This window comes from Tetrao urogallus, assembly GCF_951394365.1.
Source record: "Tetrao urogallus genome assembly, chromosome: 6".
NCBI lineage: Eukaryota > Metazoa > Chordata > Aves > Galliformes > Phasianidae > Tetrao > Tetrao urogallus.
In genome coordinates, this window is record NC_136819.1 from 12852060 (window position 1) to 12924148 (window position 72089).

General features: G+C 39.0%; 1 protein-coding gene across 1 annotated transcript; it reads right to left on the reverse strand.

The window, feature by feature from the left end:
* Positions 1–11362: 11362 nt before the first annotated feature.
* On the reverse strand, positions 11363–41827 carry PTPN5 (protein tyrosine phosphatase non-receptor type 5; the record flags this gene model as incomplete). The annotated part of the gene is made up of 12 exons (XM_079537918.1): positions 11363–11456; positions 15574–15687; positions 19188–19348; positions 22207–22317; positions 25273–25410; positions 25884–25963; positions 29199–29283; positions 32083–32272; positions 35234–35472; positions 38789–38872; positions 40662–40781; positions 41627–41827. The coding sequence occupies 12 exons, from the start codon at positions 41825–41827 to the stop codon at positions 11363–11365; spliced, it is 1617 nt and encodes a 538-aa protein (XP_079394044.1).
* Between the last annotated feature and the right edge of the window lie 30262 nt (positions 41828–72089).

Consider the following 72089-nt stretch of genomic DNA (forward strand, 5'->3'; position numbering starts at 1 on the left):
AAGGCAGTTTTGCTTTTTCAGGGTACAACACGGGCTCAAGGCTTAGAGGATTTGCACTTTAGCTCTATGAATTTCGTAGCTCAAATACTGCTGTAACACATTTGATTTACTTACCACCTGAAGAAGCTTACATTGATTTACCTGTGATCAATGAAGAATGGAGCTTTCCGCTCTGTATCTCCAGTTTCAGCATTGAGTTCTGAAGTTCACAGGACAGGATATCCTAAGTGTGGGCCAGTACAATCATCAGATGCAATGACCTCATACTTACTGTCCTGCTTCCACACTTGCCCATTGAATTTCCACATGAAGTCTGGCATTTTCCTTAGCAGGCCCATTTCAAACATCGCAGCTAGCAATGTTTTTTGGTCATTTTCAGTGGTTTTGTTTCTATCAGGAATGTTACAGGTTAACCTGTTAAAATACCGAAAAGACAATTTTTTGTTTCGCTTAGTTTCCAATCTCTGATTTCCTACACTACATAACGAGACTACAGTGAAGTCATTTTGATTTGTTTCTTGAATGATAGCAGCAAGATCAGTTAATTCCTTCAACTTCAGCAGAAATTAAGTTAACTAGTTTGAAATAATCAGTAGAAGTTGCATGCAATCTTACAATACCAACCACCTAACGACATGCTGCTTTCTGTTCAGTTCTTCTGCCTTAGTTTTGTTTTTTCCCCTCTCCTGACTCTATGTCATTGTAAAGGACAATGATATCAGGCAGCTGCTGATGAGATACCTGGAACTATTTGGCATATTCTGGAACTGATTGGGAAGCAGAAAGAAGACTGATATCTTTCTGTGTTATCTGTTAAGAGTGCTGCTGTGCCTGGCAAGGATTGCTATTTGGCTTAAGTAATGCTATTCTACCAAATAATATATTTTTTTAGTAGTTCTAGCACATATAAGTAGTGCACTTAAAGAATGGTACTTCTGGCAAAGCTTATTTTTAAGGGATGGCCTTATTGCAGTAGAAGGTAAGGCAGGTGGGCAGCATCATTTTTATCAAGTGCTGAGGTACAGTTTATCATTCCCATTTTTCCTCTAAAACTGGTCCAAGTTCAGTAGTGACTCACATTCCTGCCACACTGACGTCAGCCTAGCTTATTATGTGTAATAAGCAGGCTTCAAGCTGAGATGTGCTATCTCATAAAAGGTGTTTTCACACGAGTGCTCTGGTAATTGTGGGTTGGTCTATGACTTGAATGTTAGATTTCTGTTTGAGCCTAAAACATCAGTAACATGAATGTTACAAAGACATTTAGAAAAATAAGAAAGCAGATCATAGTTTGGCCTACTTTTTGACACAAAAATCTACAAAACTACAAAACCATAGTTTTGACCCTCTTTTATTTTCTCTCCAGATATTGTTTTCATACACAGAACCTCCGTAATTCTGTAACCAACATCACCAGCATCATGACTCTCACAAAAATTCTGTAGGCACCCAGCTCTTTTTCTTTTTCTTTTTTTTTTAATGTTGGTGATGCACAGTGTATATTTCTTAACCATCTGCTTCAAGGACAGATTGGATGGGGCCCTGGGCAGCCTCTTTTAGAGGGTAGCAACCCTGCCTACAGCATTGGGGTTGGAACTAGAAGATGTCTAAGGTCCCTTCCAACCCAAACGATTCTATGATTACAATTTATTTATTTATTTATTTATTTATTACATTTCCTATATTCAGCTTCCTTGCCATCTTTGGTATTCAAAAGCAAACATTTTACCTGCTTTCCAGATATTTCAGAAATCCTGCTGTTAAGTAACTGAAGAATTACATTAGGGACTTCAGAGATTTGGTTCACTATCTGGCACAGCCATGGAATCTGGGATAATTTTCTGGATTTTTCTACCAACTGTTCCTTGGCAGAATAGAAACATTACTATGTCCTTTATACACCTCATTTGGACTGCAGAATTCCTGGGCAGGGACTAGTCCAACACTGTTTGTCCAAGGCATCCAGCATGCCTTATCCTAAGGAATACTGGATTGCAGACCTCAGGTAGTCTATTAGGGTGCTACATTAACACCATAAATCTGATCTGATATGGATTTAATCTCCACTGAGAGATCTTCCTAGAGACATTAACTGAAGAGAGGTTCTGAAAACATTTTTTACCTTGTCAGGATGTGACACAATTTCTTCACATTTCTTTGAATATCCAGTTTTGTCCAGCTGCAAAAAAATGTAGATACTTATTCCATCTGGGATGTGTAACTGTCTTCCATCACAGTTGTCTTTTTGGATGCATGCACTTTTTTTTTTTTTTTTGGACTCTGTCAAGGGTCTTGAGGTACTATGACACTAACTTCAACCTCCACTTCTTCCTTCACCTCTTTCAATTTCCTGAGAAATGACAGAAGTTCACACAGGCCTTCTCTAAATTCTCCAGATTCTTAGGGATGATCTCCAATGTTTCTTTCTCCTCAACCACCAACTTCTTTATGTTCTTCCTCAGAGCTGGAGGTCCCCTGCACATAGCACTTCAAAAGAAATTCATGCTTCTTTTCCAAGTAAATAAGCAACTGTCATGTTATAACATTCGAGATATCTAGACCTCTCTTGGAAGAGGGATTCATGCAGTTCCAAACAAGTTTTCATAGCATCAGAGAACATAGATAGAGATCTCAATGCTCCCCCATCAGATGGTCATTGCTGGGAAAACAGATTACAGAAATCCTTCCCACCAGCCTTGTCTGCCAGCCCATCTGCTGGGAGTTTGCCAAAGTGCTAACAATACATAAAAGGAGATCAGGCGGGTCAAGCAGGTTCTTCCTTTCATGAACCCATGCTAGCTGGGCCTGATTCCCCATCGTCCAGCAAATACCAGTGATCTCACTCAAGATGATCTGTTCCATAGCCTTTCCTGGCATTGATGTCAGGCTGATGGGTCTGTAGTTTCCCAGATCTTCCTTAGACTCTTCTTGTAGATGGGAATCACACTGGCAAGCCTCCAGAGTCACATTAGAAAGTCCTGAATAATATTACAAATTATTGAGGTTTAGCACTGTTTATTTTTTTATTTTTGCCTGAAAGGCACACAAGGGGCATTAGTGCCCCACTACAATAAATGCATAACCAAGTAACAAAAATAGCAGTTCTTGCTCCAGTGTTGTTTGCTGCTGATTGGAAACAATGCCCTACAAACATTCAACAGTATTGGCAAGTAGCAGTGCTGCAGTAGGACTACTGCAACCCGGGACATTTTCTTAGCTACTGATAAATATTATAGTGATTAACTTTTTCTTATTTAAAGTTTTATTGTGGAAATAAATAAATAAAGCAAAAAGTGTTTCCAATATTCCTTAGTGATATTGTGAACAACACTCTGGGTCCCTCTACTGGTACTTTCCATGTTCCTTAGGAAAGTTTCCCTCTCCTTTCCATGTTACCTTAGGATTTGGTTTACTAATCATTTCAGCTCTGAATGCCCCTGAAAATTCAGGAAGAAATATTGGAACTGATTAATGAATAAGTGAAGTGGAAAAAGGACCTGTTACTCTGGGCTTATTTTTAATGTTTGTTTCATGGAGATTAGGTTAACCTTGCTTTACTTTACTTACTGTACCTAATACAGCTTCACATACATCACAAACATTACTCTGGGAATTAAATTTGTTCTTTAGAAGTACTCTGCAGACTGACAGGAATTATTTGTAATTTTTTTTTGTGATTCATAATCAAGGCTAATATAATCTTTCTGTTACATTATATAGTTATGGATCCGTCATATGTGAACATAATGGGAGCTTATTTACTTAGTCTTTTCAGGTCACATTCTTTCAGCCCCACACTATCTGTTCACGACTTTTGCTTAAACAGGATCTCCTGACTTTGAATCAGTAAAAACTGCTTTCCAGCTGATAAAATAAACTGTACCTTTCCCACTGGTCCAGCCCAAATCTCTAGAAACTGTAATGATGAGTAATAGGGTTTGCTCTTTTTTTTTTTTTTTTTTTTTTTTTTTTCCAAACCACTTCCTCCATGTGTAAAACATGATGAACCATGTTTACTTGCACATAGTGGGTGAATGTATCTAGGAGCACCTGAAAATGCAGTCAGCTATTGTCATATACTAGGTAGAGAACTGGCTTTCACCAGAAATAATTGTTACTCACCCTTGAGTGTTGTCAGTGGACAAGGCTTTTCCACAAATTTAAAAATATTTTCTCCAGCAAGCAAGCATCACAAAGGAGCATGTCACCATGCTAAAATCCTCCTATATGGCACAGACCTCCTAAAAACAACCTCTTTGGTTGGGATCAAACGTGTTAATCAAGTTGAACAGAGAGATGTTGTTTGAAAAATTTATTTACCAGAAACAGGAAAGTAAGGATACAACAAGAAGCCCTGGAATACAACAGATAAATAAGCAATTGCCTGGTCAGTTAAAACCCCTACACATAAAGGATTTTGCAGCAAGTACTGTGCTGACTTTCCACAGGGAGTGCTGATCAATTCCTTATTTTTTTCCAGTCTTTCTGTGAGGCTTTGGACCAGTAATTTGCTCTCCCTGTGTCCCAGCTGTGTCATCTGCATAATGGAAAAACTGGGCTACCTTGCTTGCATAGTGGTGCTACAAGATGCTTTGATGCTCTGATGTTAAACGTTCAAGAAAGGTGTCAAAACTAGACGCATCAAAAGACATATTAGGACATACTAGTCTATCCTTCTAAATTTTACTAAGCCCTCCTTTGCCCTTCATTTAGACAAATTCTCAACTCCCAAACCATTCAGTACACATTTTACACCTAAAGACAACAACTAGCTTGGTATGCATCACTTGAAAAGATTATGCATCTATGCTAACTGGAGAAATTTCTGGAAGCATATGACCCGTTTCCAGGAGGGCGTCTGCTACCTACTGCTGTGCCAAGACTAGTAGACAGTTGGAGTAGAAAGTTGGAGTAGAGAGTTGGAGTAGAGAAACTACTCAATTCTAGTCTTTGAGTTGTAGGTGCTAGTCAACTAGAAATAGAGTATCCCTAGTTTTAGAAAGTGTTCCTTGACAAGGCAGATAAAATGAAACTTTGACACAGTTGTGTTCTCATTGAAGGCTCTTGAGGCAGAAGGAAGGCAACCCAAAACGCAACCTTCCCCAAAGTTAGGGGCACAGGCTTCAACTCTGATAAAGTTTGTAGTTACAAGCTGCAATCTAGAAGACACAATGAACAAAGAGGACAATGTTAAGACCGTGTGACCTCCAGACTTTGCTTTGTTGCCAGGAGAAATTACAGCTTTAGCAAGAGCGCTCTCTTTTGGCATTTACCCAAGGAGATCCTATTCCTTGTCATAATACATACACTATGGTATTCTTGTGGAGCTGGCCTTTGTCTCTTGGCCTGTGTAAGAGATGAATGTTCTCTGATTCCTTATTTGCAGAAAACAATTAAAGAGTCTCTGTCATAGCCTACATATCTCATTGTATCTTCTAAAAAAATACAAAGGGATATCACGCATCTCTAGACACTGCTGTCATGCATCTTCTGCTCAAGAATTTTTCTCATAGCAATATGATTTTTGAATCCAGGAGAAAGATCACTCTTACTTTTGCCTGGTCCTGCCCCAGAGGGGTTTTATCCTCTTCTGCTTACTGCCCTCACTTTCGCTGTTCTGTTCTCACTCTTTCTTCTCTTGCATCCAAACGGTCAGTAATGAGGATGACAGGAATGAATGGGGCTGGTTAGGAAAAGATGAGAGATGTTATTCTGTAATCCCAAACATTCCTGTAAGAAGTATATTTTGCCCTCAGCCACTAGGAGGCAACTTCTTATCAGCAGCATCAAATGATAAAGTGAGAAGGCACACAGCACATTCCATTACTCACCTGATCTACTGCCCAGTCCTTTGCCTATTTTTGAATGCATTTGGATTTTCAAATCCTTTAAAACTCATAGTGACATTGTTTAAAAACCACTCATCAAACCACCATTCAAATGGCTCCACCTTTCACCTTCAAATAGAATTCCCTTTACTTGTTTCTTTTACTTGATGAAAGCTTTCATCTTTGACCTTAGACTTTCTGAACGTGAAAACTGTACAGTTTAAGATCTAGCAGCTTGCGCCAGCTATATACTAGAAATGACTGATCAGAATTCTTTTTTTTTCTGAAATGCTAGGCTACTACTTTTATTATCCTTCCATCTGACTACTTTATGGCCAGTAAGTGCTCTGTTAGAAAAATAAGCCAGTTTGCATCAGTACAGACCTATCCATTCTGAAGGACAAAAATTACATATCTTTCTTGTGACAGATGGCAAACTAGTGGCAATAAATTGCTTCTCTTCACTGACTGCATTTGATCTCTGTTTAGAACAGACTAGTGCTATGTATTCTGTATTTAGGCTAAATTCAAACAAGTAGGGAGTCTACTACAGAATGCACTAGAGTAATAATCCACTTACACTTAACAAAACACAGGAACTTAGAAAATCAAAGAATGTGAAAATTTAGCCAATTTCCAGAGGCTGACAGAAATAATTCTAAGGGTAAACTCCACACAAAACAATGGCATAATCCCCAGGAATATATCACTTTTACTGATGATATTAGATTACTGGTCAAGAAAAGAAAGAAAAATTTAAAACAAACAAAAATCAAGAAAAAAATGTGCAAAGGCTGAAACATTGTCATCTTTTTCAATGAGCTGAAAACACTGCATACAAAAATAATCACATGCTGTGGTTCACAGACTAAAGAGGGATTCCATCGTGATAGAGGCTCTGTGATCCCTTCTCTAGAAATCTGAGTTGTTGCTAACACAAACGCACTTATCAAATCAGAAGACTGTGGAAATGAGATGCAAGGTGAATAAGATATCACGAATGGTGAGTCTAATAAATGTATCAAGGAACCAACTTTCACTTACCCCTTCAATAACATAATTCAGAAACAAGAGCCCAATAAGAGCCCAGCTTAGACACAGAGAAATATGGGCTGAGAGTTCAACTTTCCACAACAAAAACAAAACAACAGACAACCCAAACCAATTCCACCCACCATTCCAAATAGATTCTAAAGCCAGGCAGTCCCTTTCCATGTTCATTTCACAGTGTTGATGAGTCCTCCCTCACACGTCTGTTCTTAGATCAGCTACTCTGGCACAGAGTGGGCATGTGAATACACATACGTGCATATTGCTGTAGGAGGAAAAACAATGCATATGAATGAGATCTTGCAGTTTGGATTGATAAATCTGGCTACGCTGCCAGACACGGAGCTTAAAAAGAGAAGGAGTGACCGCATCTCTTCATAACCCTGACCTTTGTGATGGCTGACTGTCTGCTCTCTATGTTTCTCCCAAAAGCCTGAAGACCAAGATAGTGGGCGTAGTAAAACCAATCCCACTTGGTTTTCCTTCTTTTGACCCAAAAGCAGAGAGACGTTTCTCTTGTTCTGCGATGCCTTATTAATTTTGACTTCAATTCTGACAGCTTTCCTTCCATTCTCTTCAGACACAAATAAGCTAAGCATACAAAGGAGAAAGATCAAAGCAAAAGGATCTATGCAGGAACGTTTCTCTCTGAACCCTGGAGAAAAGTGTTGCCTTAGTCTTTATAGAGGAAAGCAGATACTGACATAATGACAGATACTGAGTACAAATATCCAACTCAAGCAAAAACTACCATTTCCCAAAGCAGAAATGTCTTTTGCCTAATCCACTGGAGATGTTTTCATCCTCAAAATTCTGAGATGTATTGAGATCAAAAGGTGGCCAGAAGATGCTAAGCCTTTGGAAGGGTCCCTGGCAACATAGACTATCTCAAGGGAGTTGAGGGATGCTCCCTTGAAAACACTTATCAACATTTTGGATTAAAAAATATGTACAATGCAGTGAATTATTTACTGTATTCTAAGCCTAAGAAGCAACAGGCAGAGAGAAAGAAGAAATATGAAACAGAAATTGATTAGCATGGTCCACTGTAGAGAAAGGAGGGGTAAGAATTACAGTACCTGAATACTTCACCAACTTTATCTTTTAGATAAAACCTTTAGATTTAGATATCCTTTAGATGCTCTGAGACATATTACCAGCTATGGTGCCAATATGACTTATAATTCTGAGTAAATCGTTTAGCCTCTCTGTTCAGCTTCATTATGAATGGAATAAATCTTACCAGCTGAGCTACTGGGAATTACATGGAGGACAAACTTGAGAAGCTCTTCTGTATTAAACTTAACTGCACTCTCTTCAGTGATTTTACTCTTTAATTCTATGTAAAGCTGTATATCTGCCTATCTCAGAGTACTAACAAAAGGACAAAGCATCACTGATCTGTTAGCATGAGAGGAAGAGGATGACTGTACAAACGTCATGGCCAATGACTGACAAACAAGAAATTGGGCTACGTTCTGCCATGTTCAGTAAGTGTGAAAAGCCATATGAAAGAGACAGGGGAGTTGGTTCTAAATAAAATCATCTCAGGTTATTATAAGCTAACACACCTGGAGAGAGGAATTCAGTCCTCTGGGAAACAACTGTGTTGCAGGTATTAGTACTGCTATTTCAGGTATAAATAGACCAGGGTAGAAAGATGGAGAGGGCAGGTAGAATATTTTAGAAATTATTTATTTTCTTAGAGAGTGTCCAGTAAAAAGGGAAGCCTGATAAGATGCACAGTTTAGCATAGTCTCTATTGTCAACTCAGTTTCAAACCTCCTGAGTAGCAGAAGAGGCAGTTTCACTCATCTCAAGTGCTACTGTAAGGCCAGAGTTCCTTTCTGCTAGTTCTAAACGCTTCTTAAGTCTACCTCTGCCATCAGAAGAGATCAGAAGCTGATATAAGGTCCTTCAGACCTCTAATTCTATTAAAAAAAGAGAATTATGTTAATTATATTAATTACAATAAGGCTGTAGTAGAAATAGGAGAATTAACTCCAACTGCTAGACAGAATAACACTTTAAGAGGCATTTGAATATTTTGATCTTGAGTGAGTAGAGCGCACTTGCCTAGTGCAAGATGGCAAACGTGCAGTCTTTATATCCAGATAAGGTAGGATGCTACTTGCTTTGAACTGATGCAAAGCAGCCTGACTTTACCAGTGACCACACTGTCAAAACATTCCATGTATGCAGAACGGAAGCGGACAGCAGGTTAGATTTCTCTCAGCAGTATAAATTGTTTACTTCTACTGAAGTCAATGAACCACCACTGACTAATACATGCTGAAGAACTCTGCATGCACCTCGAAGTCAGTATGTGAGAGACTGTCATACCTTGTTTGCCATAAAACAATTATCTTTTAGAAAGCCTCTTTGTACGCAACGCAACTTATGGAGCCAAATTCTCTCTTATTTGCACAATCCTATCCTACCATCAACATATTCTTTACTAGATGAACAGCAATTTGATGATAGAACAAGTTACTTTATTAACTGAGTTAATTTTGACACTGTAGGGCACTGAACAGCTGAAAACATTATCAAGAGTTCTGCTTATAACACTATTCAAAACATTTCTGGTACTTCTGTTATTTCTAAGGAGTACTTAGATGGAATAGTGTTGCCCCGTCAAAGGAATCAGTAGCAATAGGGAGAATATAGCTAGCAAGGTTTACATAAAACTAACAGTCATGTTATGCTCAAAAGCTTAAGTTTATTGCTCTATTTAATGACTACTGCCAGTATTTTTAAAAAGATTGCCAGTTCTTCTTGCTAGCTTCTCACTGAAGGAAATATTTTAAATACAGCAATAAAATCAAGTAGTTCAAGATAACACATTTTGCCACATAGTCATGCAAACCCTGCTGATAGGATTTTTACAGGTTCATGGATACAGAATAAACACAAAGGATGTGTACTAAAATACGGGGAAACTTTCCCCACAGCGATGAAGTTGTTCATGTTATTATGACATTTTAGGCCCTACCCTGCATCTGTTGATGTCAATGACAAAACCTCAATAGGAGCAGGATCAGCCCTTATTGTTCTGAGAGCTGCTTTACCTTCTCCTGATGAAGAGGCGAAGTAAATCCACAGAATCTTCTGCCCTAACAAAAGCAGTGAGTTTTGGTTATTGTTACAAAAAGAGAAGCAAAAATACTTCCAGTAAATGATTACAGCTTCCATTCACAAATCACTCTGATGTAAAGGGTCCTGTGTATCTCCATTTATCACTGCTCAAAGAACTTCAACACGTGCTTACTTCTAAGCATTGAACACACCAACTGAAGCCTTCACTGCCAGACTAAGGTCTAAAAACAAAAGCATGGGAAGTAGTCTCCATTATTTAAAAGGAAATACTATGGCTCGGGCTAGAGATTACAAAGGGATAACATTATCAAAACTTAGTTTGAGGGGAAATGTATCAAGAAGCAGCCACACATTGCGTGATCATTTTTTCTTAAGCTGCTTATGGGATTTGCGTTTCTAGTCATATTAATTTTAATGGACACTGGCCATTTGGTCTCCTTTAAAGCTTTGGAACAGGTTTAAATTCAAAATATGGGTGATCTTATTATTACATTTCAAATAAAGATGGATTCAAGTAAAAAGAAATTCCTCACCTCCGATTTCTGGCAAAACTACTGGGATTGTTGTTTTTATGACCACATAAAAAGACAAAACACTTTCAAAGATCAAATCTGATTACAGAGTCAGATGCCAACATATTGAGAAAAGAAAGCTGAAGAATTCATATTATTTCAACTTCTCCCCTATCCACCACAAATTCATCCAAGTTGTCATGATAGCAGGGTAACATTGCTGGTAAGAACTAGAGGCAAGAATTTGTCTCACATCAGTGAAATACTTTTTTCCCTATAGTTCTGATAACACCAGTGATGGACTGCTTTAAAAAAATAAAACCAAGCAAACGTGATGTGTGAATCCTTATTCCAACATGAATCTACTTGAGTCTTTCAATGCAGAGGCTCAGAAGGTTTATGATATACACAGTATTCGGTAGTTTTATATGTAAAAACAATCAGAAAGAGGCAAAAAGTTACTTTCAAGCTTAGTCAACATACGGCACATATTTCAGCATGACAATTCAAAAAGTTTCACACTGTATTTTGATATAATAGCAATTATGTTTTAAAAACAGCAAACTGAAGACAGTGCTCTTTTTTCTTTTTCTTTTTTTGATTTTGTAACAAATGAAGCTACTGTTCTTATTTACAAAATAAATAAACCTTTTTTGGTGAAGATTATGTCCTGTCACATATGTTTAAGACCAGGTGTACTTCAGCTCTTAAGTGTCAATGCAAACAAGAGCATAAAAGCAATATCAAAGTAAAATATATCTTTCTGTCCAGCTAAGACAGCCAGGTTACCACGTGTCTCTTATTAGATCTGAAATATATCTGAATGCAGTCAAAAGTTCTCTTGGTTTTAGCCTTTAGGAATATCATGAACATTTATTCTTCTGCTGCTCTAGAAAGCTGTTTTCCGTACAAGCTCATGACATGATGGACAAATTGATACTGTTCACAAGTCTGGATCATTCCTCCCCTGAAAAGGAAAGAAAAAAAAAGGGGAGGGAAACAGCAACCGTTTTACACATAAATAACATCCTAGGAAATGGCACAGCTAGTATGAAGCTGGTGTTAAATACAACAGTTCTATTCCAAAGCCTACTGAAACAAATGAGAAAGTGCCAATGAACTGCAACTAGCTTGCAGTCTGACCTTGAGCGCTGGTTCTGAACGTCTCTGCTAACAAGTAACAGAAGGTAATCAAAATGAGAACAGCAGAGGCACTCAACCAGTAAGGCAACACCACCATTATTTGTTGCATTTGTGTTACTATAGCACCTGTACTCTAAGCACCATTTAACATCATCATAATCACAGAACGGTTTGGGTTGGAAGAGACCTTTAAGATCATCTAGTTCCAACCCCCTGCAATAGGCAAGGACACCTTCCACTAAAGCAGGTAGCTCAAAGCCCCATCTAGCCTGGCCTTAAAAGTCTCCAGGGAGGAGGCATCCGCAATAATGAGTGATTTCACTAAAATCTCATGGTGAAAAGCAACTCATATCCCAAAGCCCTAAAAAGACAGGTGTAAAAAAGAGAGCATGAAGAGGCGAAGCAGCTTCTCTAAGTCTTTAAAGCTGCACTACGGCCTGAATGCAAGAGCAAATTCAGGGCTACAGACGGCCAGGCCAGGCCAGCTCAGAAAATCTGTGCAACACATAACTCTCCCAGTCTGCAAAGAGGGATCATTCTTCTGCACCATCCAAGGCTGTGCTCTTGAAAGATTACCAGGGAACCAGGTGATGCGCAGTAGGATTGTGGACCAGATATTGAAATCTTGACAAAGGACAACTCAAACTAGTAACTGAATTAACTGCCATGCACACCTTGACTAATAAGAGTCTCCAAGCACAGAAGTCTGTTTCGGTTCAGCTTTTACTGTTCTCTTTAAACCTGCAAACCTGAAAAGACCTGCAAGCGGGAGCAGAAAAACAATTTTCTTTTCTATGTAACATTAGCCCTTGTATTTCTGCAAATAGCATATTAATGAACACAAGTACTACAGCAGGAGACAAACACGAACAAAAAGAACACCACCTAATTCTGCTAAGAGTAGCACATCAATAGTGATACAATCTCTTGATTATCTCTTCTGAAGAAAATAAAAACCTGTGACTCATATTCAAAGGTTTATGCAAAATTGTGCCAGCACTAGTGCTGGTACACAGATCTGGGGAATGCAGTGTCAAAAGAAGTCTGAAATGATGAGTGGTGTTGAGGATGTGGGAACCCATGGGCGGCCAGCACCAACCAGACTGTATCAGGTTGAGAAAAAGCATGTGTGTACACTGCCTTAGAAATTCCCACCACAGGAAATGAAAGAACAATTGGGGCCTCTGAGCCAAATGAATAGCAGACTGGCAGCACCTCCTTGGGGACTGCTCTCTTCTATGGAGCTCAGCTTAACAATTGTGTACTGTTGCTAGAAGTAAGATGAGGTAATAAAATAGCCTCCTCCTTCAACCTTTTGCAATTATTTTGTTAAGGGACTGTTTTAAGCAGTGGAGGAGAACAACCAGCAATGGATGGAGATGAAGCCATAGGTTACTCTGGAGGTCCTGTGTCCAGGAGTGCTGAGAAAGCCAGACAAAGTCATAGGAATGCTCACTCGTGGGGGTCTGACTGGGATGCAGTTCTCTTTGTAGCACCTCAAATGATGATAGGTTTTAGAGTTGTGATCAAAACAATGTTGACTATGCACTAATATTGTGACTGTTGCCAAACAGTGCTTGCACAGTGTCAGAACTTTTCTGATTCTCACTCTTCCATCCCACTGAATAGACTAGGGATGTGCAGGAAGTTGAGTGGGAAGATAATCAGGCAGATAATCAGAACTGACCAAAGAGACCATTTAACACCTTGCTCAGCAACAAAACAGAGGAGAGAGTAGAGTTAGATTACTAGCCTTTTCTTTTTTTAGTTTTTAGTCTTATTTTTTATTTTTTACTGGGGGAGTTGCTAGGTATTTCTCTGTTCATGGGAGGAGGTAAGAGACTTCGCATCACTTTCTTTTTTTTTTGTTCTCTTCCTTTATTATCCCACTTTTCCGTTGCCTGTTTGTTTATTTTTTCCTATTCATCAATGACTTCACTTTACTCTTTTCATTCTTCTTCAATAAGCAAAGGTGGGAAACACAAACTTCATTTTTAAAGAAACTATTTCTTAGGAAATCCTCTCTATCTGCTCTACTTAATACAAATAGGCAAACTGAGTCATTCCATGTCATGCAAAGCATTTAAATATATTTATGTCAGTCCATGACAAACAAGGAACGTTAAGTTATATCTGGGAATAATTCCCCATGCAATCTATTAACACGAGGTTGCACACTGAAGTTGTAGCAACAGAAGCACTAGCGTGGACACTGAGATCCTTGCTATATGGTAGCTTCCTCCCTTTCCCACATATACAGCATAGACAGCAGGTTCTTGTATCCAGGCTCTTTGCACAGATTTGTAGCAAAGGGAATGTGTGAGGGAATGAAGGGAATGAAACATGACCTTTTTGCCCCTCAAAAGAATCCTAAAAGTGGGTTCTTAGGGCAACATCACTGCTGCTGTAAAGCAGTGAGGTACACTCAATTAAGCATCTGCTCTGGCCTCCATCCAACCTGCTTTTCTCATGTGCTTTCTCTAGCCAGTGGCCACCAGATGGGAGAAGATGGATAGGATCCTTCCCATAGCTGCTGGCTCATTTTGTGTAGCATCCAGAGTCACCCAAAGCTTTTGTGACACTGGATATCAATATGACTTCAAGATCCATTTTTTACCACTTGAAAAAATCACACTTTCCTACAGCAAGGTGGTGATTTGTCTGCTTTCCATCATGAGTATTTCCTCTCGTGTTATTAAATAGCTTTTTCATGTCCCATCTGTCTACTGAGATGTATATGGCAGCAAGAAGCACCTGCAGGCTTCCTTTTGCTCTGTGGCATCCCTTAAGCATAATCTCCCTTATCTAGTATCTACAAATAACTGGCAATTCCTTCTCCTAGAAAAAAAAAAGAGTAATTTTAATTTATTTTCTGTATCAAGCATATTTTTAAAGGTGTCTTTGACCACTTTATGGCTGTTTTCCTGTGTAACATTAGTAATGAACACAAGATATGTTAGACCTTGCCAGATATTTCACCGGACCATGGCCAACAAGCATTCACTTAATCACATTCTAGTGTTTTTTTTTCCTCAAGAAGTCTTCCCTTGTCAGGTCTGAAATCCACTGAAATAGCCAAATTTCCAAGCCCCTGCAGGTCTCTATCAGAGCCTCAATAGGGCAGTGAGTGATTTGTTTTCTGCCTCCCACCGAGCACAGTTTCTCATCTGAAATAAAGTTCAGTATGGGGTTGAGGTTGTTTTTTTTTCTTTGTCAGAAAAATATTTGGTATGCTTTTCGTGACATTTCTTCTTCTGACTACATTTATCATTATCGTTAGAAAAGAACACTGAGACATGTTTTGATGGCACTTGAAACCAGTGGGAGAGAAAAAAAAAAATAACATCACTGGTGCAAATTCAAATCTGTTTACTTCATAATCAAACTCGAGGTGGTGTGTTAAGAAATACTTAAGTGGAAGCCACTGAATTTCTGGAGATTTTCACAGCTCCTCTCACATGTCTGCAAACACTCCAACCTAAGTATACTCTTCCCTTTCCCGCAATGTCTCAAGCAGCAATGCCCTGCCAACAGCATCCACAGTTCCAACTATGTGAGGCCAGTTTTCTTTACTCTTCCTGAGAGCAAAGAGCTGTTCTACAGCTCTGAATCAAATGCAACAGCCATTTGAGCCCTATGAACATTGTGCCAACTCCTCTGCTGGTGAAAACGGTCATCTCTTACTGCACTGAAGTCTGCACAGCTGTGCAGATTTTGATGCCAACCTAGCTCAGTTGCTAAGGATATTTGTTAAGGTTTTCTTCTCTAATAACACGAGCAAGATAAAGCTGCTTAGAACAGGACTACTTCGTTCCAGGAATGTTCTCTCTAAGCCTTTATTGGCCTTTGTTCCTCTCCACTTCCCATTTGTTCCTCCTTAAGCAAAGGGAAAGATTAACATTTTTCTTTTTATTTTTCTGAAAGGAAATGGGTTTTCTTACCTGTCTAACCGTAACTGGCAAGTTGTTCGCAATATGTCAACTATGCCCTCACTCTTCAGCTGTTTACAACAGACACTAGTTGCAATAAAGCAGCCCGTCCTCCCGATGCCTGCACTAAGGGAGGAAAAAGGAGAGAGAGGCAGCAAAGATGTTAGAACAGCTTTGGAATCTTTCTTGTTAAATAAATACCCTTAAACCAACAGTTAAACCCCATTATCTTTTTCCTCCTTCCACACTCTGAGGGATGGGTGCTCTTGAATATGAAGCCTTAACTAGGAAAACGTAATAGCTCCAATGGAACAACATAATTCACACTGTGAGCTACTCACACCAAAAGGCTTCAGCTTTTTGTATTGCACACAGAGAGATAAAAATGTACTATGTACTGTCTCACCTAATGTCATTGAACTTGTCAAAATAAACAGTTATATAGTATTTCTTGGTTAGATGTGCTTTGAAGGCAACCATTATTTTGAGGGCAACCTTTGCTTTGAGATTCTTAACCCTAACAGCTTCTTGAAAACTACTTTCATTCATGTGCACAGTAAAAAACTCTTGGTTAGATTATTGGAGCTAACAGCAATATGACAAGTACAATTACATTTGCTCTCCAATCTGCAGTCTATTAATTCTCTGAATTAGCAAAGTGAGAGAACAAATTCACCAAAATTCATCTTTTCTGAACACTTCTGTGTTTGATTCAGTCTTCGTAAGTGACCAGAATTTATTTCATTCTGAAAGGCGCAGTGCTATGAAAGCTGTGAATTCTTATCACCTTATAAAAAACTCAAATTCTGACAGTCCCTCTTATGTGTTAAATAATTATAATTCTCTGTAAGAAATCCTGCTTTCATTTAAATTGTGCTCAGGTCACAACACAAGAATACTGGTAACAAATGAACAAGCAACAATGGAGTCTACAGATGGCTGCTGCTAGCAAACTCTTAATACTATTTTTCTTCGTGTGTATAGACTTTGAATTCAATGTTTATACTTGTTAGGGAACCTGCACTAGTATCAGATGCATTTGAATTGTTTTAACTTATATTACAGAATGATTGAGGTAATTCAGTGGAAATCTGCTGGATGAACTTAGTCCTGAATCACAGCCTTCGAATAACTGTGATGGTGGTATCTACCTGATCTAAAGATTTTGTCCCTGCAACTCTCTGTGCCTCATGCCCCGATATATTCTTTTAATTTGTTTATCAAAGTTTCAAACATTTCAGAGTGCCATAATCAAACAGTACATACCTACATACCTACTGCATAAAGGTTCCCTTCTACAGATCTTGGTATCTTGCAAGGAAAGGGAACAACACTCATTTTTGTAGAAATCTAACAGCACTGAGACATCACTGCCCCGGGCCAAGTTACAGTGGATGAGACAAAGTCATAATTCTTCCAAGACTTCAACATTATCCACAGGACTTCACCTGGACTCCTAGTCTACTGTTAATGAAGATGCTTTTAAGAATTTCTTCACGATCAGACTCATTTTTAACACCGTCGAGGGGCAAAATCACCATGATTATGGTTCTGCTGAGAATCTCCCACAGCAGCAAAAGGAACAAGTTGCAAGTACTGTGAAGAATCCAAACCTCACCCAATTACTTGCTTGCACACACCACTCTCAATTAGGGCAACATATTAAATTCCTTCCTGGAGAAAATACCTGCAGCTGAGGATAATCTGAAGTGGCACTGGTCCTCAGTTATCACAAATACTTCATAGCTTCATCACCATATCTATTTGTGGTTATTTTACATAAAAATGACCTATTTTCCTCATACTGTGATGGATTCATGGGCATGACACCATATAAGAGGAAAAGGCAAATATACAAATCAAGAGTGCTGTGGTGATCAGACTTTTCACCTGCAGCAAATACCATATTTCTCAAACGAACTCTTAAAGAATCACAGGTTTTCACAGAATCATGCAATCATAAAATAGCAGGGGTTGAACGGGATCTCCAGAGATCATCTAGCCCAGCCACCCTGCTAAAAAAGGTTACCCTACAGTTACACTGGAAAGCATCCAGATAGGTTCTGAATATCCCCAGAGAAGGAGAGTCCAACAGTCTCTCTGGGCAGCTTGTTCCAGTGCTCTGTCACCCTCAAAGTAAAGTTTTTCCTCATGTTCAAATTGAACTTCAAGTGTTTCCATTACTGCCCGTTGCTCCCTGTCCTTCTGGTCACCACCAAAAACTCACCCACTTGACACCCACTCTTTGGATATTTACAAGCATTTATACGGTCCCCTTTCAATTTTCTGTTCTCCAGGCTGAACAGTCCTGGGTTTCTCAACCTTTTCTCATAAGGGAAATTATCCAGGCCCCTCATCTTTGTAGCCCCCCACTTGACTCTCTCTAGACGTTCCCTGTCTTTCTTGAACTGGGGAACTCCATTGCAAAAGGAACCATGTTATAAACCATTTCTTATTTTTCTCTGAACTCTTCCCTATTTGTCAAAAATTGGTTTAAAACATGAGCAGAAAAAGTAGACACAGAACTTTAGTACATATAGAGGAAATGATAACCGTACATTCCTAACTGACTTTCCTTTTCTGGATTGAAAGACTGTATTTGACCTCCTGGGTTCAACATTATACAAAGAGTCCACATAACCAACTGATCCAATCTCCATGTCATTTTTTTTTTGAGATGCCTTCTTTCCAGGAAACCAGTCCTGAGTAAAACATCCATTTATTTATACTAGATGTATGATCTTGTTATTAGCTGCACTAAAATGCACATTCTAAGTAATCCAATTCACCAAACAATCAAGACCTGAAAATATCTGATTCCAACACTATTTAGGGCAGCATTATATGATCATTTTGTTAATGATTTCTCTGTATTTGCTGATAGGTGGATCTCTGACAACACTGGGCTATGAACCATTCATGCTAGAGTGACTTTAAAAAAAAAGTTCCTGTTGTCTAATAACCTCTTCACCACAGTTTTCAGATAACAGCTATCTGACATTTCCTAGAAAACGTTATGCAGAATTAGATGAAATTCCTTACAGAAACTCCAAAGGCATTTTTGGCAAAATGTACTTTTACTGAAATTATGGAAAATTATCCTGGTAGCATTACTACATTACTTAGCAGACTTTCCTTTATTTACCTGCAATAACTGTTTTGAGGATTGAGTTGTGGTATTCAAGTAATCACATTTAATCTTCCTAAATGCTTGCAAAACAAGACTTGTTTAAAGCCCTCTTTAAAATATGTATTATTATTTTAAGTTAAATGTTCTCATTTTTCTGCTTGCATGCATCTTCCTACTCAGTTTCACCCATTGTGTGTTTAGTTTTGGTAAAGTAGTGCTTTTAAGATCATTAAATACATATGTTTCTGGTAAAGCAAACGAAATATGGTTGTTGTAACTTATAACTAAACCAACAACAACAACTTCTGTCTACAGATCAGTCTGTATCTGTGCGCAACAGAAAACTGTTATTAAATTTTAGAAGTTCCAAGAAAATTTAAAGTAGTTGGACCAGATCCCTTGCATGTCTCTGACCAATGGTTCAACAACGACAGCACCTGTAGCGAGCCACTGTATGCAAAGCAGCCCTCAGAGTTTGCATACAATGCTTATTCACCTGCAGTGAACAATCACTGGAGCATTCTTCTCTTCTGCATTCTGCATTGCCTCTTCCACTTCCAGTACTAGTTGTAACAGAGGAGGAGCTTGATCTGGTGTCTTCTGGTCTGGCCAAGATGTGTACCAGTAATGTTTCAGGTTTCTGACTTCTTCTCCTTTCTGCAATGCAGTTAGGACAAACATCACATTTTCAGGACAACACCATTTTTAAAAATTCCAATTTTAAGTCATACTGAAAACTAATCTTTAAGAATGAGATGAGTAAATCTATGCTAAAGGAAACAACAGATGCAAATGACAAGTCACACAGCACAAAAATCTGGACTTCAAAGATTGCATCTACACTTCAGCAAACTGCCTCAAGAAAAAAATAACCACCCTCCCCACCCTCCCCAAAGTACTCTGCTCTTTTAGCGCCAAGAGCTGTGTGCAAAACAGTCTGTTCCCTCTTGACAGATTCATTCAGCAGAGCTGGAGCTGTACTCGTGACATAATTGCTTTCATAATATATTTGACAGGCAGAGGGCCAGAAATCATATCTCTGTCTTTGATAGCTAGCTAGCTAGATGAGGGATAAGAGATGGGAGATTATTTTTCTCTCTTTTCTGACAGACAGACTCTTATCAGTTTCCTGTCACTTACTCTCCTCTCTTTGACATGGTGACAGATTCACTGGAAGGCAAGAATTATATCTAGATGCAGTCCGGGGTTTCTGATGAGATACAAATTCTGATTCCCTCCCTCTGTGTTTCAAGCATGGACATGAATATAGCAAATGTGCCTTTTATCTGTTCTGAGTGCCAAGTAGCACTCAGTGCTTCTGATTTTGTGTTCAAAGTGACGTCCTTCTGCCTGATTTCTAAAGGTGCCAACCAGTAACATACAGCTCAGTCATTGTATAAACTGGTTGGCACAGGACTATGCAAAATATCTTCACAAAGTCCAGAAGGTTATGTGTTAGTTTCCACGACCTTTCCTCAAACACAAGGCCAAAGAAGTTTAGGATGGGTGGAGGTGGGAAAAGAAGAGCAAATTTAACATGGAGAACTGGAAATAGATTTTGTCATCTAGACTCTAAAGACCCTATGACTATTAGTCAATGGATGACAAAAGTACTCCATGACTGCCACCTTCCGTTCTTCTCCTGGGGTGGAGAAACTTTGCATAGCTTCACTGTAAACTGGATTAGGGAACAAGTGATCTAATTCAATCTTCATTTTCAAATGGATCAACTTTCCCCTTTGTCTTAACACACAATTAAACTGTGACCAGTTTTGTGAGTTATCAGCATTCCAGCAGAATTAAGCTGTATATTGTTCTTGCTGTGGCACTGCATGTTGGAATAATCTCTATTTAAGGTCAGGGCAAGTCTGCAACACACTTGTAACTATTATTTACTTTCTGCTTGCTGGAAAGCATGATTTTCTCCTTGATGCATGAGCAATAGATCTTCCACAGTCCCAGTCCCAGCATGAGATTTCATATCCTGGCATTCTGCCTATTAGCATGTGGCTGAAGAGACTTGAAAATGTTTGGTAAAAGGAAGATTTTTTCAGTTTGGAAAGAAATTGCATTGTTATATTGAGGTCAGGGGTAGATTTTGTAGATGAAGGATATACAGAGGTTATGTAAATATACTGTCTTTATTAAAAGTCATAGGTTGAGATTCTAAAATCCAGCAATTAAAATAGTTGTAAAATAGGACTCTGGTACTTCAGGCTAAGTAGCATCTGAGCACTTAAGTAAATTCCATTTAACCTCTCCATCCACAAGATAACCAAACTGTTTCTGGTAAGTAAAACTACATGAATAATTGGAAAAATACTACATATAGAAAAATAAGCGTATGGAATGCTATAGTGAAAAGTGTTTATAAAGGTCATGGACAGTTTTTGTATCTGAGAGTGGCATGATCCCTTAAAACATCTTCAAAGTCAAGTCGGCCAAATTGCTCAAAGATTTTTAAGGGGGTTCTGCCATGGTGAACAGCAGGAGTTATTGCCACACTACTGATATGTTATGCAGGCCAGTAATCCTATCTCTCAGGGAAGCTGAAGAAACAATGGCAACAAGAATCTTTTTATCAGTTCTCAACACCCTCACATCCTGTCAGCAGCACAGAAGTCATTTTAGGTAAAAACAGCTGGTGGGTATCTACCAGCATCTTAATGATGCACATAAAGAAATACAGTTAATGTTTCCTAGTGGTCTCCTGCTACAAAAATTATAAAATCTTATGCAAATATAAATTTCCTATTAGTAATCAATAACCCCTTGCCTAAGTCCACAGACCAAAGAGTATACAAGCCTCTGAATAACACAGAACACCACCAAAGAGTTCAGTGTTCACATGTTCCACATGTGTTGTCTGTATTGTGACTTGCCAATGCTGGTAAGAAGCTCTCAGTGGACCAACACATCACTATAAATTACCAGTTATAAATTATAGAATCACAGAATATCCTCAGTTGTAAGGGACACACATGGATCATGGAGTCCAAATCCTAGCTCCACAGAGGACCACCCAAAATCTAAACCCTATGTCTGAGACTGTTGCCCATATGCTTCTTGAACTCTAGCACCGGTGCTGTCATCACTACCCTGGGTAAACTGTTCCAGTGCCCTACCACACTCTAATGAAAAATCTTTCCCAAATCCCCAACCAGACCCTCCCCTGATGCAACTTCATGCTGTTCCTTTGGGTCCTGTTGCTGTTATGAGAGAAGTGATCAGACAATGCAGAAGACACAGGCAGAATGAGCCACCAATTTCTTCCATTGAGTAAAGCCTGTACTACTACAACTGGCCCAGAAGTGTTCAGATTGTATATATGCAGTCTAAATCTTACACTGCCTACGTTATTATAGTCTTTGAGGAACTGGGCAGAGCTGCAGTAATTAAAAGTGAGATTTGTACATTAGTATACCGTGCAGAAGATTTTTATACAGATCTCTATTAGCAGTCCTGTTTAAGAGTTTAGATAGCAGAGTTATTTTAAGTACATTTTAGCGATTTACCTTTAGGGTGATGAGCCTTAAACGGAAGTCATCTGCTTGTATGACTTGGTTAACTATGATTTCTATTCCTTCATAGGTGATCTGTTCCTCTGGCCAATATTCTGTACATTTCTATGTGCAATAAAAAAATAAATCTAGTTAAGCAGACATCCAGGGAGGCTCATTTTTACCTCTCTGAAATTGGATTCGTGCATGCATAGATGAATATGAATGATAGTTGTTTCTATAATAAGTACATGTTTTCAATTTCTATACAGGGAATACATTTCTAGTGATTTTTGCTGCATTCATAATAGCTTGATAACCTGATAAAATGTACAAATCAAATAACTAGCCATTTCTTTGAAATATATACACTCTTATATTTAAGCAATTTATAAACATTCTGAAGCTTCACTAGAAAGACCAGAAGCAATTTGCTTATATTTATAATAGCCTGTGTTTTTAGATTGATTATTTTCTTAAGATAACAGTAATCAGTACAGTACAGGCTTGTCACCTATGCTTCTGTGATGTGCATAAATTGATAAGAAAATACAAAATACATCTTTCATACTTTTGTTGGAGGGTCATTGCTCTCTCAATATCATTGTGCGCATAAGAGTTGTACAAAAGAACATGATTTGAGAATTCTGCATCAGAGCTAAGTAACCAAAAGAATGCAATAGCTGTGAGATATATTAGACTACTACATTTGATTTTGCTAAGACACAGCCAGAGATGCTTCTAGAAAAAAAGTGACAATTAGAGAAGCTGAAACTTTGGTTCATTTGTAAATCTGAATTGTGGCACTGATAAGTTACACAAGTGGATGGGAATCTGTAACTACTTTTACCCTGGAAGGACTGAAACATACTTTTTTTTACATGCTTTCTCTAAGGCAATCAATATGCAGAAGGGGCAAGCACCTCAACATGGTGTAGGGACTGTTTCATGGACAAGAAATGACATGAACAAGGAAGGGTCTAAAAAAAGTCTCCCGTGTGATAAAGGAAGAAGAAACTTCTTGTTATCACAGGAGAATGAGAACCTGCTGCTGGACAAACCCAGTTAGAGAGGACGGTTGTAAGCTTCCTTTCTTCATGACAGCATAAAATCTTGAAGGGAGTTAAATCACACATTGCCCTCATCCATCAGAAACAATTCCATTTCAGGAGAAAGACTAACAACAGAAAAGTATCTTGCTACATTACTGAGTCAAAATTTGAGTGGGAGAAACAGTGCTGTTCCATCTGCATAGCACATCAGTTAATAACCTACTGGGAATGTGGCCCACTGTGTTTCTGTAAAATTATTTACGCAGATTGCATTTTCACTTCCTCTCCTCTCAAACTGCAGAATCCATTGTAAAAATTGTCAAGCAGCTATCAATAGCACAGACACTGCTGTGCTTAAAGGAATGGAGTAAGATTGCCCACTCATTTCTGTGGGCTGTCTGTCAGTTCACATTAGATGTGACAGAGGGCTGAGATACAGAACTCCACACATGTACGTTAGCAAAGCCATTGAACAGAGCAGGAACACAAAGCCATAGCCTGACACCTTTAATTTTTGACACTAAAGTTATCAGAAAAGATTCATCAGCTCTCTTCTTATATAAAGGCTGCAGCAAGCTCCCGTGATATATAGTGCAACAGTACAGCATTACACTGCTTCCCACAGTGTGAGTAAGAGGAAATTTGTATTCCTGCTATTCAATCTTGCTATGAAAACTATAGTGAAAGAAATTCTTAACAAATATATCATTCAGGAACAAAGTTTCCTCTGTCTCCCTCTTCTTTTTTTTTTTTTTTTCTCTCAAACCTGAAAGCAGTTTTGGTACATTATATCACAACATTTCAACATCTTATTTGCCACAACTTGGCAACTCTGATCAATAAGCAAGTTATTACTTCAGCACTACCTTTTAAGGATGCTTTTTATTTTTAACTTGCAAAGCATGTTAACTCTGTATCAGTCTTGTTCACACCTATTCCCCACTCCTCTAAAAATCATGCTGAAGTGATTTACTCCACACCTGGTGAAAGTTAAAAGTTTTTGCAAATGCACAATGATTGTCACTAGGCTTTCAGCTTGCACTTAAGGCTATCTGTATGTTTGTATTCTTGGGCTTTTAAGTGTCTGAAGCATCTTCACCAAAGAAAGATGAAGCTTAAATTTCTTTTAAACTCCTAATGAGTTTACAGGGCCAAGCTTTGACAAACGCTGCTGTTGCAGTTTAGGAAATACCATTTGTATCTCTCCACTACATTTTACTACCAGAGGTGAAAGAAGATGTAAAGTCCAACACACCCAGACCCTAGTTTGACATTCTGTGCTGGCAATGAAGGTGGCTGAAGATCAGTCATCTAACCTGTGAACTGAAGACCAAACACATAGTTGCTCACACTCTACTATGGGCCAAATATTCTAGTAGATAAGTTAGTAATGAACAGTTGCAAGTCAGTAGCACTTTAAACTGCAAATAAAAATTGTGTTAAGCGTATTACCAGAAATATTGTGACACTTTACTTTCTGCAAGTAAATATAACATTTCTGTATTTTAATTTCTATATTTCAACAGTATTTCTTAGACATGCTTCAGGAAAATGGACTCCACGTCCACGTCAGCTCTAGTTGCTGATTACTATAAATACCAACTTCCACAAGTCAGGGACAGGTGTATAAGGTGGCTATAGACACTGAATCATAATAAATGCAAGGAAAAAAAAACACAGACACTGTTGATCGAAGACTAGACCAAACAGAGGTAGATCAGAATCCTTTTTGAGTCCTTTAAAGAAAACTTCAAGTGAGCAAATGGAGTTCAGTTTGGAAAGACTTCAGGACAACTGGGAAAGGAAAAATGGCAAAACCAGCTGTAGGCTAAGTCAGAGACAAAAACAAGACTTCCAGTAAATTAAACTGAAAGAGGAGAAGCCCACATTTTCTCTAGTCCTAACGAATTTAATTCTTGTTCTGATTGTAGAGGCCACTGAACTAAGTTCAGTTCACTTATTTGGTTAGCATGTGTGCCAAAATACGTCCAGAGTACAGAAAAATATATACTGTATGTAATACCATTACCTCATTCATCTCTTCTATATTGGTAATCATGACAATGATGGGAGAACGCTCCTGCCACACCATTCTCCAGAAATCACTGACAGTGTTAACTATTGGTCCCTGAGTAGCAATATATACCTTCTCCTCTCCTCCATAGCCCTGCCAAGAGAACGACAAGAGATTGTTAATATCCTTTAATAGGGATGTCCACTCCCAATCTTGAAGGTTTAATTTTTAAAAGCTGGTTGGAATAAAGACTCTGCAAAATCAGTTCTTCCCTTCTCTCCTGCACATATGTACATAGCGCAAAAGCACTATGCTGTCATAGCTCCAGCAATGAGAGTCCAGAGCCTTGAAATAACTCTAGCCACGTCAACACGCTTACTGAGGCTTATCTTTCAGCATGCAGTTCAGATCAACTGACAAGCAGTTTTCATCAAGAAGGGCAGAATTGTATTTTTGTCTGGTATGAACCTGTAAAATTGCACTTAGAGATTTAGTTTTCAGATAATGTAAGCAGGAGAGAGCAATCAGATCAGATAAAATGCCTTTAAAAGTAAGTGGATGCTGCAAATCTGTTTACATTAATATTGGCTGATAGAGGCCAGGCAGACAGATTGCTGAGCTCTTACCCTGATGTAGTTAGCATTGATGTAAGAGCTAAGGGGGTCGTCCTGATCAGCTGAGGTAAGGCACACTCTGCTGTGAGGATCTGAAATGTGTAAACAGATAAGCAATAGTTTATCATTTGCTGACAGAGGAGAAAGAGAGTTACAAGATAGTTTTGTACAGAGAGACATTTACACACATTTATGGTCATCAGAACAGGTGTCAGTGACCTTGGAAAGATCCAATGTTAAAACGTTAAAGCAAAACAAGGTGAAGAGTGACTGGGAGTCATTCAACTTTCTCTGATAATTTTACCCACTCTGAAGCCTGTTTAATTCCTCCTGTTGTAGAATCAGTGATCACCGTGATTCTAGAGCAGTATCAATTCCCTTGTTCAGTACTAATTAGCAAACAGCAACAGTGCACCACCAAGAGAATATAAAAACAAACAACAGATAACATCTTCATTAAAAATAAAATGGAGCCTGCTCAAAAACCAGGACAAAATAATAAATAAGCAAAAATGGTATGATATTGGGACAAGCAAAAAGAACCAAGCACACAGTTGTTTCTACTGTACTATAACACACTCGGTATAAACACTGTCCTCAGACAGATCTGATTCACGTTATCTATTATAAGATATTAGAGTCACAATGTTATGTGATCTACAGAACAAATATATTAACAGATACTGTTTTATAAAACAGAAGTACTGAAACTACTGAGTTCCTCTGAAATACAGTTCCTTCCCAGTTCACTTCCCTAGTACCATGGAGACAGTGAGACAGGAGATGGTCTGCTTTTTAATGACTACTTCTGAAAGCCCACAACAAGTTGCGTCTTTAAAAGGCAAAGTTGTTTAGATCTTACTGGAATAAGTAGTGAAGACTGTTGTATAAAGTATCTTTGTGTGGGTTTTATGGAACCTGCTCAAGCTCGGGTAATGACTGCATGATTTTCCCCCTTCTAAGAACAGCAATACGTTGTGCAGCACATAGTGGAATCTATAACAAGGCTCTTCTCTATTTGATCAAAAAGCGCCTGCAAATGCCCTAGAGAAAAGTTATAATTTTCAAGGAAATTACACAGTGCTCTTCCCAGAAGAGGACTGCCTGCTAAGAAGCAGCTTCGAACTTATGAAATATCCACAATCAACCTTCTTAGCTTGGCATTTTTCCAGAGCTATCCTTCTGTCATCCAAAAGTCACCTACTAACTCTCTCTACTACCAGTTGTGAGATTTGAGAATCTGCAGAAAGAATTTACTATGAAATAAATATAAATTAGATGAATTACATCTAATTGATACATCAAGACTATTATCATGTCTCTCACTTACTACAATTATCTTGAGGGTTGCAAGAAACATATCATTATCATAAGTGACTGCTCACCTTGTAATGATAACAGCCTAGATTGCTTCTGGATATGTAGCTGGCAAAGGAATCTTAGTTATTTTCAGGTTTTTGTATTAGGGGTTTGAATTTTTGAATCTGGTTTGTTAATCAAGCTATTCCATAGGATAATCAGTTGCTCAAGATCGTTGTGCTGCAGATCGTTCAGCAGTTCCTGCCAGTAGTGCTGCCTGCATCTAGAGCTTGGAGGAACACCAGGTTGATACATAAGGCAGAGCAGGCTACGTTTGGTACAGGCTACTCAGAAACCAGTCAGTGGATGGTTGAAATATGAAAAGCGCTGAACTTCCCCCTCATCGTGCCTTAATTCCCCCTCCTGCCTTGTGCATGAACAAATCAGTGGGATCACCAGCTTTTAATTGTGAAGTATAAACAGGATTTTTTTTTTTAATGCTTGGCACTGGCACATCCTTCAAAATGGAAGTAGTTGGATAAAAGTGAACATGGTCAGCCCATTTCACTCCTCAAATACAACAAGCCATCCCCTGGTCACAGACAGGAACATAACATTGCACACTGACTGACGGTTATTGAATTCAGGAAAAAAAAAATTACGAGCATGGAATGTTTATTAATTCTAGGAGGCACAGTAGAGTAGAAACTAGTTATATGGAGAGATCAAAGCAACAGCATTGTCTGCCACAATTATCCATAAGGCTGAGATGAAGTTTCCAGCAAATAATTGACTTCTGGAGTGATCATTCTTAAAAATATATGGTAGTATGTTGGCATCTGTTTACGTCTCTGGAAGAATCTGTGAAAAATGGTAGTAAATATGCTTTTTGAGTTTAAAAATACAATACAGAATATTTAAAGTGGATCCAACTCTCAAAGTACACATTAGATAGCAAATTCAGAATATATAGAGCACTTTAAAATCTAGATATTTGGACATTCATAGTCACCAGTAACTTCTGCAATCTTCCCTTTCCAGAGAAAGCAGCATATTAATTCTTGAATTATTCATCTCAGTCGTTAGCACAGAAATTATGAAATATCTATTTGGGTGCTTTATACTTCTGATCTAAGGTGGAGTACAAAGTCATCAGAAGGGTAGTGTACATGGAATCATGGGCTGTACTTGGCTGGAGTTGTAAATCCAGAGTGAAAGAAACAACAACAACAACAACAAAAACAAAACAAAAAGCCCAACCCACCACCACTTTTTCTGGAACTATTCCCAGTCCAGATTCATTGCCTAAAACAACAGGTAAACACACGCCTTTCACTTCTCTGAACTGATCTTCACTAATGTGACACTGAACAATTTGGTCTTTGCAAATAAAGGTAACTGTAGCTAATGGTGGCATTTTCCAACAGCAGCTTACAACAAAAATGAGGCATGACATCTAATTGCATCTTCAGCTAACGCACCAGGGAAAATCATAATTCTTAAAAATTTTTGTACCAGAATGATTCTCAGAACTCCTACTCTTGGCTACAAATAAAAATAATGTAAAAGAAAATAAAGAGTTGGATTTTCTTCAATATCTTAATGCCACCAGATCAACTCCTGATACTTCAAAATGCCAAGTGAGAGCATGAGTCTCAGAAAAACATTGCTCAAGAAAATAATGTTGATAGAACATAGTCCTCCTACAGGAGTTTATCAAAGAAACCACTAAGTAGCACTTGAATAAACACGCCAATTTCTTGGACAGAGATTGTAAACAGCATTCAATGATGTAATCCTCACAACTTAAAAACTTAAGTGCTAATGATATTTTGTCAATCTTAGGTTGTTCATGCTCTGTATGTCCTTTGAAACTTGATTTACACTTAGAAGACATGTTGCTGCTTCATAAACATGGCCTTTGGACAGTACAGCACACTTGATGTATCCTGGAAAGGAGACTGCAAAACCTTTCAGCACATGGAATAGACCAACATGTTTTACTGTCTTAAGAAAGCAGAAACTTACTTGGAAGAATTGTTTTGTAGCGATTCTTCCGCACCAGGCCTGGAATATCATATTCCTTTGGATCAACAAAGTTCATTGGAATTTCCTGCTCAAAAAAAAACAAAAACCAACACAGAGTATGTAGTCATTAGATACACAAGAGGAATTAAAAAAAAAACCATTATGTCCTGTCTGTTAGGGAGGCAAAGTGATGAAGTCAAGTGGGACATATGGTACGGTACTTCTAACAGCTTATCACTAAAATATGAGTGATGTTTCCTTTTACTGTCACTGGCTTTCTTTTCTAAAATCCTTAACACAAAAATGCTCATAGTGACTAATTCATTAAGTAATATGCGAGACAGCATTATGTTAGCTCTTCATATTATTAGAGCTGAATTGCAAGTGTAGGCACAGAACTAAGCTAAACGTGGTACGTAAGATACTTTATTCCAAAAGTGATGGACCTCAGACACCACCCTTTCTGATTCATACTCCTTCCTCTCTGAAGGTGGAAGGAACTCATCTGCTAGTGACACTCACGAGCAACAAAAGATGACACACACTATGACAGGTAGGTGTACTGACCTGATGCTATGGAGCTAGGCAGGGGTGTGTATCTTTTTTTGCTCACCACATTTTACAGCTCCATGAGCAAGGTGTTAAGAGACTACCTGCTCTCTATACTGCCATTCTAAAGGAAACATGAAATTAGAGGGGTTTGTTATTCTCCAGTGCTCATTTTCTGTACTTATGTGGCCACTGACAGCCAGGGACAAACAAGACTTTCCGTCAGCTGGTGACAGTAGGCAGGTGAAAAGATAGGATGCATAAGTCAGTCTCAACAGAAAAGTAGATCACAGAGCTCGGAAGCAGAGCTGAACAGTATAGTTGCAGAACACGATTTGAGAGGCCAGTAGTACTGAACATACTGGTGGTGAAGTCTGGGAATTTAGATAAGCAGAGATGTTAAATTCTGAAACTTTAGAAGATTATCTGTATTCTGTCTCATATAGTACTGAGCGTACTTGGCCTTAAAGAGAAGCAATTAATGATAAAACATCTGATGGAAATAGTTTCCTCTCAATTTGAGGAGCTGCATGGGAATGAGGTCTTCATGCTTTCCCTTCTTTGTTACTTAGTACTTAGTCACCAAAAAAATCTACCTGAGTCAAGCTCTATGGTCTCTTTTTGGAACTTACTCATTCACCACTTGAATTGTTGTTAAAATCAAAGGAACTTTGTCTGAGTAAGTAAGAACTCCAAATGTTTTAAGAATTTCAGGACTTAGCTGTGCAAATGACAAATTTGACTTCTTTCCCAAAGTGAAACACAGCTACTTGCTTTGTCATGGATCTACACTTTAAAAACCAAGCAGGTTAGACATAGATTGAAAACATATGCCACAGATCTGGTGATAACTGTTCCATATAAACTAGGTTTTTATTTTTATTTACAGAAATGAAGTTCTGATTAAATGGCATTTTTATCTACACAAGGAAAACACACTCAAAAGCTGTCAAAGAACAGAAACATTTCTCCTACTTCTAACATCATTTTCTTTGCTTGAAATCCATAGTGAGATTGGTCAAATTGCACATGGATTTCTTCAGCCATCAACTCATACACTTACTAAGTGAGTATTTCCTCCCTTGAACAAGTAAAACATACTTTACTTTAAAGGAATCAGGAGTTGCCTACCCAAAAGCTGCTTTTCTTCATCTTGCATAACACACTAAGCAAGTTATACACCACAAATATCTGTCAGCCTGTTTTAAAACACCAGTTCAATCTCTCTCATCTCAGAGTCTCAAGAGCAAGTGACATCTGAAGAGTCATAGAGGAGGCAGGCTGAAAGGGGTGCTATACTGCAAAACATTATCTTCCTCCCACTCTACTGAGATTCTGTGCTTAAGAGAATATTTGAGCAGGCAGCATTTGCTGCAGCAGCTCTTGATCCCATGTTCTGAAATACCCCAGCATGCAGACTGCGTCCTGGTTACCTCCCATCTTGTGCAACCCTGCTTAGTAGACATAACACTCCTGGGCTCTGCAGCATCTTTATTCATTTATTTTGTTAGCTACAAACAATGACTCTAATGGAGACTGAAGCAGTTAGGGAAGAGACGCAGATGGAATGCAATGATCCAAAAAGCTAGCATGCTCACTACATTGAAATATATCTGGTCTTTATCCTAATTAATTAATTGTAGAAATCAAATTTGCACCTCCTTGCTTTGTCTCTGTAGATACACTTTTTTTGCCCTCAAATAAGACTGAGTTCTCTCTCAAGTAGCGTTGGATAGAGTGAAAGAAGGAAACATGCATACTTCAGAATCCTAAGAGCAACCAACAGAGCACTTTACAGCTAGTAAAATACTTGTTTTTCTTCTGCAGAAAAATTACTTTTTAAGACTCTAGCTGACTGACCTAGCCATTCTGTGCTTCAGTCATCTGGAGAATGTTTGGGCTACCTAAAACAAAGCTTCATGCGAAGCATTCAACAGCAGAGAGCATGCATCTGGACTAATTTAATGCCTAAGGTGACTCAAAATTTCAAGAAGCAACATCTATAGCAAACTAGGCTTTTCTTATATAGTGAAAAAGTTTGATTTTTCACCAGAAAGTAATATATTGAGGAAAAGAAGGAAGAAGTCTGGTGAAAATAACACTCTGCTGTTGTTTCCAGAATCAATTCTGCAGTTTTTATGTGACGAGATCACTTCAGGCTCTCAGTCATCACCATTTTGATGGATGATGAATTTCAGGTTTTCATTTAATGCTTCACTGATAGAATTGGAATTTCTATATATTAATTGTAGTCCCGCAGAAAATAATTGCAGGGCTCAGGAAAAACACACAACATTCTATTTTTTGGATGCTCCTAGAAGAGTCAGATACTCACAAAGAATTCTGCCTGGAGTATGAATGAATCCAGAGCTTTCTTGTGCAGTTCTTCTTCAGTAAGAATGTTTGATGCTGTCTGGAGATATTCTTGCGCTGACTGTTCCCGTGGTGACATGATATAGCCAAAACCTTGCTCAGAACAGCCTGGGGTACACATATCTAGCGTGAGTGAAACATTGGAACCCCTCCTGCAAAACAGAGCAGTCAGTTTGCTTACCACAGTATAGGCTGACCTATCACTGCCAGTATACATCAGCAATGGATACAGTTCTGACAAAAGTAACTTTGAAAAACTGGTGACGCTTCTTGCGTAGATAAGATCATTTTGTACACTGGCATGTGAAGGTCAATACTGTCAAAAGCCCACACTGACAAAGCATCGTCCCTAAAAAGGCAACTATATTTTGTTACCCAAACTGAAGCAGCCTGTTAGTCAAAGGCACTGAGAAGACAACTGCAGAAAGTTTTCGTACTTGTGTAAATCGCACAATATTTTTGAAAAGCTAAAGACAGACTGACAATTTGGATCAAGATTTTCACCTGTGATATATTAGTTTTCTTCAGGCCAGATCCTACTGAATAACCATCTCTTAGTCTCTCAGACAATATCAGCAAGGTAAGATCTTGGAATAAACATTACAGTTCAACATGAATAAATACATGAGATGCTAGACATAACATTGGATAATTATTCGATCTAAAAAGTTTTCTTTCCACAACAGTATTCATGAGAAGGGTAAAAAGGAAGTCCCAGTATTTAAACAATTAAGAGCATCTCCGTTTATAACATGTAGAATTTTTAGTGGCATTTATGCAAGTTAGCTACACAGCAAAACAAAAAGGTCAGAATGTCAGCAGTGTTTATTGAAAATATGTAAAGCACTTCTGAGCTTCTGTCAATCTCATGTCATAGACAAAGAGAGACACAAATGCCATCAGTGAATCTATTTTCAAACATCTTTAACAGAATAACATCACACAGTACAATGATTACTGGATTTAATGTTCTATACATCCACTCAGTAGACCTATTTTTGATGACTCACTCACCTGGCAAAATCTACTTGGGAGATGTTTGCAGGAGCTGCTCAAAAAACATGTACACACACAAGGATGACCAGCTCACAGAGAAATGGGTAGAAGTTGTTACTTGGATCACAGCCCTTTTCTAGATTCAGGAGTTTTTCCAAAAGAATGTGCAGCCAGCCTCCTGCTAAGATTCACAGTTATGGGTAAATGATTATGGATGAAACATGACCACTAATGGTAAACACTGAACTTTTCGTGGCCCTTTTCAAAATATTTTGACCTATCCTCCCCTATGCTTTAAACAGCTAACTACATCCCTCCCCAGAAATAACTGCATTTGATAACAAATGCTTTCAGTTCTTTTAAGGTAGCAGGGGCTACACACAAAGATATTAGTACTACTTCAGCATAGGAAATGAGATTGTCTCTTCCAGAATAACATCCAGTGCTCTTTGAACTTAGCTAGTAACTAATTCCCTTTTTAATGGTGTAGGTGGTTAAGAATGAGATGGAAGAAAGATGGAGAAGCAGGATGGATTAACAAGAAAAAAAAAGAGGGGTAGGTAGATAATTTAACACAACACTACCACAAGGGAAGAGGGACCAATGCTTGATGTAAATGAAATCTGCCTGAGCACAGCCCAAACCTGAAATGATGTCTGGTTTCACAAGCACCTGTATATGTTGAAAAAAAGTTTGTTTTACATCTTAGTGTACACATTCTACCTACTGATAGAGCTTCAAGAAACTGCTATCCCACTTCACATCTCTTCTTCCTTGATTTTTAGTTGTAATTCAATACTTTAATATTCACTGATTTCCTTGAAAGAGTGAGCATCTTTCTTGACGAATAGCTGCCACGCAAGAAGAAATGCAAGCATTTTTAAAAAGCAAGGGATGGAAGATTAGGAATACTTCAGAGCTCAAATGACTGGTATGTTTCAATCTTGCCCATAGTGAAGAACAGCAAAACTGGAATATCTTGTTTAAACCAGAAGAATGCAAAAAGTAAGACATTTGAGGAATAAGGATGTAAACAAAAATAAAGTGTGAGAAAAACATTCTAAACTTACACTACAATTAAAAGCCTCTGCTAAAACATTTTCTTAATGTTTCATGTGGACCTTTGGAAACTTATCATATGTTTTTAAATCATTTAAGTTCTGTCTTTTAAATTCTAGACATGAGAATTAGGGTTAGCACTCCAATTAAGATGGAAGAACTGAAAATAAAGAAAGGTGATATTTTTTCCTATCTTGGACCCTGCAGTAAAATTATCCATAACATCACCTTTGAAGAATTTCTGTATGAGATTTCTATCCCAAATATCTTCATTCTGCTTCACAAAGACAACTGAAAGCATAACATAGAAACAAAATACAGGCTGCCAGCAATGTAAACTCAGTTCTGTGGTCCCCAGAATAAGAAAGGGCAGGCATGTTAAATCAGTGGCCCTTCTGGAATACGTATGAGCAAAGATGGAGAAATGCAATGCAAAACAGTACTGATTCACTCCTGTCTTCCTCTTGTCTGAAAACTGCTCTTTCCCAGTTATGAATCTCTCTGAGAAACTGTTACTTTCTGGTTTAAGAAGTGAACATCAGCTCATCCTAAAATTCCATGACTGGGTTAAGTTCAAAGCAATTCATTCACTTTTTGAGTAACCCAATTTATAGGCGAATTAGGGCAGATATTTTGTACTATGGTTTGCTTTTGGAGTGAAGACCAAACCTTCAGTACAAGTGGCAGAAAAGAAGAATTAACAAGATCCATCTTTCAGTCGTAAAAGATTTCACTGCTCTGTAGTGGATTTCATGCTATGCAGTTGCCATCTTGGGAAATGGCAAGAGACAGATCAAACAAATGGATCTTACCAAGGAAACAAGTGACATTTCTGCATAAGACCTGTAGAGTGCTATCAGGAAATTGCATGATTTTTGATTAACACACTTAATATTCAGGAATGGACTGAAAACAGACAGGTAATAAAGCAGCAGCTTAGCTTCAAAACCACATTTGAAAATGACATTCATGAGGGTAATAAAGCTTACCACTAGGCACAGAACTAAGCCAGAAAATCTGGAACCAAGCATTCCCCTGGTTCAGGACATCTACCCTACCTTTCTTGCAAGCCCACGGATTTAACTGTTAGAGTAGCTGGATCTGTCTCCACTTTAATGTCCATTACACAGTCAAAGACTGGGGTCTCTGGTACAGGATCCAAGTCTAGGAAGTCATCCTCATTTTTATCTTCTGTCCACTCTGAGTACGTGAACGAAGGCTGCCGGCTCACAGATTGGCGTCTGTCCTCCTGGAGCGGAAAGGGGGGGTCTGGACGAGCTCTGAGCAGATGCCAAAACTGGAGGAAATAAACATTTAAAAAAACTCTTTCTGGTTGATGCCAGTCCTTGCACACAGCTTAGAGGATGGGTCACAAGGACAGCATCCCAATTCATTATGATGCATCAGAATTGGATAGTATCAAAGAGGACAGGAACGTTCTATGCAGGAATAGCTTTGTAATGTGTTACAAGGATTCAAATCTGCTTTCAGCCACAGAGGTTTCCACAGAGCTGGTCAGGCTCAGGAATACAGCGGAAGCAGAATGTGCTTGTGATCATCACATGCAAGCCAACGTGACACCACTGCCCTTTTGTTCACTTGCTTACCTTTCACAGACTTGTTTACAAAATCAGAATGTACTATAAATACCTCTCCTCACTTAATGTTCTTTTTCACCTAAAATGCAGATACACTTGATTTAAGGTAAACACAACTTTCCTGAGCTGCGCATCTTTGATAATCTGGCAGCCTAGTCTAAATTCATGTATAAGTCAATCATTTTTTGTAAGTCTAAAGTTGGATGCAACTTGTTTTGAGTCTCAGAGCACCAAAATAATTTTTTTTGCATTAGTGAAGCATGTTTTGCAATGTAATTGTCAGACTTAAACATGATATAGTCATATAATAATAAATCCTGAGAAATTCTAGGACAAATGAGGTATTAAAATTTTGTATTATATATTAATTAGGGGTTTGAAATGGCGTATATCTAAGAAAATATTCTACCATATTGTTTTAGATGGATGCGTGGTAGGCTGAATGATTTTGAGATATTATCATTTGAGTGTTTAATCCTATGTACAGACCTCAGATAAAAAAGTCGAGTTCACTTCTGAATTCCAAAACCTGAAACATAAGGCCAATTTCATCCCTCCAGCGTTGAAGCAGGAGAAGCATCATTCAGGCTGAGTGTCATGAAAAGTGTCTTGCACAGACACGTACCCTTTTGAAACTAAGAAGAACGAGTTGCATTTACCAAAGTAAGTTCTCTTCCGTACTTTTCTGTAATGGCTTTTAAGTGGGCAGTTGAAATTAGAGAATGTGCCAACAAAAAAGGTCAAATTTTCAGCTTGCACAGGGTTTTCAGCAGAAATTTTTCCACGTGTCTTTACATACTCTTGTTTTTCTGAGTCTACAGAATGAAAAGTGAAGCAAGTTTCCACTTCTGTCTACACTGAGTTTTAGAGATCGTTAGACTCTCAAAAAAAGCCGTATTCACTCAACAGTTACTGCAATCACAATGCTGTTGTTTCAGTTGATCAAAGCAAGCAGCAATTACAAAAGCAAAGAGAAACGTGATTGCTACATAATGTAGAAAATGGATAGCATCACCAACACAAACCTCAAGCACGCTACCCAGCCTGTTATTTTCACTGTGACCAGTAAACTTCCAATACATTCTGGTGTCTGGACATTCTCAGAAAAGCACGTCAAACTTTAGCTGAGATCTACTCCCTTGAAAAATTTGTTCCATGTGTATCATAGTCACAGACTGCCCGATGCAAAAAAGAACTAAATTTTATCATGTGCACAGGCAAGACAGAGCCCCACTTCTTTTCATATTTCTTCTGAAAATCCTTTTCTCTGCATTGTTAGGTGTCCCAATAGTTATTGCTCTAAGATTAAGGCAACAAAGTAGCTCTATAAACAGGCATTTCTCCTCCCTTTTCCAGGTAACTGCTAGGGCTTTAGTGTAAGTAACCACACTTACTGAATAAGAAAATACATAAGGTGTTTTAATTGATATGCCATCTAGCATGCATGGTAGCGAGGGACTAGTGGGTCAGGTCCATCTATAAAGAAAGAAGAGTACATTTAGGAATAAAAAAATTAATTATAACGGCACTCTTCAATGTAAAACACCTCTTCAATGAGGCTTCTAGGCAGCACATCACTTAAAAAACCACTCGAAAAACAGCAACAACAGAAAGCAAAATGAAACAAAAAATCCTTAGTTGAGACAAAGAAGAAAACAGTCTTCATGCAACTGTCTGTTGTCTACGAGGCTAGTATTTCAGAAATCCTGCTTAGGTACATCACTACATCATTTCCAGTGTTCTGCTAGTGACTATTTTACACTTATTCCCTAAACACTGGCAAAGAGACATTTTCAAATTGCTGCTCAGCATGACCTGCGAAGAGAAGGAGACCAAGATAATAAGCAGGAAGAGACCAGGTTCATATGCTCTCTGAACAGTTCCTCCTAATGTCACTATCAGAGAGAAGATTCTGGGAAAGATGGACCATTGCTCTGACTGCACAGGACGTGTACTGTGTTCCAATGTTATGACTGCAATTTTAAGAGCAGCTACAGAGGTGAAACCACAAGATATGATGGCCACAAGCTGCAGAATGGGAAATTAAGATCAGACATTAAAATAAACTTCTTCCCCAAGCGTGCCACATGGTTAAAGCATAATATCTAGATATCTAGAGAGGTGATACATCTCTTTCCCTGAAGGTTTTCAAAACCCATGTAGAAAAGTGTTTGGCTACCTTACTAAGTGTTGGCAGCAGCCCCGTCTCAAAACCAGATGTTGGATTGGCAAACTCAACTCCAGATCTCCCCTCCAACTAACCTGTGATTCTAAGATATAATTGATTATACTGCATATCAGTCCAACTGCACGCACATTGCATGGCTTCAGCTTCCTGAGTGGCCTGAAAATATTCTACTATAAGGACAGGAGGTGATTATTTTCTACCTGCATTTCCATCCTAACAGAACAGTGTAGAGGGATAAGAAATGTCATATTTAGTTATAGCTCCCTAAAATGAAAGAATTTTCCCCAGCTTTTCCATCTAATGCACACCTTTGTGACATTTACACAGTGGAGAAAAGCAGTGCAATCCTCCTGCTCCACAGTGGTTGTCAGTTAACTAGGTTAATGGTCATGCCACTAATCTTGCCCTGCACCTGGGGTCTTGGCCTATATCTATCTACAAAAGCATTACTCTGGTAAGTATACTGGTGCTCTGCAACAGCTCCTTCTACCACTTCAGTCAACAGATGCTCTGCATAAGGCAGCAATTTTAGATGGTTCCTTTACTGGACCACATGCTTTCTATTCTAAATGAAAACACAGCCCATCTGTAGATAGAGAAAATAAAAACCGTCACTGTAATCCACAATTAATCAAGAAATTGAGTAAGGATAAACGTAGTCATGATTCCTCTATGTAAAGCATGCCACTAATTTTATAGAAATAGTCCTGAAGGTGTTGCTTTAAAATCATCCTGAGGATAACATCAATAACTTTCAGTAAACTAGACATTTTATAAAAACTCACTTGAAAAAGTGCATGAAACAGCTTGCACAGTACTGTACTTACCAGAGATCCAACAAGTAGCAGTCCTAGAGAAACTAAGGACAGCAGGATATACGATATCACAACATTCCCAATTCTAGTTAGATCCTGCAAAACAACAGAATTGATATCATAAAGTGCTTTAAGACACAGCATAACATCTGCATACGTGTTCTTGATATTTACCATTCTTGGATTTTCCATGTAGACTAATCATATCTGTGAAAGCTGCCAACACCACCAATAGAAAAATGCCAGGCTTTCAAGAAGATTCAAATTGAAACCACATCTTAAGGTGGTTTCCACTGTGAGGACTGTTGCAGAACAATGAACATGTCCTCACCTTATATATTCCCAAAATTGAAATTCGGAATCACTGCTGGATTTTGCAGCCTGGATCCGTGTTACATTGCCCCAGTCAATTTAATTTTATTCCCTGGCAGAATGCTTTGAACTATGTTTAGTACTGCTTCTGTGTTTATAGGTTCTTACATAAAAGCCAGGCACAGAGGACTTTGTCATCAGGTTCATTTACAGCACTTCACTTGCAGTGAAATTCACTCCACAGTTCTGGTCATATTTAGGCACATCAGAGTTCATCCTTACTCTCAGTACTATGTGTAAAATATGATTTTAATGAACTTTAGTGTGCAAGGAAATTTACTATTTCTGATCTACCAGTAATGCTAGAGAAAATTAATAGTTAAGAGCTCTTGTTTATTTAAATGTCAAATTTGTTTGACCTTACTGTTTTCAAGTCTAAATTTATATGGTGAGTAATGCTATAATAAATAATTTTTAAAGATATGCATGAACATCTGCACAGAGGCACACTTGGGTGTTCTTGTGGTGCTTTCTACAAATCACTTTCCTCCATGCTGAACTCACAGAACATTCATTTTAAGTCAAAATCTTATAAATCAGTGATTTTATGCAAGAAAAATAAATTGTTAATGATAGATTGACTGAAAATAAGAAATAAGCAGTGCTCTGTAACGAGCTTTGATTATGCATCATAGTAAATGCAACTGAGAAAGGACAAAGCACCTCTTTTAAATAAAAAGAGCAAGTGACATGCAGCTCAAACACTTAAGGGAATACAGAAAGCAGTCTCCACTGTACTTCAGCCACAAGAGGTACTGAGTAAGATTTCCTATTTGTACTGCATAGCTTCCTTTACAAAGATTACATACAATGAATCTAAACATTCTGAGGGCAATTATATTTCATCTGATTTTTGTCAGTAGCTGCTCACCGCTTAATTTATGCTCTGTCCATAATAGCAAAATCTGCACTGGGTATAATTAGCCCAGTAATTAATCAAATGAATCATACTGGTATCTGTGTCATTATGCCATGGTGAGAAGCTAAGCAATTTTACTGAGGTAGCTTTGTAGATGTAATTGTACGTGTACTCCTCATATACCTGAAATATTTTTACATGTACAGATATGTTTTAAACTGAATAAAAACAGAATTTAGTGACTGAGCATTTCACAGTTTGCATCCTTTGTGTGGATTCATCCATTTCTTCCAAGAATTTAAGCTTCTATCTCTCCCAATAAAAGGAGTTCCACGCTCTCCCTTCATGCAGATGAAGCATTATAAGGCTGATCTCTCATTGGTTTGTTTCATTTGCAATAATTTGCACAGTAGGAAAAAAAATTCCTATGTTTATCTAACATCATAGCCAAAAATCTGGCCCTGTTTTTTGAAGACAAAATACGGATCTATTTTCAGAAAACATTTTCCACTATTTCAGAACACACACACACAATGCACAATCACTACATTATTAGAAACACACATGTATTACACATTTAGTCCAAAGACATAAGCATCAACTAAGGCTACTGACAACAACCATCCCAACAGAGAGATGAGCAAAGACACTTACCCCTCCTTGATCTGACAAAAACTGTTCAAATGGGGTAAGCAAGTAAAACAGCATGTCAAAGGCATTCTGAGCTGCTGAGATGGTCCCAAAAGTGCTGTACCACAGCATCATGCAGAGAAGCTGTGCAATCAATCAGACAAAAACATAATGAGTTCTCCTCATTATACATTTCTTTTCAAGACTGCATAATTAACTAATTTACTTGTCATTGAGTTTATGTTGATCATCATTGTTGCTTTAAGAATTCAGGTATTTTCCAGACTCTAACTTAACAAAAATAGAAAGATCGAGTGATAAATGCTCAGCCAGCATGATCTAGATGCTTATCAACGAGAACAGAAAGCTTACTCTGATCTACACTAGCAAAATGACTGTACCTCTAAAGAGCAATGATCCCTCTGACTTCTGAATTTTCAGAATTACTACTTTTAAATCAAAACTGCAATTCAGTGAACTTTTTATATTATTAAAATGTGTATCTCACACTATGCAAAACTTTCACAAATGGCCTTGTCCAAATACTTATCCCTATAAAAACACACATACTGAAGCATTTCATTTCAATCACTTAAGGTTGCCGTATACTACACAATTAACACAAAATAATAAAAGCAATAATATTATATTTAATGCTCTCACAGAACTCACTTCCTATCTCAAAAGACTTTAAAAAGGATGCACTACTCAGACCATTTTTCAACGTGACTGTTATTTACCCTCATATAGATCAGCTGCAGAAGATTCATCTGTTGTGAGATGGTGAGATTTTTAAAAGGGAAGAGAATGGGACAAGAGACTGGGAAACCCAAAGCAGGGGCTGTTAGCAAAGAAAGGGTGAGGCAGGTGGCTGCAGAAATAAGACAACTACAGTTAAATCCACTGTTATGTCCACCATGAATCCTGCAAAGCCAAGAAAGCTTATAAGAAGCGTCCCATCATTTCAAAGCGACAAGAAGCTTCCTTACCAGTATCTGAGAGAGGACAAACAGATACATGCTGTCTCCAGTCATTAATCCATTCCACCAGGCAGCCCAAGCAAGCAGTGCAGTTTTCTGGGTGGTTTTCAGCGACTGCTCCTTCCTGTTCAGCTGTTCTTGTTGCTCTTGAGCTTCACCCATTGACTCCATCACAGCTGGATTGTAAAGACCTTCACATGAAAACAACATGTGCAGGGAATGAATAGCACATAACCCTGCAGCCACTGCGAATGCTGCTGGAGCTATTGTTTTCCTAAAGACGATGGGTACATCTCAGTTCTGCATCAGTAAGTGCAGCTCAGGGTTGCGAGCGTCACAATCTATTAGCATAGCTGTATTCACCTGCCTTTGTCAGAAAAAAGCGAGTGTGGGTGGATAAATTATTTTCCTCTTTCTTTCCAGAGGGGCAGATCCTAGGCTTTGTTGTTAATACATTCTCATTGACATTGCTGCACCTTTTTGTTTTCTACTCTTAAAGTAACCATCTATCCTACTTTCTAGTTCCAGCCACATGGTGGCATTTTGTTCCTCCCTGCCTCAGTTTCTTCCTTTCCCATTATTTCTCTTTGCCTAATGTGATTAAAAAATTCTGAGATAGAGACTCATGCTCACATGTGCCTTTGTAGCTCTGGATTTTGACTAGGTGTCCATGGCACTAGTAAAGGACAAATTATAATAACCTACTTTTTGGCTGGATTTGTATTTAGGAGTTATTTGATAACACTGCAGTGCTATTTCATTTAATGGACATATGCACTGGTGTGGTGAACTCCGCAGCAGCATTATTTTAAACATAATGCATAGACAATAATTAAGATAATAATTAGATAAAAGATCAGACCCATCTGAAGTAAGTACTAGTGATCTACATCATTCCACCTGATCAAAATCCCAAGGTTGCTCTATCCACAATATTATCCTTAAGCCAAAGCAAGCCATGAGTGCCCCAGGTAATGGCAACGTTGTTGGCCTTCCTGTGGTTTGTGGAGGTGAGGTTTCTACCGAATGCTTCCTTCAGGTATTTCTCTCCATGTGTCAGAATAGTCATAATGTCAGAAAAGCATCCATAAATGAGGCACAACTCTAATTAGGCAAATGAAACATTCATGGCATCAGTCTGGACATCAGTATGACAAAGATTCAGGGAAACGCACTGTTTAATCTCTAAATCATGACAGCAGACAGGAACATGGGCTTTTAATTTCTAGGAGATTCTTATTCCCACTCTGTGGTTGTTTTCTCTCCCTTCACTGAAATAGACCTTATGACATCCCTGCATAAATGAACAAGGCACTTGGGAAACATTAATGATTTCCTACAATGCTCTCTATTCCCTTAGCTGCCCCAAACCAAAAAGGTCGTCAGTGTGTACTACCCAGTACTTATGCAAGAGATCAGGTTACTTGTTTCTTATATGCAAACTATCTCCACTCAGTTTGTGATGGGGAATAGCCTAAGAAGGCTGTGAGGGGTCTAAGTGGCTCTGGGTAGTTATTTTCACCATCTTTTTGCAGGTATTTCTCAGGAAGTATGAAAATGCACATCTAGATGCACACACTCAGCTATACAAGCTGTACACCATAGGTATATGTGGAATTAACTGATAGACTATTAGCCAGGGAAGACTCAGCACAGCAATCAGCACCAATACCATCTTTTTCATATTAAACATATGCCAATAAAACATGGAAATAGATGAAAGTAAAAAGGTAAAAATAGACAACAACAATTCCAGCCTGTATTTCTCACAGTGGTAAATTTCTCTTCACTTTCATTCGTACACCTCAAATGCTGGAAGACATGAGCTATGAAGTAGCACTTGTTAATAAAAAGCAGGCAGTTTGTGGAATACAGCTGAAGAGGTCAAGGGAAATCTGTGTCCATCCCACAGGGTTCAGCCAGTAACAAATGGAGTCTGACGACACCCCCTCCAAGAAACATACAGAGCCCAGATACAGTCCTTTTTGTCCACAGACACTGACCACCCATTTAACATCCCTGATACCATGACATGTAGAGCTAAACTCAATGACTGCCAAGATGACAACACAGCAGCCATGCCTCTAGTCATGTCTGTCTAGTCATGTCTAGCAGACAGTCTCTAGTCATGGCTGCCTAAACACCTTCAATGTTGACAAGAACAAAGGGGAAAACCCTTGTTACTATCTGTCAGTTTTTTTCTGGTTTTGCTTGTTTGTGGAATGGTCATGTTCTGTTTGGCAACTAGAAGTTGAAATTTAGAGGGGACAGAAAATTGATGTTAGAAATTATTTTTGCCAACCATGTAGGAAGACATTCACGTGGCTGAGATAAACGTACAGAATTGTCTATCCAAATACTTTATTGTGACTTCGAGTCTCTAACCTTCTGTTTTTACCAAACACGTTTTAAGTCCTATTTTTCCTCCATCAGCATTAAATAATGCACCTCAGTCCATGAGCATGGCTGATAAACCCATTAATTTACTGTTTTTCTAAGCCTTTGTGATGGCTTTTGTTGGATGCACTTTCCAAAAGCTTCACTAAAATATCTGCAAAGCAGAAATAAAATACCTTTTGGAAGACATCCAGAGAACACAGATTCCAAGCTCAGCTTTCAACTCTTTCTTATAAATTCATAATGTTTCAAAGACTTTTTTTTTTAACAGACCAAAACCTCATTCACCTTGTTATGCATGTAAATAGAACTTCTACATTTCGTACCTGTTAGAGCCTGAGATTTTTACAAGGCCACTTCTGCCTAAGTTGGAAATAGAACCCTGACACTAAACGATGATGTTAAGGCCACTTAACCACACGCCTTTTGGAACAAAGACGTTAAAGTTAGGGAGGTTCTGGATCTGTAATCATGGAGATCTATGCCCCTCCAGAGCCAAGAAGCTTAATTCCCAGAATTCCAGTGTTGTCTAGCAATAGATGTACAATTGTAGGAGTCATGTTCTTATGGCTGCCCAATAGAAGTAATTTATTGTCCTTCATATCATTTCTACTCTGAGGTAGAAATCTGCTCCATGAACGTAAGAGCCAAGGACTCCTGCTCTGCTGAAACGTTATTGTTTATCTGCTGCCACCAGTTTCCTTTCACTAATACAGTAAAAAAAAAATAAAAAAAATCAGACACACCAAGTCAAGAACACAAATAATGGAGAAATGTCAGAATCCGTACATATTATGATAAACATACATATTGAGATTATTGTCTTCAGCAAACAAAGAATTAAAACTGGATTCATTCAAGTTCACAAAAAAACCCCAAACATTACAATTCCAAATCACAGAAGATTTTTACAAACATAATGATGCCTACCTAAGATTTTGTACTGATTTAACTACATCAGCTTTAAATTATATTTCAATTATCAAACTTGATATCACAATCCTATATTGCTGTATTATTTTCTCTAGCAGGCTATAATTTCTTTCACTGCACAGTTTAGGTAATATGAGTGAGATATCAACAAAGGTCAGTGTGAAGGTCTTGAGACAGCTGATAAGAATGACTCCCCATCCAGAAGAAACCAATTAAGCCTTACTTTGATAGTGATTTGATTGACAGCAAATTGCAACATCCACATGATAGCCTTATGAATTTCTACATCATGGAAATATGGATTCAAATTCCACCAATACTTCTCCTTTGACACAGGGCTATATTTGCTAGAAAAATCAATTGGAAGAACCAAAATGTCTCAGACATCTATATCAAGCGTATGGCTTATTAAAGCAACTTAAAATTTTAGAACAGCACCATGAACTTAAACATCACTCCTGATCTTTCAGTCAAACTAAGTGAAGCATCCATCTTGCATTCTTTTCCTAAACACAGCCATCAGTACAAGTTGCCAAAAATAAATCCCAAGATCATGTATCTAGGCTGTACTTCATAATGATTAAGAAATCATTATTTCAGGGCAGACATCACCAAGAAAAATAGGGTCACTTCTTAGTGTGGGTGCTGTCCTACACTAAGGGCAGGAATCTTTGGGCAGGATAGGAATAGGCAGGGAATCAATGAACTGTTGAGTCACATCCTAGATGCGCAAACTAGAAGAGAGAAATGGCCTCACCTACATTGCCAGCTCTCTAGTTCCAGCAGTCAGCAAGCTGTAAGCAGTTCAACTGCACTGTCCCATGCATGCATTATGTGTGAGGAGGATCCATGTCCTCCAAACCTGTCTACATCTTCATGACAGCTGTGTTTGGCAAGAACTCACATTGAACAATGGGTCTGGACTCAGGAAGCATTGACAACCACGAATGTGCCGGCTATGCCTCATAGTCAGCAAAATTATCAACATTTTATATCACAGACCTAAATCTACATATAGCCTCTCCACCTTTAAGTATCCACATGCAATAATCTATTGAAATTATTGTCTCAGATTTCCATCCAGCTGCTAGGGAGACCTGCCATCAATTAGAGAATAATAAATGAACGCATTCTATAGAATCATAGAATCATAGAATCACCAAGGTTGGAAAAGACCTAAAAGATCATCCAGTCCAACCGCTCACCTCTTACCAACTGCTCCCACTAAACCATGTCCCTCAACACAACATCCAGCCTTTCCTTGAACACCCCCAGGCTCGGTGACTCCACCACCTCCCTGGGCAGTCCATTCCAGTGCCTGACCACCCTTTCTGAAAAGTAATACTTCCTCATGTCCAGCCTGAATCTCCCCTGCCGTAGCTTGAAGCCATTCCCTCTGGTCCTACTGAGATGAGCCAGCAAAGATCATTTTCACAGGCACTGAAACTGCATATGCAGGACATAGTCCTGGCTATGCACTTCATATATCCTGTTAAATCTGAAAGTCATGAGACACTGATTGCAGGGAAATCCAGATACTGTCAAGACACTTCTAAGACGAATTAACTGCTTCAGAGTGCACGTGAACATGATGTAGCTTGCACTGGAGTACGATAGAACAACTCATCCACTCACGAAACAGAGCTCTAGGATAAAGATACCAGTTCAGAGGACATTCTCTGTTTTGCTTGCAACATGATGTATGAGAAGGATGAAAACAGAATAATAAGCTTCTGGACCAAGAAACAAACATTTCTTTTGCACTACAATGGTCTGGGAGAAGACAGATACAAGGAAGGAGAAGTATTGTACTTACATAGCAGAAAACTTGTGTACTCACATTCCTCTCTCCACAGGAAATCGGCTGTGAGGTCACTAACCTACAACTCAAACTTTTACTAAACTTCTTTACAACCTGGTAATCTCACACATTAAGTAGATAAACATAATGGCTGATGTCATAACTCTTTATAGATGTATACAATTCACCATATGGAGGAAAGGCTGTTTTTCCTTCACATCCTCTGCATTCTTAAGTCATCTGACAAGTTACGTTAAAAATTACGCTCAAGATCCAGTCAGCTGTGTTGAAAGCAGTGGGAATACTATTTCACACTCCTGTAGTAATATTAAGAATGCATCTCTTTCTACCTCCTCCATTATTGATTTTCTTTGTACTGTCTCCACTATGATACTTCTACTCTATTTGATCACTGATCTGCTGTGTTTCCAAGTGCCTCATATTCTTATCTTTCCCAAATAAATAATAATAAAAAAATATATAATAAAAGAATAAAAAAATCACTGGAAGAGCAGCATGTAGGCCCTAAAAGTAGTCCAATTAGGACCTGCAAAGAATAACAACCTCTAGAGCACCTTATAATTACCTGCTACTGCATTCCTGGAGTTAGAAAGGATTTACAACAATGTCACTCAAGTAAATACCTGTAATTCCACTCTGGAAAAAAGTCCAAATTCTAGCTGCCATGAAACTGTTATTGCTACATCTTATGTTTGTCGTGCAAAACCACACAGAGAGCTATTTCAGAAGACACTATGCAGCTTAACTCAAACACTAACTTTAACAGATAAACGTACGTGTCTAACTCTGTAAGGCACCCAGGTAACCCCAAAAACCCTTCTGCATCTAACTGGAAGCCAGTTAGATTTATCTAACACTTTAAAGAGAGCTAACTGCAATCTCATATTTCATTCTTTTCTGTGACAGAGTCTATAGAGACAAATCCAAGTAAGAGGTCCAAACAACTGTAGCTACCACCTCTGACAGAACACAGAGGAATGGAAAGCTCACTGGGACTCAATCTCTTACGTAGTCACAAGAATTCAGCTTTTGATTTCCAATGCTTTTTGTTTGCATTAAGCGTATCTGCTCTGTACCATTACAGTTATCTGGGCCAAGCTGTAGGCATTCACAGATAAGTGGGGAACAACTGAAAATGTGTAACATCAAGGGATTCTACGTGGGAAAGATGCACACTTTTGCTAGAATGATCACACTGGAAGTTACCAAGAGCAGTGGTATTTAATTTGGTGTGTTTGGCTCCTAACTTGATATGCCCATCGAGAGAATGGAAACTGCTCTGGGCTCTTAATGACACTGTTTCAGGTTCTCCACAGATTCAAAAAAATACCACCCCATGCAGCTGGGCTGACTGTGTGTGTGTGTGTGCATGCACACATCATCTGCATCAGCTGAAAATGAAAGAGTTCATCTGTTCTTTGAAAGATCAAACACCACAAGAGAAGTTTGTGGAAAATGCTGTGATGACTATGCAAACCACAGATTTCAAACCGAGCTTGCAGTGAGTATGTTCACATATACAAAGTGCCTATCTCTTATTGCTTAGTCCGTGAAGAACTGTGCTTCAGTTCTTCCTTCTGAATGAAAAACACAGAAATTGATGATAAAATATCTCCCTTTTCTGTACCATTACAAAAACAAAAACACCCCAAACCTTATACACTGCATTGCCCCTCTCAAACATTGGGGAAAATGTTTACCATTACATGATAGCAAATAATCCCTAAAAAGCATAATTTTCCCTTTGCATTTGATTGCCTGTGAGTGGTAGTTAGAGCATTTAAAAGCCAGTAGCTTTCATTCTGAGAAAGGCTGATATTCACTGTAGTTCTTGAGACAGAAGTGCAGAAAGGGAAACGGCTATTTTCTACTAGTCAAGTAAAGCACAAGAGATTTGCACACTTCAAGGCCAGTTAGTAGAATACTGCTTAAAGCAAAATGATGACCAAAATGCAGAGACACATCAAAAGAAAAGAAAACAAGGAGAAAGTCAAACAGAAAAGCAATCAAACCATGCAGCAAACTGAGTATTTATAGTTCACTATGTCTCCCGTTTCACTGGTAAGGTTTTTTAGATGACTTTTAGACAAATTTCTTCTCTACTTGAGATAAGTTCTGTTAAAAGAATACACAGCCTTTTCCCTGCTAGTGAGCTGCAAAGCTCCATCCATAAATGGCTTATTCTCATATCTGAAAGAACAGGAATCTGCTACCAGAGTGTGCAGGGAGAATAGTTGCCTTTCCACTCAGCAGCTCCCTGCTGAACTGTTGAGTCACACATTTTCTCTGCATTCATTTTCACACTGCTCCCACTCAGTCCACCTGCCACTTCATCTGGAATGGGTGGGAGGAGAAAAAAAGAGGTTAAGCAAGAAAAAAATGTTCACCCAGGACCATTATTACAATACTGCAGGGTCATGTACATGAGCAAGCCTGCTAGTTGCTAGATAGGGATGGAGAAAAGAAACATCAGATTGCAACATAAACTGCTTCCCTCTCTTCTTCTTCCACAAGAGATTGGTCAGTGAACAAGTGGCAGATCTCATCTGATTCCCAATCACTCACTGATTAAATGCCCCTGCTGACTTGTTCTGTTAATCTGGGGCTTCATATCAAACTTAAGGCTTTCCTCCTTTTCTCTGACTTTTCAAGATGGCTATGATTTTTTTTCCTCAACAGTTCAACAGACACTGCGAAGCAATTGCCTGGCTGTCACAGTGAACTGCCACAATGACAAGTGCCAATACCTTCTGGATAGATCCCAGCTCCGAAGGTTATCTTTAGCTGAGCTGCTGCATGGAAATGTCAATCAGTTCCAATTTCTTCTTTACACTGAATAATACGAAGAGAAAAATCTTAGCCACTTTTTTATGATTGATTTCTATGAAAGCTACAACAGAAGTCAAAACCACTTACTTTCTGATAAGTTTCAGTGTGAAAAAGAGACTTACCAGTGACGAGATACCTGTTTATCATTGCTATCCCGGGTACAGGTGTATGGGTACTGTGTTAGGTAGTACAGTTAGGTAGTACAGCTAAACAGATACATGTAAAGAAAGATTATTTCCATGTTAATTTAAATGGATTTTTAAACAACTGCAATTTTTGATGTCACACAAAAAAAAATAAAATCCCAGAAGATCCAGTTTCATAAGTTGTTCCAAAAAGCACCTCTGAAACTGACTTTCAGACTAAACCAGGTTAATTGTGAAGCACCACCTGCAGTACATCCAGGCCTGGGGACCCCAAGTCAGGAAGGATGTCAAGCTTTTGGAAAAGATCCAGAGGAAGCTCACAGTGATCATCAGAGGGCTGGAACAACTCTCCTATGAAGACAGGCTGAGGGAACTTGGTTTATTCTGTCTAGAGAAGTTTCAAGGAGACCTCAATTACAACCTTTCCATATTTAAAGGGAGCTATAAAAAGGAAGGAAATCAACTTTTTCAAGGATAGAAAGTGATATGACAAGGGGAAATGGTTTTAAACTACAGAAGAAGAGATTTAGATTAGATGTCACGGGGATATTTTTCACGGAGACAGAGGTGAAGTGCTGAAAAAAGACTGCCCAGAGAGGCTGTGGGTGTCCCATTCCTGGAGGTGCTCAAGGCCAGGCTAAATGGCACCCTGGTCAACCTGATCTAGTGCTTGATTTAGTGGCAGGCAACTCTGCCCATGGCAGAGGTGTTAGAACTAGATAACCTTTGAGGTCCCTTCCAACCCAAGCCATTCTGTGATATAATTCTATGATTCTCAGACTACCCAGTAGAAAAATTAAGAACTACATAATTTTGTTTTCTAAGGCAGATCTAGTGCTTGAGAAAATAAGACTGTTTCACTTGTGAGAAAGTCTCTTCTTTGCAAATGTTTGTGCCCTTTTCTTGGTAATTCTTCTGGTTCTTCTTCTTCCCAATCTAAGAGTTTAGTGACATCGTTTCAATACGCCTTTCTGAATGAACTCTTCCCTAAGTTCATCTCTTGGGCTCATTGTTTGGTTTGAGAAATAGTTCATGAAAAAATATGACAGAGGGGAAAAGAAATACACGAAAGAGAAAAGCAAAACTCAAAAATGTTCTCAAAGTTCCTTGCTTCTGTAAATCTGTTGTTTCAAATAAATTAAAGAGTTTCTCTGGCCTATGAAGTCATTGCTGAAGAGGGAAGGATGCATTCTGTCATCAGAGACTTTGTTGCAGTGGAATGGTGAGACTCAGAAACCTTGTTTGGGCTGCTGCCAAACTCTTCCTGCCTTAGGTAAAATCAGATACTCAAAACAGCACTCCTCCCAAAGGCAGAGCCCTGCACGATGCTGCTGGCTGCTTAATATAACAAGACCATCTAGTATGATAAATTTATCATCTGGTAATTCTTGGTCATCTCACCCGATCTCTAGTCTGTAATCATTTACATTGAAGTTGAAAGGGCAAATCAGCTCACAACACCCTTTGCTGATAAGAATCTAGCTCAGGTGTAAGCCCTTCTTACATGGGACTGAGAGGAAAGTTCTTTGCTCTATCAGCTCTTTGCTCTAGAAAGAGAGGCCTTTCAGTTCAGCAAAGATGAAAAACTAGGAACCATCAGAAATAATGGATTGTTAAATAGAGGAACCAAATGGAAAGTATATGATAGCTACTGTACCATCTGCTCGGGTCTCATTTTCCTCCAATACTGTATATAAATCACTATGTTTCTACTGATAGTGGGGGAGTTTCTCTGAATTTCTAATGGAAAGTTAGTTATGCCCTTGCCCTCACATAAATCTTACTCCCACTATTAAATCAAATACACAAGAGATCTTTCCTGAAAGATCTACTAATGCTCACAGGTCTTAAGGAAAGGATGTGTTGTTAAGCAGCGTCCTTTTCTCCTGGGAAACCTGTCAAGTTAAAAGATATACTATTTCTCATGGCAGTTAGGGCTCCTAGAGCAGTGTTTGGTTCAAAACAATTAAAATATTAAATAGTGTCAAATTACTGCACTTGAAAAGTGAATGCAGACCCTTGGTGGGCAGGGGCTGTGAATATTAACTTCCATCACACCCACACGTAATTAGCATTCGCTATCTTTCAATCAGGGCTCTATTCAAAGCTTCTTTTGTTGGTTTTTATTTTCTGTACAAGGCTTTTTCCTTTTTTTCCTATTAACCCCTTTACAGAAGTTCTTTTTGATTACTGCTTAACAATTGACTGCATTTTTGAAACATGTATAAAAAACCATTTCTTTGATATGGTGTTTTCTTCAAAGTTTTTCAAGTGCCTGGTAATAAATGTTTTTTTTTTTTTTGAGGGAGAAAGTGTGGGGAGGGGGGCATGTACTTGAAGTTTTACAAGCACACTGCAAGTTGACTTTCAGCTGAGTTCGTGTCCCAGTCAGAAAACACCATTTAACAGCAAAAATTGAAATGCACAAAGCAGCTCTGTAATTCTATAGTTCAAGATCTACTGCTTAGACTACTAATGGATCAGGCTTGCATGGGCAACATAGCTGGGAAGAACTGTCAACAGTGCAAGAAAAAAATGCGGATTTAGCTGCACAGGGTTTAATCCTGTTTCGAGGCAGAATAATCAACTCTCCCAGCTCAAATCCAAATGATCGCTTTCGTGCCTTTTACCACAGCAGGCACGTCCAGCCCATGGGCCACATGCAGCCCAGCACGGCACACAGTGCAGCCGGGCACTCACCCTGCACTGTCATGGCGACCCTGACCATCATGGGCTCTGCCCCATTGAGTGGCTCAGCCCGGCCCTGGGGCGTGCATCCATTGCTCACCAACACCAAACATGAACGTGCAATTGGCACTGCTGATGAGCCAAAATGGGGGGGACACAGGAAGGGCACAGTGAAGTGCTAGCTCAGGTTATGGCAAATAACTTTATATGATTTGAGACACTGGCTAAACATAGTCCTGTGAACAGTGAAAAATACGCAGCCCGGTTTTCAGTTTTGATTCAAGAATTTGAGAACAGGTTACAAGATGGTCAGAAAAATCATTAAAGTTTTGGTATATTTGCAACTTCATTTCAAGTTGACAAAGACTTTTTTGGAAATGAATGTACAGTTGCAATTGGATGTTCAATTAAAAAAAAACATATCTGATCATGTCTCTTTAACAGACTTTTATAATAGAAAAATACCCCTTATCTTCTCATCCCTCATCTGCCTCAATCACTTCTTATTCATGTCATTGCTTTTTGATAGTATTGAAGCACGAGAGAAGGGCCCCACAGCAAAAGATGAGAAAAGAGCTTCACAGGAACTGGAGATAGAGATAGCTTCCAGAAGCAAATATGTAGAGGTTTAGAAGAATGGTGATTGCAGCCACTGGCACTGAGACAATGAGGGGAAAAAGAACATAAAGTTAAGAGTTTGAGAACAGCCCAGGACGCCCAGCAGGGAGGTGATGAGATGTCCTCAGGGCAGGCTAGAACTGGATCTGGGGCTGCCCCTCCTGCAGGGTCAGAAGTTTACAGTGAGAAAGACTACGAGCCTTTGTGAGGAAGACTATGTTTCTTCATCCCAAGACCACCAGGAGGAGACCCCCATGTATGCACGTGGGAGGGGGAGGATCTGCATGCTAATGGGTTCTCAGAAATCTAATGAATATGTATCCGAATTCCTAGAAACGATTATGTATTAGTTCAGCCTATATCTTTCGCATACTTTCTCCTCACCGTGTGCAAGTCAGGCGGATCTATCCCCCTTGCACCCAGCTTATGTGCACCACTGAAATAAACATACCTGCTCTATATCCTTAATCTGCTATAGAGTTTGATCTCTGCATGTCAGGTACAAAAAGAGTAAAATTTCATCAGAAATCTCTGATGAGCTCAATAAGAATTGCTACCACTTCCATCGAATCAGACATTTCTGCATTAGATTCATAAAAACAAGGTCCCATATCCCACCAGTTTTATGTTTCTGTTGCTCTTCTTTTTTTTTTTTTTCTTTTTTACAATTTTAATAAGAACACCCATGAACTGCAGGATATGCTTAAAAGGGCCTCAATGCATACAAAAACAAGCAAAATACCAACAAAAAAAGCTGCAATAATTTTATAGCAGTCAAACAGCTCTATGGTACTAGAATCAATTAGAAGATTTTAAAAAAATGCATTCTGGTTTCACACACTTCTGAAAATATTTGATTTTGCTAATACCATCATTTGTACTGGCATTAGCACACTTGTATTACTCACAAAAGCATGTTTCTTCTTGCATGCAAAGAACTTCTGCAGCTGTAATGCAAATACCACTTTGCATTTCTAATTTCTTTTGAGCTGCATCTTAGCCTGCTGTCCCATAGGTCTCGTACCCATCTCCTGCTCTGGGGTATGACATTGAAGCAGTTGGGCAATATGCTGGCCTCCTGCCAAGTTCTGACACGACGATTTTAACTTTTCATTCACTTAGATACAGCCCTGCTTACTAAGTGACTAAAATTGTATGCCCTGGAGCCTTCAGCAAAAACGTTTAGGAAAGCCACTATCACATTCAACATTTATTCCAATGACATACTCTTCCCTGGCAAAGTAAATCGTATCAAGAGCAGTCTTAACAATCCTCTTCAGTCACAAATCTTATATATGCCTCAAGGGTACTACTGCATTTCACTTTCTTTCATGGATCTTAAAAGGCTATGCTTGAACTGGTTAGCTTCCTCAAGAAACAACTGTATCATTTGGAAATTATCATTTATGCTCCAGAAAAATCACTTGGTTAGTTAGGAGCACGAACAGCTAGAAACAGGATGTCCACACTTAATTTTATCTCTATTACCACTTTCATTATGGGCACAAATGCAAAACCTACAAAATCAAATGCCATTGCTTCCAGTTCTGTATTCTCCTACATATGTAATTGCAGAATCTTCAAGTTAGGGACACGGTGAGATGCATAACAGTCCCATTAACCTCTCCTGACGAACCACATAACAGCACAAAATCAAAGACTACTCCTAGAAGAAGGTAGCAGTTCACTGTGTTTATTTATGTTCAATCTACAAGAGCGTGTGTGTGTATGTATATATATATAGTGCTCATCACATAGATACACAGCTTTAAGCAGCTAACAAAACCCACAAAAACCTCCAACAGTTTACCTTTTCATCCTCTTCCCTGAGATAGAAACGTGCACAGGGCAATGTTTTGTCTAGATATATAAACACACACACACAAGTTGTTATGGATCTATGTCAGAGTAGGTGAGAAAAAAAGCACATGCTTATGATAAGTTTTGCAATTATTCTGGGAGAATTTTGCACCACTTGTCTGTAGTCAAGAGCTTCACTCCCTCTACAAAACAAATTAAAGCAGTGAAAATCTTGCAGGTGCCTGCATCCCAGTTTTGTTTGATCCAAGAAGATGTCAGCCCCTTACATGTCACTGCCTCATGCCAACCTATCTTAGCAACAGTTGACATTAACCAGTAGGTCCACAAGGCTGTAAGCAAAGCTGTGTGAAGACACCATTTTGGATTTGGGTCCTGCATCAATGTTGCATGTCTGCTTCCAGCTGGTACCAGATAGCCTATAGAGTTTTGTTCTGTACACCAGCAATCAGTGTGGACGTGCTCTTGGTTACCTTGGACCGAGATCATTCTGAAGAGGATTTGAATGTGATTTTATGTTCCAAAAGCAGGCAAAACACCTGATGCTTTTGTGAGAGGCAGAGCTATCAAGGAGGTATGCTGTTAAAATCTCACATTGCTACAGGTATCAAAGGTCTCACACCATTTCCCTATTCTGAAGATGAAAGAACAACAAGTCATTTTACCACCTCATCTATGCAACACAAATTTGAGCTGTTCAAAAACCTTGTTTTATCATGTCCTAATCAGGACATTTTTATTTTTTTCAGGAGCTCCTGATTTCATAATATTTATAATACAGGTCATCACAAAGGCAACAAGTATATCCTAATGGAGTGGAAGTCATCCCACTGTTTTGTTCCAATGCTGAAAGTGCTGTGCCAGCTTTCTGTGATGTTCCTGAAAACATGGATTTAATGTATTTTGAAGTACATATAGTCAATCACCTACCATAGTGCACTCTTAATGATATGTGGCTGCTGGTATGTGTCAATATACATCTCATCCACACCACTGTATTTCTGCTGTTCTATCCGGAGTACTCCATTTGCATTAACAGATGACAGATTCTTCATACTCTTCTCACACTTAGATGCACACTTTTCTTCTACAAACAGTAGAAGAAAATCTGTACTAAACAATCTTGGAATTCATAGCTTTGAGGACAAATGCAGAACTTTCCATGCCTTTTCAATCTCTTTTTTCCACAAGGGTTAGATTCTACTCAAAGATTCTTTTTTTTTTTTTTTTTTTTTTTTTTTCCACCTTGTAATTCTCAACTCCTGGTAACAGATATGCGTAACACATTCTTTACACCACTTTTACTGAAGATGGCATTAATTATGCTGGGAACATCATAAGCAGAATGGACAAGAAAGCTTAAAGAGCTTAAAGAAAGATTTTATGACTGGCTCAGGCAGAAGTGCTGTGATCTACAGCAGATACGATAAATGGGGACACAGAAGATTAATCAAGATCTCAAGTTCTACCTTTTTTCTTTTTTTTTGGGGGGGGGGGGGGGGCTGATGTAATTACAACATTGCAGTCCACATACTTACCTTTTACCTTTACAGATCTTGAAATAATCTTGCCAATTGAAAAGCTATAAAATCACCAAATTCACACATTTCCACTAGAAATAGCAATTTAGTAGCACACAGAAAAACCTCAAGAACAAAGGAAGCTTCATCTAAGAGCTGCTGCACAAGCATTTGCACCCATGGAAAATGTCTCAGGCTCCTGTGTCCTGGCCACAGAGATTCAGAACCTGACAGTGTCAGAAAGAACACAGCAGTAAAAGGCAGCACAGATTGCTAAAGGAGCCATTTTGAGAGCCCCTGCACAATAACGACAAAGAAAAATGGAAGTCACTTAGTGTCTTCCAGGAGCATCAGCCTTCTTCAGGACAGCCAGCAAAACTGGCTAGATGATTTTTCTTTTATTGTTCCTTTTACCCATTTCAGCAAGAACACTGCCTTCACAAGGAAGTCAGGATCAAGCCCTGCAGCCTTATCACCTCAGTCAGTTTCTGGGCTCAGAAGTGTTTGTTTGTTTGTTTGTTTGTTTGTTAAAGATACATATAGAGAAGAAAAGGCACTGAAACTCCTGAAGGCTTTGCAAAGTAGCAAATTTGGACCATCAGTTGAAGATTAGTTTCAAACACACACTATTTATCCGTCTTTTGTATACATATACATATCTGTCTATTGTAATATAAACTCTGTCACAGAAAGGAGCTTTGATAGAATTTGTTAGTTAATTAAATCCAGAATGTTAATGGATTTTTCATAGCACTGTGGTGCTATATCTAAGAAAAGCAATGAAAAAACTGTTCTATTTAAATGTGGCAATAGCTGTAGTCTTTGGGCATATGCTTAATGAATAAATCTGTTAGGAAAAAGGTCTGTGTGTACTGGAGGGAAGTAGTATGTTTGTTCTCACTTGAAGCATGCCATGATGGCAATCATCAACAGCAAATGGCCTCTGCTGTCAGGACTAAATACAATTCTTTGTGGGCATTTGCTTTCAGGTGAAACTGCTTTATCTTTTAAAGAGCATATTATTTTAGCTTACCAGCTGAAAATAAAGCAAAGTCAGATTCACGCTATTAAGGACACCTGATAAATGCTCACAACTCTTTGGTGGGTGCAGTGTAAGAATCACAACATAGTTACACCCAGGCACCCTGCTACCACAGCATGGGGTGCAGAGGCATTCAGATCCCACAGTGAAAACGGTTTAACAGCCCAATGCAAGCACATTTTGTAGCTGTGGGTACCATTTCAGAGATTAAATTATATAGAATACAACACAATACCAAACATGAACAGCATTGTGCATTTAAAGCTTAGATGCCAATCAGAATGCTAAGATGGCAAGGCATATGAGAAGAAATTTAGTTTATTAGGTTTCTATTTCCATAAGCTGACAGTTTTGTTTGGGAAGTTAAAATGCCTTTGATTTACGCAAGGAAATGAGTATGGGAAATACATGTAGTTAAACCACAGCGCACCAAGACAGACTCTCTTTCCTGTTCATTCCCTCAGTGACGTGCTTGAATTAGGTGCTTTTTACAAAGCAACCAGATCTCTCTCAGAAGGCACATTCTGTGGTTAAACAGCCATGGGTAACTTCCAGGTCCAACTCAACTGAAGTCTCAAACGGATCGAACTACAGCTGGAAATCTACTGTGGCTGAAAATCCCTACCAACCAAGTGAGACCATGCCATTACCACCCCTACTTTGACAACACTTCTCAGGCAGCAGGGTTGGGAGACTGTTCCTCATTGCTTTTGGAGGGTTGATGCATGACTCAACACTTGCTCAACACTAACTTTAGTCCTTGCAGTCCCTCCCCTCCCAGCGAACACATAAAGCAAGTTAAGATTAACAAAGATCAGAGATCACAAGTGGGAGGAAAGAGATAAGAAGATGCAAAAGAGACAAAGTAAGTCTCAGGCTCTCAAGGTTTCTTTTTTGAGAGAGAGATGTGACACAATGAAAAAAGTCATTCAATCACTAATACCTTTGATTCTTGAGGATGGTATTTCCTTCCCACTCTCTTCTTAATGTTAACCTTATTAAAAAACTTCTCAATGAGTTTTCTTGCATTTCTCCCTGCTAAGTTTAGAAAAGCTACCAGCAAGCATAAGCAAGACATGAAATTTCAATCTACAAACTGCTGGTAAGACAGAAGTCTAGAGAGCATGATTTCAAAAGTACTGTGCTTTTCAACATTGGAGTGTTTCTAAGGGACAAAAGAAAGCAGACTTTGTTAACTGATGGCAAAAAACAGAATGGATGCTCTTTCTTTGATTACAGACTGTCTTCTGACTGCTTAAAATGAATCAGCAGTAGAAGTTTAAAATACCATAATATGAGACGTTAGACTTGCAAAGGGTGATTTGTTTCACCTCAAAAATCAGCAAGATTCTCAAAAATGGCTGGAATTTTTTACCAGGTTGACTTCTAGCGTATCTCAGGATGTAGTTATATGACTAGTTTGCCCATTCGTCATTGAGTCTGCTGTCACTAAGTACTAACCTTTGTTCAAACCCTTGTAAATTTATCCTTACATATAGCAAATATGTATTTTATCTAATTCAAGATGACCATCCTTGAAACTGCTGAAATAATTAAGTAATTAAGCAGAGCAACTCTTACTCACAATGCAATGTCTTTGAATATAGGACCATCTTGAAAACGTGTAGTTAATTAGCACATCTAGCTAGCTTGCAAAAATCTTGGAGGATCTACCTTTGTGGAAGACCACATAAGATCCAAATGTGCAACTTTGCAATAAATCAGGACATCATCTGCATGTGAGATGGGCTTAATGCACACCAGGTGTCCAATCCGCCTTTCAGACAAGTCTACAACCCAGACAGTGAGGCATGTGAAAAAACTGATATGTAATAATATGCCAGATCCAAAAAATGCTGCGCTGTTTTAGGTCTCAGATTCCTGAAACAGGTACTTTAGTATTTTTGACCTCAAAAATGTCTGTTTATGATGTTAATCCAGGTCCTGCAAAAACACTCTGCACCAGGTAACATAAGACAAAAGTTAAGCTAAACAACAGACTAGCAGCAAAAAGAAAAAGATAAAACAAAGGTGAAGGCACAGACAAAAGAAGGGCTGACAGTTTTTGGGAATAATGGAAATGAAGATGTGATGAAAAAGGGAAAATGAATACAAGGCTATAGAAGAGAAGCCCGCAGGAGGAGAAGTGTTGAAGCCTGGCAGAAGGACTGAGGGGAGACTAAAAACAGCAGCTGGCAGTAGCTCAAATCAAACAAAGCAGCATATGCAAGGGGAGCAGTATACTGAAAACTTCCTTCCTTGTGGAGATTAAATACTTCAGAATTACAGGAGAGTCTTCCCCGCCTTTCTTCTGGAATCCCTTGATCTACAGATTAGAACCAGAACTCTGAAGCATGAGATGATCTAGTTCAGCTTTTTCTATGGCTGTCATTTCCCTATTGCTACTGTGAGATCTTCATGGAATTTTTCAAAGGCAAAGCTGCAGAATCAGTAGATCTTGATTTATTTTTTGGATTGGGAAATCCGATACTGAGCACCACCCCCTAAATGATTCAGAACATCAATAAACCAGATTTTCTATAGATCTAGGAAATTCCCAGGATCCTCAGTTCACAGTCCTGCTGAGACAGGATCTCACACAATTTGAATCCCTTTTCAAAAGTAGGGCCTAAGTTCCATTTTTCAAAAATAGCTTAAAAGCATTCAGTCTATTTCACACTGAAAGACAATGAGAAAAGACTGCACAGTTGCTCTTGAAACGAATGCTGGCAGGCTTTTCAAGCTACTGATGACCATATGTTTTTGCTTTCTTGAATTGTTTGTCTGCAAATACAGCACACAAATGCATGCCCATGTGTCTCTGACAATTAAGTAATCTTGCACAGCCATGAAAGCATCAGCAGCTACACACTGGGCAGTCTGGGAGCCCAGCATTCCAGGCTGCAAATTGCAGGAATGTTTGGTTTGGCACAGACATCATAACGAAAAATTCTAAGTGGGGAAGTCTTATAGTACTAGCCAGGGCTATAGGGAACCTTGGCTCTACAAGCTTTCACTGAAGAAGAAAATGACCTCACAGGTATACCACATGACAGGCCAAGAAATATCATATCCCACTATGTCCCGTCTGCCGTTGTTTTCGTCCTGGTACATGTAGGCTACTACATCTCTTCTCAAGACTATATACCTCTGCCACCTTCAAGATGATGCCTCTCAGACCTCCCTCTGACATGGCCTAATATACCTTTTGCGCTGCTTAAAGACAAAGGTTAAAACATAAGCTCTGCATGCAGACAGGCAAGAGCACATGAATGGAAGATCGTCCTAATATGAACAGCAAAGGAAAGAACTGGCAGAATAGTCCTGAATAACCCCAGGAGGAGAGTGACAGTCTGTGGTTTACAGTCATTATACTATTTTCCTGCCTGTGCAGTGCTGTGCAGAAACACAATACAAACCTAGGCAAAACTCACATCTACTGGAGAAGTAGCAGTAGCAGAGTGGTTAAGATATCTTGCTGTGGAAACCCAAATCACAAGCTGGAGCTCTGCACCAAAACACTTTGTTGGATCAATCTGTGTGCATATTTTATCTTGTTACCTGGCATGTTACACTGAAGATGACAACACATACACTACTATAAACCACTGCCTGCAGAAATCTGTATCTTATCCAGTTCATGCGGCCTACTATGCTTTTTTGAAATTCATTATAAGCCTTAATAGCAATTCAAAACTGAAAATGCATACTGCAACAATACCAAGCTTTCAGAATTGCCAGAGACCAGCCAACTTCACAGCTCCTTTCAGACTGTTATTCAAGATAGCCTGCTAAAGTTGTTTACTTGTCACTCATGCCCACCTATCCTATTTCTAGTTTTCATCTCATGGTTATAGTGATGCAAGGAAAACCGGTGTCTTTCCACAATGGTTTAGAAAGTAATTTGTCATCCAAGACCATCCCAGAAATGCAATGCTTATGGTTTTATGCAGGATGACTGAAAGATAGCCAAAGGCTGCCAACTTCCATTAGAACTCCAGTAGAAAACAAATCAATTTCCTATAATCAGTTTCCTTCAATGTCTCTGGAAATTCCAGCCTGAATAATACAGTACTATCTTTGCTATTGAACAAAAATATATCTCTGATATTCTGACTAATGAGTCTTAGCAGGCATAAGTCTCAGTAAATTACAAATGTCAGAATATCAGTTATACCCCCCGCATGGTATATAGCAGAAAACAATTTGATACATGGGACAGAACAAGAAAGAAGAACTTAAAGACAGTTCACCTGTCACCTGTCCAGCAAAAGCTGTCTAACCCTTCATAAAGATATGCCAAACAATAGATGTTTTTCAAATACTACCTTTGCTTCAAGACCTTCACAAAAGCAGAATTTTGATGTGGAAATTTATGCAAATAAACAATTGGTAAACATTGAACTTGGTAACCATAGCTAAACTTATTTTGATGCTTCTTGTTACAAGTGGCATTTTCAACTCTTTCACCTCTGTGCACTTCTTCGTGATTTGCAGTAGAACAGGAAGAAATACAACCTAGCACAAAAAAAAGATAGCGTGGTTTTTTCATCTTTCTATTTGCATATGGTTAGTAAAACTCTGTTCACATTACTATACAAGCAATAACCATAAATCTCTTGCTGAATCAAGTATTCATTAGAAATACTGACCACTGTTTAGAAATGCAACAAGATCACAGAACGTCCATTTAATGAAAGCACAATTTTAATTGTACAGCGTCTCTAAACTTGTATTTGTCCAATCATGTAGTAAGGAAAACAACTATGTTCCCAAGAGAGCATTCTTTCCACTAAGAGTCTATTATGATATTTTACTTTTCAAACAGAAGCAGTACAAGCCACACAGTATCAAACTAAGACTTCCTTATTCACTCCTTCATTATTCTTGTGAGAAATCTCTCTGATTTCATCAGGATTATTAGTGCAACACATCAACAAAAGAAATATGGGTTACAACCTAGCCCACATGAAACAACAATTATGCTCTCACATACCACATGTCTACAGCTTTCTCAAAGAGAAGCTCCTTGAAGGCAAACCTCCTTATATAACACTGAGATAAACTGAACTGATAAGGACCAGATAACTAAAACTAGCACATAGTAATTTACCAAATTGATACTTGTCAGAGATAGACTAATTTTAAATTTAACTCTGTTGAAATCAGTGCCCTTATATATGTGAACCTTTAGATACAGTGCACCTTGGCACTGCAAACTGTCTTGCTTTCTTCATCTCTTTGAATTTGAGATGCTGCTCAGAGATGGAAAGAGATTTTCATCACTTTCATTTTCTACCACGTTGAGTTTCACACACATTCTGCAGAAGAAACTTGCTTTAAAAAAGACTGAACTCAATGACCTCAGCTTCAAATTGCTATCCTAAGCGCATGCTCCTTCCGAGTTACGATGCTTAATTTTGCCTGTTTCCAGAGGTTGATGAGATCCCTTTTATCTGCATTTCTCTTTTCCCTCTGTACCACAGCATGGCAATACAGCAAAACTTTTTAAGTCTCCAGGAGCACCATCCAATTTTACTTAGTGCATGAAGCAAAAAACGTGCAGCGTTAGATATGAGCTGCAAAATAAAGCATTGAGACAGTTCTGTGAAATAAATAGCCTTCTAGTCACTCAAAATGACTATTCCTTCTGTCACTCCATGCTGAGAACTTGTAGCTGCTTTCTAGACAGCATTTTCTCCAGTGTGAAAGTTCATTAGCATGTTTGCGAGCAAGCAGAATGATACCAATTTCTTTGCCAAACCAGAAGCATAGGGTCAGTCTATAGCCCTATGACAATTCATAGAAAATAACTTCAAAACATTTATTTCAAAGCTTCTTCTGACAACTTTAAAGACACTTTGCATTCCGTATACCATTTTCTGAGCTGTCACTCAAATTGCTATCATTGATACTTGATCACTGTCTTTACCTCTTGTGCCAAAGCTCATGTGCTCAGCCACCTCTGAAACAGCTTCAGAGAACTCTTGCATCCAGCAAACATGTTTACCAGAGACAGCCTACACAAACCAATCTTTTTTTTCTTTTTTCCCACAGTACTTTACCAATGCTTCAAGGTTGAGAATACTACATTAACACATAGAATCATAGAATCACCAAGGTTGGAAAAGACCTAAAAGATCATCCAGTCCAACCGTTCACCTATTCCCAATAGCTCCCACTAAACCATGTCCCTCAGCACAACATCCAGCACGTGGGCACATACATGACCTACAGCTCACATTAAGCTGCAAAGTTTAGACTTCTTGTTGGAACAAGTTCACCTTCATGTCATATGATAAACAGCTGTCAATCTTTTTTCTCCCATCCCACATCAGGTTGTTCAAGGCTAAGATTCTCTGCAAGGCAGAGCTACCCACACCTTAATCTGTAAGGAAAACAAAACTCAGGTTGAAAAAAATCTTTCCTTTGTATTGCCTACATATAAAGAGGAAGCCAGTGTAACCATTGAATTTTGATGAAAAACCTGCAGGCTACGTGCATAAACACATGTTATTTCTGCTAAGCAGCATTCGGAGAAAATAAGAGGGGAAAACTTCTTTTAGGGCAATGCAAAAGCCTAAGCAAAAATAGAAGGGATAGAAGTGAAGCTCCTTATTAACTTTGTAAAGAAAAGCATTACCGTATCAGAGCCTTTCATATGTTCTCCCAAAGCAGACATATCAATGGAAAGCAAATAGGAAGTGAACTATTAAAGTGCTCTGAACATAGTATCTTAATTGTATTCCTCACACAGTGGGTGGCAACCCCACACAAGGCAGGGGGATTGCAAATAGATGATCTTTTATGTTCCTTCCAACCCAAGCCATTTTGTGATTCTATGATCTTCAAGTAACTTATACCAACGTTATACCATAAATACACACCTTTACTACGCAGTAAGAAGGCTAGCTAGTAGTAAGAGTGAAAAATAGACTTGGTGGTGTCTATGTTGGCAGATGAATCAAATTCACTCATGTTTTAACTATGTACTTTCCAAATCTTAGCATAGGGATAAATTTGATCAACTCTATAAAGTAATTTTTGAATCTACTTTTCATACAACCAGCAGAATTAACATCTTGCTTTGAAGCTTATGTAAAGTGTCTCTAAAGATGAGACAGCATGCAGTATTATGTTTTAACTATGCTCAGCTACCAAGAGTAAGTGCTTTTAGGCAAGAAGTACATGTTTGTAATTTATTGTATGTGTGAACAAGTCCTAAGAAAATGAGATTTCCACTTACTTGGCCTCACAGGACCTGAACAAGATTTGCATACCAAATATATTACCAAATAAATTCTGCAAAGAACACTAGAATGATTCTGAGCTTACAGAAAGGAAAGCATATCCTTTCTGCTATCAAATAAACAACGAGCATTGATTATCAGCTAGTCAAAGCTGACTACTAGTATCTAATCTGTAAAGAGAATGGGAACACAAAGCGGAAATGTTTGCAGGGTACCCAAACCTTCTCATGATTCTTACATAAAATAAGAATAGATCACAGCTCATAAAGAAGCATTTCTGAAATAAAGCATGTAGTAGGTGAAATTAACCCATTCACATCTAGAACATGTTTTTGCCCTCCAAATGCTTCCCAGTAAGGGTTTCTAGTATCTTCTTTCCACAAGCTGGGCCTTCCTACACAGAGTGGAGTTGATTCGAAAGGCTCACCCACACCAGCTGAACTGCTTTCTGTACCATAAAAACAGCAACGGATGGCAATAATCTGTAAAACATCCATCCTTACAAGATGGCATGGAAGGTTGGACCAGCACAGCATTAAGGTGTTCTTATGCTATAACCAGAAGATAAATAGAACAGCTTTCTAACCAATAAAGTTTTAGCTGCACCAAATTCCTGACTGAAAGTCCAGCCTTTGTAAAAGAGCCTTTGTTACGCAGAAAGGGAACACTTTCTAGCTAAGGGACAGAATATGCTTAGAACTAAGTCCATGATAACTGGACACCTACTGGTCTAACACCACTTTAAAAAAATATAATCCAACAGCTACTTCCTTATGCTTACCACCAATAAAAGCTCAATCCTTTAGTCTTCCTGAGAAATTCTAGTTAAAACGAGGTTCAAAGACATCAAGTAGCCTTTGAACAGATCACAAATGGAACCTTTGCATAACATGAGATCCACAGCTAAACTAAAATAAATATTTACCATAATGAAAAGATGCAGTAAAATCATATCTTTCATGCTAACTGGGTCTTGTAAAGCATTTACAACCTGCATTAAGGTTTGGCTTTCTTGTTCTCTTCATTATACAAGCTTAGGATAAGTTCTGAAAGAGTATGACATTTTTTATCTATATTAAAGTCACAGTATGATATAATCTGATCTTCCTTGCCTTATTTACCATATGATATGCACTCAGTCCTTTTAGTCACACAATATCTCAGTTCCAATGTCTGCTCCTGGACAGGCAGTCCTCTAAGATTACTGTTTACGTCCTTTATGCTCTTAGAATCCTAAAAAAATAAGTGAAAAGTCTGAGCTTTAACACTACCAGATGTTCAAGAATCATCAGAGTTTTTTGGTTGTTGTTGTTGGTCGTTTTGTTTTTTTTTTAAACACAGCCTGTTAATCAAAAAGGAGTTCTAAAGTACCATGATGTAATTTTCCCCCATAAACTACCAAGCTACTGATATGAAACTAGCAGAAGAAATTACATCAATGAAAAGAAAAAACCTTTAATATTATGATAGCACTGTTAGTTTGTTTCAGTGTTTATGGTTCATGTTTATCATCATTTCTTCGGCCCAGACCCCTGCATGGAACAGCTTATTGGAGAGCAGCCTGGCACTAGACTGCAAATCCCTTGAACAGCTGGAAATGGGAGCTCACCCATCTGTACTTTGACCTCTCCTAAGGCGAGAAGTACTGCCTGAAAGCAGTTCTGCCTGGAAGCATGTTTGATGGACTCTTGACTGTAGTTTTACTGACTAGCTTAGCTTTTTGCAAGTGAGGGTGTCAAGGGAAGCACAAAAAAAACATGAAGCATACTCTCATGTTGTTGATCCATCTTTGTTCACTTATTACTTGCTTATAGGAATTGGGATTCACCTAAAACCTTCACTTGAAATCATAATCGTAGAATGCTTTGAGTTGAAAAGGACCCATAAGATCATCTGATTCCAAATTCCCTGCTAGAGGCAAGGACACCTCACACTAGACCAGGCTGCTCAAAACCCTCTTCAGCTTGGTCTTGAGCACCTCCAGGGAGGGCATCCACGATAATGACAGATTTCACTAAAATCTCAGGGCATATAAAGGTCTGTGTACAAGACTGAGACCTTCACTACTTAACTGTTAAGGACTGTTGCATGCATCATTCTTGCCACACACTGGGCTTAACTGAACAAAAAATGTAGCCCATCATAGCCTCTGAGACTTCAGATCACAATTAGTCACTCAAAGCACAGCAAAAAGCATGGGTGAACAGGATCATGTAAGTATGATGTAAGAAACTCACCACTAATAAACTACAGAATCACAGAATCACAGAATCACAGAATCACCCGGGTTGGAAGGGACCTCAAGGATCATGCAGTTCCAACCCCCCTGCCTAGCAGGGCCACCAAACATACACATTTAGATCAGGTTGCCCAGGACCCCGTCCAACCTGGCCTTGAACACGTCCAAGGACGGGGCATCCACAACCTCCCTGGGCAGCCCGTTCCAGGGCCTAACCACTCTCCTCGTAAAGAACTTCCCCCTAACATCCAACCTAAATCTTCCCTCCTTCAACTTGGATCCATTTCCCCTAGTCCTGCTATTGTCAGCCCTTATGAAGAGTTTACTCCCCTCCTGGGTGTAGGTTCCCTTCAGGTATTGATAGGCTGCAATGAGGTCGCCCCGCAGCCTTCTCTTCTCCAGGCTGAACAAGCCCAACTCCCTCAGCCTGTCCTCATAGGGGAGGTGCTCTAGCCCCCTGATCATCTTAGTCGCCCTCCTCTGGACCCTTTCCAAAATCTCCATGTCTTTCTTGTACTGAGGGCTCCACACCTGGACACAGTACTCCAGATGGGGCCTCACAAGAGCCGAGTAGAGAGGGACAATCACTTCCCTGTCCCTGCTGACCACCCCTCTCCTGATGGAGCCCAGGATCCCATTTGCCTTTCGAGCTGCCAGAGCGCACTGCTGGCTCATGTTGAGTCTCTCGTCCATCAGGACCCCCAGGTCCTTCTCTGCCGAGCTGCTCTCAAGGACCACTCCTCCCAGCTTGTACGGGTGCCTGGGGTTCTTCCGGCCCAAATGCAAAACCTTGCACTTTGCCGTGTTGAACCTCATTAGGTTCACCCGAGCCCAGCTTTCCAGCCTGTCGAGGTCCCTCTGAATGGCATCCCTTCCTTCCACCGTATCAACCGCACCACTCAGCTTGGTGTCGTCAGCAAACTTGCTGAGGGTGCACTCAATTCCCTCATCGATGTCATTGATAAAGATGTTAAAGAGCACCGGTCCCAAGACAGACCCTTGGGGGACACCACTTGTTACCGGCCTCCACCTGGACATAGAGCCATTGACCATCACCCTCTGTCTGCGGCCTTTCAACCAATTGCTTATCCATCGGGTCGTCCACCCATCAAATCCACTTCCCTCCAATTTGGAGATGAGGATGTGGTGGGGGACCATGTCAAAGGCCTTGCTCAGGTCCAGGAAAATGACATCGGTCGCCTTCCCTTCGTCCACCAATGCCGTCACTCCATCATAGAAGGCCACAAGATTAGTTAGGCATGACCTTCCTTTGGTGAAGCCGTGCTGGCTGTCTCGGATCACATGCTCATTCTTTATGTGATCGAGCATGTTGTCCAGGAGGATCTGTTCCATGATTTTCCCAGGCACGGAGGTGAGACTCACCGGCCTGTAGTTCCCCGGGTCCTCCCTGCTCCCCTTCTTGTATATGGAACTGGTATATGTAACTACAAGGACTTCTTCCTTCTTTACAAGATCTAATAAGAGAATGGTCAGAGTTGTATTTACTTTTTGGTTCGGAAGATACAGCGCTTTGCTTCTTAGGCTTATATAGTTTGCCATTTACTTCTAAAGCACTATGCCATGCACGTTCAACTCGTAGCCTGCAAGCAGCCCAGCACAGCTCACAGCGTGGCCCTCTCTTGCCCTGGGTACACACCCATCACTCAGCAACAATCAAGCCACTGATGTGTGATCAGCACTGTGCATGCTGGATCCAGGGCATGGGGAGGATGCGGTGCAGTGCAGACTCTGCCTCTCGTGTTCATCACATGCTCACTCACATTGAACTCTGTGTGTATTATGCAGGACATGCACTTGTGCGGCTTGTTGAGAAAATGCAGTGATTGCCAATAGTAATATTTCAGCTTACTCCATGGCATCTCAGTAGAAAAGAGAATCCAAAAAGATCCTGGATGAAGGAAGAGCGTTCAGGGAAAAATGGACAGATGAGTACTTTTTTGTCAAAACAAATAATATGGAACCATGGTTAATTTGTAAGGAAACTCTGTCAGTTGCAAAGATTACAATTTGGAAAGACATTATCTGCAAACACATGCTGCCAAATTTGGTTCATATCAAGGAATGCTTTGTAAAGACAAAATAGTGAAACTGAAAAAAGGTCTGTCACCTCAACAAAATCTTTTTAAAAACCTTAAAAATCAAGCAGACTCTGTTACAAAAGCTAGCTACGTGGCAGCAAATCTGACTGCAAAACAAATCAAAAACCATTTACTGATGGCAAGTTTATGAAGAGATGTTTGAAAAGTGTGGCAGCTATAATGTGTTCTGATTTTAAAAAATGGATTGTTCTAAAATCAGTTTGTGTCAGCAGACTATAGCCAAATGAACTGAAGAAACAGGAAAATCTACCGAGATAAATTTGGAGAGTACAGCTGCTAATTTCAAATGTTATGCTTTGGTAATAGATGGAAGTACTGATAGCACAGACATAGGTCAACTTGTTATTAGAGACATTGATTATGAAATATTGTCACTGAAGAAACAGCATCTTTGGTGCCATTAAAAGACATAACTACATCTCTTGATTTGTATGAAGTAGTAAAAATTACATTAAAGTAGTTTTCTCAAACTATTGTCAACATACCTGGTATAGCTACTGATGGCACCCCAGCAATGCTGGTAAAAAAAAAAAAAAAAAAAAAAAGAGGGACCTATAAAATTAACAGAACATGATGCAATTGCCACTAGCATCTCACATTTGATGAAATATCCCTGCATTGTACATGTACAGAAAATTTATGTGTGAAAGCTTCAACGATCATAGAATCACAGAATGGCCTGGGTTGAAAGGACCACAATGCTCATCCAGTTCCAACCCCCTGCTATGTGCAGGGTCACCAACCACTGACCAGGCTGCCCAGAGCCACATCCAGCCTGGCCTGGAATGCCTCCAGGCATCCACAGCCTCCTTAGGCAACCTGTTCCAGTGCATCACCACCCCCTGTGTGAGAAACTTCCCCCTAACATATAACCTAAATCTTCCCATCTTAGTTTAAAATCATTCCCCCTAGTCCTATCACTATCAATCCACACAAACAGTCATTCTCCCTCCTTTTTATATGCTGCCTTCAAGTACTCAAAGGCCACAATGAGATCTCCCCAGAGCCTTCTCTTCTCCAAGATAAACAAGACCAAGTTCCCTCAACCTCTCTTCATAATGGAGGTGCCCTAGCCCTCTGATCATCTTAGTGGCCCTTCTCCGGACCTGTTCCAAGAGCTCTGCATCTTTTTTTGTGCTGGGGGCCACAGGCCTGGACACAGTACTCCAGATGGGCCTCACAAGAGCTGAGTAGAGGGGGATAATGCCATGCAAATTGTCATCAAAGCTGTGAATTTCTTGAAATCCAATGGACTGAATCATTGCCAGTTCCAGAAGTTCTTTAAAACTGATTATTTATGAGGACATCATTTACTTTTCTGTAGGAAGGTGATTAAGTCAGGGTAAAATGCTAAAAAGTTTTTATGATTTGTAAAATGAAATCAAGTCGTTTATAAAAATCAAAAGGAAAAATTATTCCAGAACCTGAAGATGAAAAATGGCTCATTGATTTAGCATTTTTGGTGGATTTGACCACTCATATTTAAATGAGTTAAACATGCACCTTGAAGGCAAAAATCAATTTATCTATGCTATGTTTCAAACCATAACAGCATTCAAAATGGAACTTAAATTATGACAAGCTCACATTACGGCAAATAATTTCGTGCACTTTGATGTTTTGACTACACATAGTTTTGTGAACAAATATTAAATGTTAAAAAAATATACAGCCTTGCATTCAGTTTTGATAAAGGAATTTAAGAGTAGGTTTCAAGATTTCAGAAAAATCAACCAGACATTCAACTCAAAGAAAAAATTGATCATGTGTCTTTAGTGTCCTTTCATAAGACTTATCTTAACAGAGAATAACATCTTGTGCTGTTTTCAAGGATGAATCACAGAAAGAGTAATAGTTCTAATATCTCTGATGAACACCTTGAGAACTCACTAAGACTTGCATCCACTTCCATTGAATCAGATGGAAGTTTCACAAAAACATCAAATATCCCACTAGTTTTATCTTTCTGTTGCTCTCTTTCTTACATTTTAATAAAAAAACATTAATTTATTTTTTTTTTTAAATTTATACACATTAACTATATTATTTGCTTTACATGCAGCCCAAGGCAACTCTTCTTCAATGACTGTGGCCCAGGCAAGGCAAAATGTCGGACATCCATGCAATACGCACATTAGCCAGTTCCTCTGGTTTCATAAGAAGCCCACAGAAGCCAATACAACTCTTTCTATTGACACCAACACACTTAGCACCACAAGCTCAATCAGGATGTCTCCTGAAGTGCAGGAGTATAAAAAGGGCCAAAATACTCTAACTAACCCATCCTACAGAGGTGCTGTTGAAATCACAGTTTATCTTACTCAAAACTGAAAAGATTAGTTCTGACCACACTAGTAAATCACAGCTCACTTGGAAACACACTTAGAGTGGCTTGGGTAGGAAGGGACCTTAAAGATCAATCAGCTCCAACTCTCAGCTATAGACAGGGTTGCCAACCACAAGATCAGTCCATCCATGGCCCCTGGCCCCACACAAACTGGCCCTGGAAGCCTGCAAGGACAAGGCATCCACAGCTTTTCTGGGCAACACGTTTCAGTACCTCACTGCCTTTTGAGTAAAGAATTTCCTCCTAACATCTCACCTGGTTTTTCCCCTCTTTTAGTTTAAAGCCATTCCCCCTTGAACTATCACTATCAGACAGGGTAAAAAGTCAGTCTGCCTTCTGTAAAATGCACTCATTCCAATCCAACAACCTGCGTGTGAGTTAACAACAAGTAACTGGATTTCTTGACTCACTGCTGATGGCCAAATTTCACCCTCAAACTCTATAAAGCAATATAATGAAAAACACTGATCCTTTCTGCACAGCTCTCTTTATGTTATCCTGTCTTGACACAAAGGGCCCTGTTGTCTGAACATTTATAACCAGCATAGAAAGTTACTATTTCATTTAAGCACAGGGGCATTCGGCATGCCTTCAGTTCATTGCAAACAGAATAATTTTGCTAAAATTCAAGAAAAATTGCTTAGCACTTTTACAAAAGCAGACTAAGAATATGTACGTGTAGTCTTTGTGGTTCAGCTGACAA